Genomic DNA, 72,089 nt, shown 5'->3' on the forward strand with positions numbered 1-72,089 from the left:
TCTGTTTTCTCCCTTGCATCCTTGTTTTTCTTAAATTATATATTTTCTAGTAAAAATAAAACTATTTGTCCCCCTGAATATAGTGGTATTTATAACAGCATATTTAATTAAAAAGAAAAAAATGTAGTAACTTTTGGTTGTGAAAACTGAGGACTCAAAAATCAGAAAATATGTAGGGGAAAGTCCCACATGGCTCCAGCATCTGGCTTGCAAATTGTATGAATCCCAGGCAGCCTTAGTCACTCTAGTCACAGAGGGAATGGAGTCCCCATGGAGTTCTGCAATGTGGTGGCCCTGACCATCCTTAAAGACGGGTCAGCAAATTATTGTAGGCCATGACCAGGGCTGTGAGTTGCTTGAGCAGCACAGGGGCAGTGAGGATGGAGAATCCCCCACTACTTGCTATCTCTCCCTGTATGTTGGTTTCTGCTTCAGGGCTAGTACCCTGAGCCACCCAGAAGGAGTAAAGGAACCCCTCTACCTTGTAGGTTATGCTTCTGGGTCTCCTGAACCTCTTAGGCGGAAACTCTCGGAGAGAAGAAAATCCCACTCAGGAGAAGAGACATAGTGAGTGGGTCTAGGTTAGCTTCCCCAAGCCACATTTGATTTTCCAGGCATAGTACATGCCCAGACCCTGTCTCTCTTGGGGGATGGATACATGAACATTTAGCATGGGGGTTCTGCCCACCTGCCAACTTCTGATTTAGAGAAAGAAGTCACCTCTTATAGAAGTTTCAAATTATTTGAATCAAAGTCATTAACTTCCAGCTTAGTCAGACTTAAGAGTCCTATTTGCATGTTTCACTCTTACTGTCGCTAAGATTTTTTGGTTTCAAGAGACCTCTGAGAACATGGAAGGCACTGACTGACTGAACACCTCTAGTTAAGTTAGTTAAGCTCTTCCAGAATTAGTCACCTAGACAAGACATGAAAACAGGTTCTTTCCGTGTCTTAAATTTGATGGCTTAGGAAAAACAAATACTTTTTAGACCTTTATCTCACAGCACTCAATATCTCAAAGTCAGTGAGGAGACAATTACCCATACTTCCTATAATGGCACAGAAACAAGTTTATTCATAACCTTCTTAGCCTTTCATGTGAACAACAAACCAACATAAATACAGCCCACTAATTGTAATTTTTTTAAATGGAAAAATTTAATGTGGTAGAATAATGAGATAGCTTGCAGTTTTAAATTTTCTCATGTTTGTAATCTTTTAGCATTACTTTTAAGACTATAAAAGGATCGATATGAAAGAAACAAGGAGTAACCTAGATCTCTTGGATATTAACAGCTTTGAAAAGGCAATTCTTTTATTAGGTAACTATAAATGATTATATCACAGTGTTCCTTTTCATGATACGTGCTTTTTAGATGTGACTTGGAAAGTGGGAGACCAAGAGGTTAGTTGCTTCTTAGGAGCCTCTGGAGATATCACAGCGAATATTTTGCTAAGTGTATTTTTTCAGGACATTGAGCCTTTTTATTGTCAATATAACCCAGAGAATCAAAGGGTAGCCACCTGTCTTTTTCAATAAGATTAAAAGAAATTCAGTGAAGTACATTCCCTGTGTCACTGAGGATAACATTTTTAAATTTCAAAATTTGATGTTGAAAATCTTACTATGACGTGTTACTTTACCTCCTGTTTGCAAGATGGAGAGTCTTGTAAACATCATTGATTTTTTTCTTTTCTTTCTCTCCTTCCTTCCTTCCTCCTCCTTCTTTCTTCCTTCCTTTCTTATTTTGCCAGTATAAGACTTTGTAAGACCTCTGTGTGCGAAGGTATACTTTGTACAACTTTGTACAACTCTGAGTCAGATTTTATAAGAAGATGAGAAAAAAGATGTAAAAGGTGGCTCAGTTGGGCCTTATCCCAAGACGGAGCCTAGAGGTGATTTTTCTTCCTATATCTGAGTTCAGTAATCACCACACCTCACTTTGCCTCCTGATCCTCCATCTTTATTTTTTCTCTTCTTTATTCATCAAAACTCAAATCCAAAATAAAAATAAATCTATCAGTTGGTGGTTTTGAGTGTTTCCAATGGTGAAGATTTTATTACAAAATACACATTTGTGAGCCAGAGTTTTTCCTTTTTGTAAACATGATTTTAAGCAGAGAATAAATCAACATATAGAGCAAGTTCTGCAGGCTTGGCCTGTCTGCTTTGGATTTGGGGGGTGGAGGGCGCACCTGGGGGGGAGGGAAAGAGAAGGCGTCTCTGCCTCAGATCAGCACAGTCCTGCCGGAAGCACAGCTGGAGCAACTCGACATTGTGGGGGTGATATGAGGCACCCTCGGAAGACAGCCTCACTTTCAAAGCCCTTCTTTCAAGTTTCCACGATTAGAAACATATTCCTTGACCTTAGAATTTGAGCCCTTTTAATTACAAATGTGCCCAGAAAGAAACACAGTTTAAGCCATAAGTAATCCACATTCCAATATAAAATACTGTCCTAAGATTTTTTTTCCTGATAGCAGATTTTTAAAGGTTGGGAAGGAAATATGAAGACACATGTTTTCAAAGTTTCAACAAGATTGAGTGAGAGAGAAGATTATTGGTAAGGGGAAAGCTGTTTATTTCACATATGCATTTATAAAAATTCATAGCCTGGGCAGCCCTGAGCATAATTAGAAAAAGGAGTGAAACTTGTGTTCGACACCCTTCTACTTCTTTTAGCAACTTTCTCCAACCATGAAATTCCAGACAAACAAGGCCCCAGGGCAATCACATGGCCCCCTGACGTTCTACTCTCTCCGCCTAACCAGCCTGGTCTGCTCACCATCACAGGTCCTGCATTCAGCCCCCTACTCCCATCTTCAACAGCGAGCTGATGGGCTAAATGGATCTAATAAAAAAATTCTCACCAAATAGAAAACAAAACAAAACTTCTTTCCCAAGGATATTTCCACTTGTCTCAACACGTGACATCATCTCTCCAGTGATCAGATGGAGCTGAGCTATTTTTAGGCTGGTGGAGCTTCCTTGTTATCTAACAAAGCACACCCCGCACTTAGATGGCAATTTCTTCCAACTCTACTCAAAGTCCATTGGTGCCTAAACACCCTTAACAATAAAATAGGGTGATGTATGACCTCACTGGAGATGGTGGCTGGAGTGTAAGCAAAGGGTGTTTGCTTTCTCGTATTCATCAGTGATTTACTCAGCTCAGGCTGGGCCCAGCTACATACTGCAAACTTTGCTTGTTAAAGTTTGATCCAGTTTTTATTAAAACAGTCTTCCAGTTTTTAAAAGTTTGTAAATGTTCAATTAAAAAAGCCCACTGTGAATTTAGGATCTTCTTGCATCTGTTTTTTTCATTTTCATTAACAGTGGCCTTGAGCATATCAACCAACTCCTCAGTCAGCAAATTCTGTAGGGGGCTTTAGAAATCTATTTTCCCCATTGCACTTTCTTTTAAAGTTAAAAATGCCTCTGCTTATTACCATTCCAGGCCCTTCTCATATTCTGTCATCTAGGGACAAATGCAGTATGTATTTTCATGGAAGTTTTTGTTTTCTATGGCAATCAGATCGGGACCCTGCTCCGCTGCAAGGAGTCAGTATCTTAGAAATGATTCCTCACATTTGCATGTGCTTCTACTGCTGTCAAGCTTCTACTGCCCTCTTTCTTTTGTTTTTATTTTTATTTTTATTTTTTGGTAAGGAAGATTGGCCTTGAGCTAACATTTGTTGCCAATCTTCCTCTTGGAAGATTGTCCCTAAGCTAACAGCTGTGCCAATCTTCGTCTATTTTGTATGTGGGATGCCGCCACAGCATGGCTTGATGAGCAGTGTATAGGTCTGTGCATGGGATCTGAACTCGCAAACCCTGGGCCACTGAAGAAGTGCACGTGAACTTAACCACTATGGCACCAGGCCGGCACCCCCACCCCCACCCCCACCACCCTCTTTCTTGAACCCAACAATCTAACTAAAATGGTGATTTGGTGGATGGCTTAGTTCTCATCCAGTATGCAAAGACCACTTCAATGGTCACTGGCCTCTTTATGGTGGCCAATATATAAGTGTCTTTGGTTGGAGTCCTATCCCTGACTGAAGCCAGGGTACTTGAGTCATTTAATGACAGGCATAGCAATCTGCTAGGAGGCAACATCTCTAGACTCTTTCCTTAAAATGGGCTTGCGAGAATGACAGCATAAGGTACTCACCAGCATGTTCTTTTTCTTATCTTACTATAGTGTTTATTTAAACTGTTGAACTCCTTGCCTTATTTCCCCTACTAGTCAGTGATCCCCTTGGGTAATATTCCAATATTCCAGGGCCTAGTCCAGTACCTTTCAGATAAAACAGGCTTGATAAACACTGAGGGAGCTAAATTTAATAAATTGAGAGAACCACTCATTTGGGTTTCTAATGCAAAATGGCCTTGGCTATTCTGTTTTAAAATATTTAGCAGTTCAGTTAAAAACGCCCCTGTGAATCTTTTATGACATCATTTATCTTTCTATTTCTTTTCAGCTTTAAATTGTCCTGCCAGATTTATTTGCTGTGGTATTAGGTTTCCGTGTCTACTCAGTTCTAGTCCAGCTCTTCTAATGCAATTCAGTCTTTTTACTGCAAGACTCAGACTCGAATATTAAATCAACATTTGCCATTAAGACTCCACATTTGTCTATGAGATGATGATTGGATTCATCTTTTGGAAAGGAATCTATATAAATACATCTTCTCTAATAATTTCCAAAGATAATCCACCCCACCTCATGTTTCTTAAAAATGTGGACTCCAGGACTCTGCAATTTGCTTTCTTCTGGGCTGCCATAACATCTACTGTCATTTCATTACCTCTGCCTTGAGATTTTCTGATGTTTGCTGCCAAATAAATTGTTTCAGAGAAATGCTGCATGGTTTGCCATTTTTATTAAAAGTAGAATCTGATCAACAACGTTCCAATTATAAAGGTAAGGAGAGGAAAGACTTCGAATTAAATCACATCTGGACAGACCCATAGTTGAGGGCACTAATAATATATTGCATATGTATTTGTGCAGAGCATGCCAGAAGTGAATTCCACATCATTAACAAAGTTCTCTATCGATCGCTCACAATCTGGCAGCTGTAACCAGCAAGGTGTAGAATCAAGTCTTTCTCACTACTGAATATGTATCATCATGGCCCATGCAAGTCACTTCTCTGCCTACGGGGTCTGCCAGCCTCACAGCTGCTTAGAGAGCAGAACAGGGGTTTGCATTAAGGCTCTACAAGTCATTTCTTTCCCAGACAGGGATCTTGCATTTTAAACACCATTGCACAAAGAGCTTGGAACTCTTTCCCTGAATCAGTTCTCCTGGCTCATTACAGAGAACAGAGAAATATGTCGCCACTGAAAACAGCCACAACCAGTTCTCAGGAGGCAATGGGCCGAATGAGGCATGTGTGGTTGGCACGGGCTCTCTTTGCTAATGGCAAGGGGGAAACCTGGAATTCTCAGCTAGTGACCACATGGGGCTGACGGAGTAGGAGCTTAGTATAGCCACACTTGGTGAGCTCTTTCTTTTCTTAAAATACTCTCAAAATTTCTCATACCATTTTTCAAAATAAAATGCATTACAGCAATTCTTCATGTAATACTGGCTTTGGTCCTTACAACAATAAACAAGAGGCAGTACTGTATATGGGTTCAGAACCTGGGCACGAGAACCACACACTCTCACTGAATTCTAGTGATGCTCTTTACCAGCTCTGTGATCTGGGGCAAGTTATTTAACCCCTCATTCTTCAGTTTTCTTATCTGTAAAATGAGAAAACAATAGTACCCACCACCTAGGGTTGTTGTGAGAAATAAATACATGTATACATGTAAAGCCCTCAGGGACATGCCTGGCACAGAGTAAGCCTCGAGGGTAGAAGTTATTAAAATTCAGGAGAGCTGGGGTTCCTTTCGTCTGATCTAAGTGATGATTGAAGACTGACTCTCATTTTTCCATGATCTCACAGCGAAGTGGCAGGGAGCGAATAGGTATTGACATCTGCGGACCAAAAGTTATCCCATATTCCTCTGAAGTGTTGGATGGTGAGCACTCACTGCGGCTCATGCAAAATCTTTAGCAGATCTTTTTGAGGAGTTGAGAGGAGTTGAGGCTTATTAGCAAACACTCATTTTAATATTTGTTAGACTATCTAATCTGAAACCTCTTTTGATAATCAAAATTATTATCAAAGGCTTATTGAGTACTGCTATGTGCAAAGCTTTGATAAAGACTCTGAAATAAGAAACTGAAGTGTTACAGCATGGTTCCTGTCCAGCTATCAACAGCTCTGTGTCTGAACAGATGGCCTGACAACACATGCTCGAGAGTGTGAAGGTCCATCGGGGGTGGGGAGGGCTTGCATGAAACCCTATCTTTCCCTGAATGAAGTGGAAGCAAAAACCCTGCACTTAAACTAACAGAGGACTAGACACTGTAAGGCCAGAGCCGTGCTGAAGACTACTGACTTTGATCCGTTATGGAAATGAGAATGGGTGGTCACAGAGCATCCATCGGGCTTCCTTTGGGCCAGAAACTGTCCTAGAAAAAAAAAAAATTCAAATTACTTATGATATATATTCATCATATGGTCAAAAATTGCAAATGTTGTTGGAGCATCATGGAATATACAAGCACTATACTATACAAACTTTTTGTCTAATTACAGAACTATATAACTTATGGATTTAAAGACTCCAAGTATAACACAGAAAAATGCACCTAAAAACAACATCAATTAAAAAAACCCAGTATATCTTAGCTAAGAAATAAGAGAAACACATACATCCCAAATCAACAGAAATTCTCCTCCATCTCAGACGTGCTTTTGCAGAGAGGAGGGGAACATGAGGATAAAGGAAATCTTTTTTAGGATGCAAGAGCTCCCTTAAGTGAAAACAGAAAAAAAACAGACAAGCTTAAGAATTCTCTCTGCTTCTCAACAGCCTCTCTTCTGCCCCATTTTCTGTGGCGACAGGTCACTGCTTGTCACTTTAAGCCCCAACCCTCCACCATTAATTACCCCTCTGGGCTTTTATTTACTTTTCATCTTAGAGAGAAAAGAGTTGGGAAATAAAGGATTTCTTGTTCAGAGTTCCTTTCTCATAGCACATTCTACAGACTTCCAACTTTGCACCACCTACCTGAGGAGACGGAAGAAAGGGGAGGAGGGTGGGAAGGAAAATAAAGGGGAGGAGAAAAGTGGTTGAAAACTTAATTTAATATACCACACTAAAGATGCTGAAAAATGCACTTCGTTCGGAACCTCCACCACTGAGTACTGTGAAGTAGCATTTAGCTCTAATAGGGTTTCTGCTTCATCAGCTACAATAATTATTTTTCTTAATTTGCCTTGGACATTCTGTATAATGATCTCCATGTTTGGGGGGCTCCTTTTGTAAGTGAAAACAAAAAGCAAGTGCGTGAGCTGTTCCACCTCCTACAGTTGGCTTGCCTGCCTTTTCCCAGGCCTAAAGTGTGTCTTCACCCTCTCTGTGTCATCTGCATGAATTTCTTGATGTTAAGACCATCCATCTCCACCCTCCCATCCCCATCCCCACCTGCACTCTAACTGGCAATTTGCCGCCTCTCTCCTTTTCTTTAAAACTAGATCAGCTTCTCTGCAACTTGCAAGAATATTCTGTCCTCTGTGAGAAACCCCAGAGAGGCCGATCTTGAAAATGTGCAAATGTATTATTTAAAAAATGATATTGAGATCAAACTGTGATGTGTGTTTATATCTTTTTGATCTCTATTTTTGTCCTTTATTAACTATCCCCTCACCCTGTTTCTCCAAGTGTTAGCTACAGATTTTCAATCACACCCACCAGCAAAGCCAACCCGCGGGGAAGCTCTCAGCAGTGCCCTTCCAGAACCAGCCCGGCAGACGAAAGGCAGATGGAAAATTCCAGGGGTTCTGATCTGAACATTTAAATGATCATTTAGCGTAACACAAATCTGCGAGATATGTATTTTTAGTTTCCTTTGCAGAGCAATAGAATTGAGACAATGCAAAGGACTCTGGTGAGGATGTTGCATAGAAAATGCTTTGGAGGAACCACAGTCAGCAGAGGGTGAATTTGGGGAGACCCTGAGAAGGACTCAGGACAGCAGAAGTGCTATTTATAACAATCCCTTTCACTATCTGACACTCTGTCTTTGCATATTGCACTTACAGACACTATTTTCTTTGATTTTTAATTCTCACCTGAGTACAGGAGCGGTAGTAAGGCCACGTGGTCTTGCATCCATTTTACAGATCCCATACCATTCAGGGCCATAGAACAAATTGGTGGCAATGCTGAAGCCAGATCTGTCACCTCCCGGGAGGGCTCTTTTTGCACTGCTTTGTATTCCAAAATATGCTAACATATTGCCTAGCAAATAAGACTACAGTTAGTAATAGGTTCATTACTGCAATTCTTAGATGCTATTCAGAGATAAAATTTCAAAAATATTTTGAGACAGCTGTGAGTAATCTCTATGCTAGACACCAAATGATTGCATATGTTATAATGTACGATTTATGTGATTTAAAATTCTTCAAGGTGTACTTTCCATAACCAAAGATAAAGACAAAAGAGGGACTGGTATACACTGACAGTCATTTAGATGTCTGTTGATTAACCGCTAAGTCCAGTCCTGATTGACTAATCTCTGCCACACTAACCAACCAATGAGAAATTGAAACAGCTTTTCGTTGAGCCAGCACTTCCTGCTGAGGGTAAGCACGGCTTTACACGTATAGAATTCCAGAAGGACATTTAAAACAGAGAAGATGTTACATGTTAAATCCTATCTCCATTTTCACAATAAGAACTCTACGACTTCCAAGATAAAGCCAGATCCTACTATTGAGGAATGGTGGGAATTTGAATCTGGTGTCACTTATAGAATATTTGAAGAAGTGCTCATAAATAACTGTGTTCTCTCAGAGAGTGGAGTGTGTACATTTTCCTTGCTGCATACATTTCTGTACTTTTCATTATTTCACTGGCTGAGTTTTGGCCCCTATGTTCTGAGAGAGACTCTTCAAAAATAAGCCATGAAATACAGAGGTATTAATCAGCAAAAAATATTTGTTTAAAGGAAGGGACAAGTCCCACCTGCTTGTCGCTTCTCCTGTATCAAAGCTTTCTATCCTTCAGTCCAACTACGCCTTTAGACCTTAGAACTACCTTTACTAACATAAAGTTCTCTGAATTACAATCTACGATTATGTTTGTCTCTGCATCTCAGAAACAGCAAATTAACATATATTGAGCATATCTCTGTGGCAGGCATGGGGCATAATTCTTTGCATCTGTGACCTCATTGAATATGCACAGTAACCACATGAGGTGGGAGCTGTTATCTCTGTCTTATGGTGGTGATAATACTCACTTTCCCGCTTGATTTTCCCTCATTGATATCCAAGAAAGAACACATAGTAGCACCCTCTAAAATTATTTTTGCCCATCTTCTCTATTGCAATAAATGACATCATCACCAAAAAGCTAAGTTCTTCCTTGATACCTCGCTTTTCCTCATCCCCCATATCCCATCTATCAGCAGTCATATCGACTCTATCTCGAAAATGCATCCTAAATACTTTCACTTCCCTCCAGCTGCTTGTGCACCATCTTGCTTCAATCCATCATCACTGTTGATCTGGGCTTGTGGAGTAGTCTTCTTACTGATATGCCAGCTCTGTTTCTGTCTCATTATAATTGAAAAGAGTGATCTTTTAAAATATAAATCAAATTTAATGTCCTCACTATAAACCCTATAATGGCTTCTTATCACATTTAGAATAAAATGCAAACCCCGTATCCTGGCCTTAATGATCTGGCCCAGGCTAATCTTCAGACTTAATCATTCTCTACCTTGCTCTTTCTTTCCAAAGTACAGTGTTCTTAAACCCTCCAAGTTCGCTCCTGCCTTAGCATCTTAGCCCTTGTTGTTTCCTTTACCTGGAATGTTCTTCAGCATTTTCTGTAGTAAGTTTTATCATTGAAATCTAGCTTTACCTGTAACTTTACGAGGCTTTCAATGACCACAAAATGTAAAGTTGTCCCCTAGACATTCACAGCCCTGATCACTGATATTTTCCTTGTCTACCTCCTGATTTGCTGTGTATGATCTGTCTCACCATAAGAGCAGGGACCATGTTTATTTTGTTCATCATCAGGACTGGCTACATAATTTCTGGGGCCTGTGGAAAAATTAAAATATGAACTCCTGTTAAAAAATCATTAAGAATTTCAAGATGATGACAGCAGGACATTAAGCCAAGTGCAGAGTCTTTCTCTGCTCAGGGCCCTGTGTGAATGCATGGGTCCCAGCCCTGTTAAGTCTGTTCACATTGCACTCCTGGCACATAATAGTTGCTTGAATTCATTTTTCGAAATTTTTTGAATAATGTCTTGAAATTAAAGAGTAGAATTAAGAAAACTGAGTTGGACATAACAAACTCATTAAACACACAGAATAAAATGCAGCATCGGAAATGGAAACTCAAGTAGTCTGATCTAGCATTTCCTCTCAGCCACTGTGCCACACTGCATCCCAAGGCGAATTAAATACAGTCTCTGGGACAAAAAAATCCATCCCCTTCCTTCAGTGACATTTAATATCATACAGAAATGAAGAATGGCACCAAACAGCTACAATTCAAAACAAGCGCGTGCTAAGTATTTTAAGAGAGGTATGAAAAAAGTGATAGAATTAGAAACGTGAGGTGAGTGGTTGGAAGTTGTAGTTGAGGTGGGCTTTGAAGGCTGACAGGAGTTTGATATGTGAGGGATGAGGAAATTTCATTCTAGAAGACCCAATAGAGGAAGTACACAGAGCATCTGGACAGTGGTGAGAAGTCCAGTGTGAACAAGGAAAGACTGTGAAGGGGAGTAAGAGGGATTAAAATGGACGCCTCCGACAATGACCATTCATACTTAATGTTTAGGGCCTTCATTTTTTCAGCAGGAAAAGGGAGAGAGTGTTATGCCATTCTGAAAGCAGAATTTGAGGATGATGAATCTGGGTCAGTGGACAGAGTGGGCAAAGGGGAGAAACCACAGGCCATTTGCCTGAACCTAACTAGGATGCTGGCAGCAAGTCTTCCAAGGAAGAAAAAGATAATGAGAATCACAAAGAAAATAAATACCTAAATGATTAATTGGGGAAGCTTAAGGATTCCAAGTGATGATTCTTAAATCTCCAGCATACCTGTATGCTTTCCAGGCATTATTTCTAATCGTTCTAACAAATCTGGGAGGAATATTCTCTTGTTTATCCACAAAACACAGCAAAGGAAATCAAGGCTCAGAGAAGTGAATTAGCTTGCTGGAACCCACACAGTAAGCACAGGAAGTGGGATGTGAACTCACATCAGTGTGACTCTACTGTATCTTGTCTGGGTACATGGGGAAACTAAGGATGGAAGCAAAGAGTTCAGTACCTGGAGCTGGTTGCGAAAGGCTGGCATTTTATTTATTGCCTCCTAGAGGTCATATTTGTTTGATAGATGTATAGAATATCCCTTTTGTTTTATTTTGTTTTTTGATCTAGAAACTATTTTTCTTCACGCTTTTACGGTAAATAGCACAGGACTAGTCACTTAATGAACAGTCTATAAATTCTTTATAAGTATTTTGCATAAGTTGCAACACATAGTTGGGAGTGAAAAATACCTGGATTTCAACAGAATGAGATCTAATTAATTTGGTAAAATGAAAACCAATGTTGACTAAAAAATGGGAAAAAATGTCATTTTAGTAGATTTATGATTAAAAATAAAGAATCCTTCTCCCCAACCTATTATTTAGTCCCCAGGGAGTACAGACGAATGATGAAGAACTATTCAAACAAACACCAGCAATGTTTACTGCAGTCACACTCTTCTCAGTTGAAATTACACTCAGCTACCTGCCATGAACACACCGTGATCTTTGGAATGGGTTTTTAACAATATTGCTCATTATACCAGTATATCAATTCACTTCCTCACCCATGTCTCATCAGGGACAGTTCCAATTTATTCAAAAGTTACTTGCTTTTGAGTAAGCCATCATCCTATCAGAGTCTGAAGTATGTCTTCCCTTGGGGACCTTATGACCATTTTATTTAATTTAATTTAGGAAAAAAAACTGAATCAAATCTTGTTCTACTCCCCGGGGGAAAACATGCTTCACAAATGAAGAATTTCCAGCCAAAGAAGCTCTAAGTCATACATCCTGTCAAGAAGTTCATTTACATGCCTCCTCTTTCGTTCTATTGACACATGACACTGAGTTTATATTTATCCTTCACCAAACACTCCTCATTAAATATCAGCAGTGCAGAGGTGGCAGAGAGAGCCATTTTCTGTTCTGATTCCTAATGAAGTCACGTTGGAAACTGAGAAGGAAAGAAGTCCTCCAGAGTGCGTTCAAGTGCTGGTGATAGCCATCAATGCTGGGGCTGGGACCAATGTCAACGAAACTGTTTTGAGTATCTTCCATACGAATGGCTATTTGCTGGGTGCTTGGGAAGGGGAGAGGGTAACACAGAGAAATATTCTGGCATTCAAGTTGACTACTGTCTATTTGGGTAGGTGACAAAGGCATTAGAAAAGGTAATTATTCAAAACAAGAGAAATGAAAATTTCATGTGCAAAGAAAACATTTTGGTTATTTGTATACTCAGACTACAGAGCTGATTCCACAGTGTGTCATTTTGGTTGTGAGGAAACAGTACAGAAGGAAAGTAAAACTGTACAACACCTGTGGAAGGCAATTGAGCAAAACCTGTCATAAATACAAGCGCATTTACTCTTTGGCTCAGAAAGCCTTCTCAAGATAGTCATCGTACAGACATACATGCAAACATGCTAGAGGTAGGTGTAAACAAGAAGATTCCATGAACTGTTTTTCATATTTGAAAAGATCAGAAACAACCTATATGCTCATCAATTGGGGACTGTTCACACATATTATGGCACATTACCTGAGGGGTTCTTGCAGCTATTAAAAATAACGGGGCAGCTTTTTATGTATGGATGTGAAAAGATCTTCACTGCATATTAGCTAATAAATAACAAAGTAAAGTCCAGAACAGAGAGTTCAGTGTGATATATAGTGTTTCCACACAAAATATATCACAGATATGATATATAAATATGGGAATAGTGAATTAACTATGTATATAATAACATATATAATAACTGTGTATAATATATATACACATTTCTCTCTCTCTTGCCCTCTCTCTCACACAGACACACACACTTCATGTAAATGCTTAAAACACTTATTGTAAGACATTTGGCAACTGTGTTTGCCTCTGGGGAACAAGGACCAATGGTCAGGAGTGGAAGAGAAACTTAATTTTAACTTTTGCATATTTATACTTTTGTCTTGAGTGCATATATATTGCCTATTTAAAAATTAATTCAATACGGTGAATTAATAATATAAAAGCATATGATGCGGCTTGTTGGTTGAGTATAATAGACTCTTTACTGTTGGAACTCAGCAAGGTAATGTGTACCCCAAGGTGAGGTACTGAGAACTCAGCAAGAGAAAGGGCCTGCTCTCAGGGTTGAAGGTAGAGTGGTGGTTGAGTGGTGTGAGAGTGGCTTTGTTTACCCCCATCTCCAGAAAAAGAGTGAGCTTCCAGTTCTGGACTGGTGGTCTCTGTCCCAAGGTTACACAGGAGGACCTGCAGGAGGATAGAAGAAAGAGCATCCATATTAGACCGTACAATCCTCCACATAGAGAACGTTCTCTCATCCCATATCACTTATTCAAAACCCTCCTGTAGAGATCAGGGTGAGTTAGGACCTAAACTAGACACTTCACCTGGCCCTGGGACACTTCTGTCTCTTGAGTAGGACTCAGAAGCTTAAATCAGAAAAAATAAAGATTTAATGGTCCTAAATTATTCTTACTTCTTCCTCCTTCCCCTGTTAAACCATGATCCTCATCATTTTCTGGATGACAATACCACTGGGGAATAAATCTTTGTAGATTCAACTTGTACTTTTAGAAGAAATGTATGTTATGGTGTGAAAAACAAAATGTACCAGACAATTAAGGAGATGATTTTATTTGGGTTATTGAATAGGGAGAACATTCATTAATGAGAAGCATTTCAATGAAAAAAAAGGAGGCCTGGGTTTTATAGAGGCAGATAGATAGGAGAGTGATCAGTGAGTCTTAAAGGAGTCATGTTGAGGAATGGAGATAAGTCATATTTCAAAATATGCAAGGGCAGAGTTGTCCTTTGTGGTTAGCTGAAAACAACAGGGTAGAGAGATTTCTTAAGTGTCGCTGTTTTCTGGTAGCACAGAGCTCAGGTAAAGCTCAACATCATCCTTTGCTTCCATCTTCAAGCAGAGTCCTTCTGCACAATTCTCCCAGCTCCTCCGGTTCCATCTGTGATCCTTTTCACCCTAGTGGCCTCAGTTGCCAACCCCAGTTCACCTTTGATTTTCCTCAGTATGGCCTGCCTACGCAGGTAAGGTGTTCCTGATCTAATTCTTCTCATTCTTCTTGCCCATTTAATCTGATTGATTCTTAGTTCTGATTGGTTGATATCTTCTCTTAATATCCCTAATGACCCTCCTCATCTCTAAGGAGCCATTTTTAGTACTTAGTAACTTGATAATCTTTCACCTAAATGTTCCTTAATAACATGAGTCACTGAGCCTTGCCTGTCCTTTCTCACAGTAAAAGAGAATTTCCCAAACTCTGGATAAATACTGGATGGACCTCTTTGCCACCAGATCTGTCTTGAGTTAGGAAGAACCATGACAAAAACTGACAAATTATAAAGGAGAATAGAGAGCTTAGCTGTCCTCCAGTTTCACCAAAGACACATCAGGAGGAAATGAACCAGAAGGGAAAAAGGAAGGATTCAGGTGATTGAGACTGAGCAATAACTGTTGACAGGAGAGAGGTTATTATTAAGTATTAGGACAGGTTATCAAGGATGGTTATGAAAAGTGAAGAAATTTCCAGGCTGGAGGAATCCATCACCTTAAGCAAGCATAATATGTACTGATATTTCTTTAATACATATATACAGAGAGGAACATATTTGTTATACAGAACCTCAACCACAATATAGTAGTTTTTCACTCCTTATATCCCAGTGACATGATCTTACTTTCCAATTGCACTAATATGTCTCTAGTTTTTGACCCTGGACTGCTTAGAAGCAGAGGACATTGAATTATGAGTAGAAGTTTAGTCATAGGTTTAAGATTTCAGTTTACTTTTACTTCTTTTTTTCTTTTAAAAAGATTTAGGGTATATTTAAATATTGTTACCTTGCTACAAAAGGGGTCCTTTTATCAGATAAGTGTTTGCTATTATTACTGCTGTTGTTATTGGGTGGGGCAGCTTATCTCTTACATTTTATGAATTCAGTGCTAACACATGGTATCTACAAAATACTATGCTAACCTTTGAATATGTCTCTATGCCCAAAAGGTCTTTTAATATGTCCTAAACCTGTGTATTCCTGAACTTTTATATTGCTATGCAAATAAAATGCAGCTACAAGGATGCACACATCTACATCCACAGCTAATTACACTCCTAAGGACTCTTCATTGTCTTCCATTTACGCATAATTAAATCTCCTTGCTCTTTATCTGCTCCTGTAAGCTTTAACATAGAAATACAGAGTAGAGAAAAACAATAAATGCCACCCTACCCCCACCACACACAACCCCCAAACCTGCTGAGTTTGAAGGAAAATCCCTCATTTGCTCCAGTTGTCTATGCCAAGCAGTTTGCAGTGAAACACCCCTACAGTGTGTTCCAATGGGTTCTCATTTGGGGAAAGAGAATGTTACAGTGGGGCAATGGCACTTCCCATGCTCATTCCTGAGCCATTTTAAAGGGAGTAAAACATGCAGGAAAATGTTCAATGGATTTTATAGCGAAGCATCATGGTGCCGTTATCAGCTTCCTTGCGGGAAATGGTAATGTGTATTCATATAAACACAATAGGGATGAACATCACCTCATATTCATTCTGATGCCTCCCAGTACCCAGACAACTCACACACAAATGTCTATTTGCTCTCCTCATAGCACTCAGCACCAAGGCTCCCTAGCCCTTACAGGCCCTGCTGCTGCCCCTCAGTTCAAGGAGCAGCTGAATCTTTCTTTCCTAAGCACATCCTCACTCCTACCATTGACCAGAAATTTGCTCAGTTTTCAATCTTATCTAGAAAGTCAGCCTAATTTGATGGTAAAGATGGATAGCCTTTTTCATTTTTTTCTTTTTTTATGAGGACGATTGTCCCTGAGCTAATGTCCCTTGCCAGTCTTCCTCTGTTGTCAATCTTCCTCTTTTTGCTTGAGGAAGATTGTTCCTGAGCTAAGATCTGTGCCAAATTCCTCTATTTTGTATGTGAGATGTCGCCATACCATGACTTAATGAGCAGTGTGTAGGTCCGCACCCAGGATCCTAACTCACAAACCCTGGGCTACTGAAGCAGAGCATGCTAACTTAACCACTATGCCTCTCGACTGGGCCCTCTTCATTGTTTTTTAACCTCATAAACACATAAGAGTAACAGCCATTTTCTTCTTTTTTTTTTTTTTAGCAAAATTCTAGAAAAGTAAAGCAAATAGAAAATAAAAACAAAAACCAAAGCAAACCAAGGAATAACAACAAAGAAACAAGCACTATGACAAAAGTGCAATGGTCAAAGAGAGGAGAACATTGATTCAGATGCCCAACTAGACTGCTATTTGGCAATGTAGTAGTTTTATGGAGATTAAAAACAAACAAACAACCAAATAAACACCCTTTAACTTCTAAATATCTTAGCATGTTCAGATAACTGGGCTGAACACTCAGCTGTGGGTGTATGAAGGCAGCTGACTATGATGGGCTGATTTTCAGACTATGATTCCAATTTGGGATGCTAGTCCTGGTTTTCCCACTACAAAGTCAATCAAAACAACAAATAGTAATTGAGTGTAGAGACTAATCTTGACACATTGACTTTTCCTGAACAAAATGTCATGGTCTGTAAGATGAGTATACCTATATCTGACCTAATATCCACCAGGAATTTTGGAGAAAATCATATGAACTCAAATCAGCTACAGAAAATATCCCTCTATACTTATGTTAAGCCAAACTTTAGGATCTTGCAAGTGGAAGGGATTTGAGATATTGATATGCAACTCTCACAGCATCCAGGCTGATGTTGTGATTAATCAAGGAAGAAAACATGGTAAGATGGGCCTGAACTGAGATTAATACCCATATTCCTGTAATAGCTGTTTTCACTATCACACCTCATGGATCTCTGACAGCCTTGGTTGGTCAGTGTTTTATGTGTGTTTATTCTGGGTCATCACATATACCTAAACTCATGAAAGTAGATACTGACACTGTCTTCTGTGTTAGTTAATTAATTAATCAATAATTTATTGGGTAATTATAATTTTATCTAGCATTGAATATATAAAGACGTAAAAGTTGCTGCTCTCACCTTTAAGGAGCACAGATGTCATTAAGGTAGAGAAAAATATACATAAGTTGTTTGATTATGGCTGATAGCTGTTTTAATAGATTTGCATAAAAGGTACAGTGATCGCCTAAAGGAAGAGGTGAACACTTCTCAGGGAGGAGGATAGAGAGAGGACTCAGGAAGGATTCATAAGCAGATGAACATTTACATAGGTACTGGAGCAGAAAGTTTGACGTGTTGCAGAAGAGAAGGAGAATGCATATGCAGAGAAAAAGAGGCAAGAAATATCTTAGCATGTTCAGATAACTATATTTTTTTAAGGCAAACACAGAGGGGAAAAAGAGAGAAGAAAGGTGGGAAATAAAGCTTTATAGGTTGAGGATATTGAATAGCATAGAAAAGAAAAGTTTAGATTGTATCTTTGATGAGAATAAACCACTGAATGAAAGTATTTTACTCCTCTTTTCCAACAAGAGCATTTCCTAGGATGTATCATTACCCAGGTCATTCCTAGGAAGAAATGGAATTATCAGAGGCGAAGTGATGGCTTCACCATCCCTGATCTTCTCACTTTCTTTATAAATTTGAAATCAAGTTAATACTTCCATCAAAGAAAGTCATGCAGGTGAAAACTGCAACCAAGACAATCTGAAAATTATATGAGAAGAAAGGAAAAACAATTTCCCTTGGTACTGGGGTAATGAGGCTGGTGATAAGGGGCAGGTTGTATGAGTACAAATTTCAGATCTTTGGGAGTACCCAAGTTTACCAATTGATGGTCTCTATTATTGGCACCCAAGGGCTTCTTTCTAACTATGCAACTGAGGGAGCAACTTTACACATAGTTCAGTTCTACTTCTACACCTAGAAATAGTCAGATTATCAGGTATCAAGTTGATTGTCAGATGTAATCCTATTTCCTTAACAGCTAACTCAATGATCCTCTTGAATTTAAAAAAAGGACTCTAAAATATCATATAAAATTTTAAAACTCTTTTTTTCACCAACGTAATATGAAGACTGGAAACCAGGGAGGTAATTGGGTGCAAAAGTCTGTTTTAATTCTGAATATTTTGGTCTAAGTCACAGAAGCAAGAAATGAAGCATAGGCTAATTCAAAGTGGAGAGTCTAACAGAGAACCACTGTCTAAATTTAGGAAGCCCAAGTGTTCTACCCACCACACAAAAGGAGAAGTTAAGAAAACTTACCCGTCTTGACGTTGACACTGCATCAAGAAATAAAATAAAATATTCCTTGAGAATGTATAATCACAAGCTAGCCCTCATATAGATTCGTGATCTTACCTTACTCTTCTTGTGTGGTCTGAAAAACCTCAAATAGAGAAGTTAATTTTACATGTTTCTGAGTTGTATAAAAAATGTATTTTAGCTATAAAAAGCTGGATATTCTAGGATTCTGAGTACATGAGTATGCCATTTAAGATTTCTGAAGGTGAAGATGTTGGTCTGAGTCCCAGAAGGCATTTGAACGTTTATGTTGGTTAGAATTCTATGGCCTTCCTTGAGTTAAGGATTTCTGTATATCAACGAATCTGGTATACTTTATCCATTCTTTCCTGCAAGTTAGCCTCCTTCTTATTCTATTATGTCTTCTGGAAACTGATTGCATTGATGTTAGATTTTTTAAACTCTATCTTCTACGATTCTTGACTCTCTTATATAACTATCTTGTATACTGTCACCTGTCTCTCTAAGAGCTGTATTACAAATTTAAAAAGAAAAAAAAGATTTGTCTATTTTCCATGTTTCTAATTTTCCCTTTAGTAGTGTCTAATTTTCTGTTGATGTATTTGAGTTTTTACTTTCAAATTTTTATTTATTTTTTCTCTAAATTCCATTTAGTCCAAATATAGTTAATAACATACGTCTTAGTTCTTGTGCTTATTTTTAAATATTTCTTTTTTTGTTTAAATATATTAAATACAATTATTTTATATTTTGTGTCTGATAATTATAAAAATACATCTTTTGCATTTATTTGTTCTTCCAGTGGTAATAGAACAATCCTTGAAATTATTAATAAGAGAGCTTAAGTCGTCAGAGTCCAGAAGGCCAGAAGCTAGATAACAAAGATCAGAAGTCCATAAGATCCTTAAAATGTTTTGTAAAAGGAAAATGGAAACATTTGAACATATTTCCTCTTACCTATGAAAAGAATACATTTTCTGTTGTCAATGGCCTACTTGTTCTTTCCTTCCTATTGCTTTGGAAATGACAAGATATTGTCCTAAACACTTTTATGGAATTGGTCAAGCATGACTAATATAGACCTTGATCCCTAATCATTCATCATTACATACAATTGAGGCAAGGAAAGAAGAAAGCTTGGTATACACATTACCTGAGTTTCAAGTGAGCAAGGACTTGATCATGGAAGGCAGGGAGTCCTTTCATTTTTTGCAGAGGCTAAATCACTCTTCAAAAGAAAAACTTGATATGGGTGATCAATTTGTTCCTTCCGAAAATCTTAGCTTTCTTAAGGTGATTATATATTTGCTATAGAGAAAAAGTTAACTACCAAATAATTTTTCTTCATTGTGGAGGTGGAGAGCAAGGCAAGAATAGAACAATTGATTGGAAATTTTGATGGATTATTTTCACAACGCTATTTCAAAAAATATATATTTTTTGACATGTCCAAGTTTAAAATAAAGTAAAATTCATATCCTAATTATTCAAATTCACTCAACACCCTTTGCTATAAAACATGCCTGATTTTTCGCCAAGGATAAGTTAAGCCTTGACGTGTTCATATATATCTATCTATCTTCCTTTATACTCCATATGAAACCTCCCATCACTAAGCCCGTCACACTTTCCTTAACTTTTCCAGCCCACATTATTTAGTGTCCTGAACTTCTGCAGTACACATTTTCTATGCTATTCATTTTGTTGCCTATATTATACCTTATTTTCATTCCCTGTTTATTTTGAGTACATTTCACAAGTGAAATGTTTCAAGTTCTTTGACGCCAGAAACGATGAATACTGCTTGAGATAGCCTATAGCACCTAGGAAGGAGCTGTACTTCAGGAAGTACTCCATGTATCACTATCTCAGACTGTAGTGACGTGGTCTACTGAATAAATGTTATTTTATTTGTAGAGTGAATGCATGATAGAAATAACAGGTCTAGTTTTATAAATATGTCATTTCTTTTAAGCTGAAAGTTACTACTGCTAAATCGTCACAAACCCACATGTTTTACTTAGAAGAACTGTGACTTTCTATGTAAAAAGTCATTATAAACCTAGTCTCTGCTATCAAGAAATAGACAATTTAAGTAAACAATATCATCAGTAACATATATGTGGAACATAAGGGCAGTCTATTTTAGAATCAATAGACAACTCAAAAGGAGTATTTTCAAATTAAAGTAGGTTCAAAAAGTCTTTTTTTTAGTTTCACATTTGACAAATATGAACTAGTGTTACCCAATGTTGCCCATAATTAAAGTAAATGAGAGAGCAAAAGCAATTATTTGGTTCATCAAATGATTGATTACACAGTTTTAAGTCACCAAGTATAGGATTAAATTTTGTCTGAAATTATCAGAGTCATATACTGAGGGAGTAGGGAAGTTAGGTATGGGTAAACCAAAGCCTCTTTCAAGTTTAATAAACGTGTATTAAAACCAAAGCTTCATTAGTTACTGGTTACTTGATTTGGGATAAATTGCTTAATTTATTTGAGTTTCAGTTTCCTCATCTCTAAAATGGGAACAACAGTTGTTTTGGAGACGAAATAACCTAATGACAGTAAAGATCTCATCACTATCTGTAACATAGTAAACGCTTAATAAACTCATTACCACACAAAGAAGCCATCTCTCTTGAAATGGATTACAGAGTAAACATGGTCCCTACCTTTTCTATTAGGTGTGTCAGTCATCAAGACTTCCACTACCAAGGCCTCTTCTGAGAAAGCTGACCTGCCCACAGATCTCTTTGAGGAACAAGCCCTAGCCAGCCATATTTTGTAACACTCTCTGGATATAACTTTTTGGATGGGAAGTGCTCCAGACTCAAAGGTTACCAGTCCTTAGACTATTTAACAATGTGTGAGTAGCCTGATATGAACTGTCTGTTCAATGGTCAATAAGCCAGGTCAATCGGATTCCTGCTTTCAGGAAATAGAATGGAGAAATATAGGAGGAAAAAGTCAGTTATGAGAGGGAGCTTACACTGAATGTGGTTCATTAGTTAGAGCAGGGAGTGAGGAGTTGTGAATGAGTTTTTATCAAGAGTAAGCCAAAGACAAAGGGAATAAAAACTAAGTAAACTAAGTAAACAGACATAGAAAAATAGAGAATGAAAACTAAAGGGTCAACGTAAAGGAGCAAAGAATAGAGGAAGAAGTAAGAAGACCAGGCATACAAAAAGAAGCAAAAATTGGGGGACTAGCCAATGGAACACTGGAAGGAAGATCCACCACAAATTCTTGCCACTGTGATTCCTAGAAATTCTATGACTGGAGTTCCTCCATCTGAGAGTCCCAGCCCCAATCGCTTCTTTCTCCTGGAGTTCCAGGACAGAAATTTATATATACTCCTCTCTCCCATCTTCTCCAGCCTACTATTCCTTGAGCTAGCCTAAATGAACCTCTTGTAACAAACTAACACTCTTGGTCTAACTAAAATGCCTTTGAAACATTTGAGGAGATAGGAGATCTATGCAGCAAACAAATGATTTAAACTAACATAGGAACATCAGGGGAACATTAATTTCCTCCCTCTCTCACGTGTTGCATGACCTTCCACCTCCCTGCAGTTGCTTATGTTGTCCCTCCGTATGAAAAATGTCTTGTTTGCTTCTCTCCAACTATTTAAATCTTATTTGTAAAATGCCCATTTGAAGCTTCTCATCTTCCTGAACACTCTGACTGTACAATAGCTCTTAACTAAATTCTCAGACCAATATTTTTATACTTAATACTATCGTATGTTACCTGTTATGCCTAAATCTTGCATGGACAGTTAATGCATTGTTATTTTACCTATTCTATGTGTATATCTAATCCATTCTCCAAAAAAATAAAGGTTCTGTGAGTGCAGGAACTGAGTAGATGCATTTTTTGAATTCTCTTCATCTTTATCACATGATATCCCTGAGGCGCAGTACAGAAGAAATAAGAATGAATAAACAAAAATCAAATGAATACAAGAATGAATACATTTAGTGTGGTCAAAAAGACTTAGAAGATTGTTCAGAAGAAACGCACAGGAAAGTTTCCTACTTTTTAATGAGGAAAGCAGTGGCATTTGCTCTTTAGTTACTTTGAGATTGGGTTCCTCAATTCATCCTTTGGAAACTTTACAATGATGTTTATCAACATCAAAAAGAAGCATTAGTGTAAAAGTAGATTTCAGGTGCTATATTATAATAACTTCGGCTTATCAGACCAAGACAAGAGTCTTTAAAAACTTCCAATACATCTGATTGTGTTAAAGATGATGATGTCACAAGGAATTGATTTACTATGGCAGGTCAGCTTATGTGATGGAGCAGAGGAGGTCTCGGCACAAACCAAGGTATTCAGTCGGAATTGTTTGTTTTCAGTTCTTTTTAATTCCAGGGGAAAAGAATCTTTCATCTCTTCTCCACACTTGAACAGCAGGTGGGCAGACACTGAAATTTTTCGGGAGAGTGAGTGTGTGGGTAAGTCACTTGGAAGAAGTTCAAACGTCATGTATATTACTGATGTTGACAACTCTAACTGCAGGACACAGGGGAAGCAATCCTAGCTGGGGCAGAGCTGGCATTTTCAGGATATTTTTTAAAATATAAATGCTCTGACACTGATCTAAAACCCTCGTTCCTGAGGGCTTTGGTGTGTAACCGTGATGTGTGAGGCCAGGCATATACAAAGGCTGCGATGGAAGATTTTGCTCGAATAAAATTGGAAGCAGCTTATATGTTCTGCCACTTCTCAAATCAACTGCAGCTTCTTGAGTTGGAAAACACCAGATTTGCTATTCATTGTTTTTTTCTTTCCTCTGCTGTTTTTGCCTTTCTAGGGTCTAGAAGAAGTGAAACGTGTTTCAGGAACATAACGAGTAGTTTTGAAAAGCGGTCAGTTGAGTTTAATGCTGTTCTCCTCCATTTTTTGTAGCATATGTTTACGGTGCCTGTGTGTGAGTGTGCATTTAAGTGTGAGTCCAACTCATTTCCAGATAGCTGCACTTATTTTGCAAATAAATATATCAGCCCAGTCCTAAAGTAATTGTTCAGATCATGCAATGTGAACAGAGGAATTAAACTTTCGGAAAAAGAGCAATGAAGATGCAAAGGTAGCTAGATTTGTTGTAAAGGCTTTGGGGTACACAGGAAAGACCACATGTGACCATTTTGAAGAAATGGGCCCTTTTTCTTTTAAGTTTTTCATCTATATTTGTTTTAATATCTTAGTTTCCTTACAAATGTCTTTAAATCATTAAAGAAAGCATTGTATACATTTTTCTAACGCTAATATAAAGAGATTAAACAAATTATGAAGATCTGGTCATATTCAAATTGTCTTTCCAAACAAAAGGACATGTTTTCTACTCAGGAAGGTTTTAATGGCCTTGATTAAATCTCCCAACATTTCTAACTGAAGATGGAGCCTGACGGCCTCCACAGATTTGAAACAAAGATACTGACTAGGATAGAATGGCGGGATTTCCAGTCATCAGACCTTTTCTTCCTTCTGTCATTCTTTCTTCTCCCCCGAAAATTACGACAACCTGTTTTATCTTTTCCACTTCAGAGCTCATCTTTCACATTTGCGGTTCTGTGTTTATTTACACCTGTTTAACTTTGTTTGTTCTTATAAAAAATAAGAGCCCCAGCATATCTGAATTATCTTTCGAAATTCTGACTCTAAGTCTGTGGATAATGCTGTTTAGTTCTTCTCTGCTGTAGAGGTGCGAGTTGTCTGGAAATGAAGAGTGCCATGTGAAGAACTGGGCGAGGTAATGGTGCAAGAGAAAACAAGAAATGAAGAAAACGAAAATATGTACATTTTAGTACTGCTTGCAGCGTTAAAGTCACTGTTTGGGAAAATAAAAATGTATATGTGTTCAATGGTTGACTCTTTGGATGATCTTATTTGTCATGTATGGGGTGATAAACTGGAGTGCGATATGATGATGTAGAGAAAAAAATAATTATGGGGAAGGAAAGGTACTTTTGTGCCTTCTCTCTTCCCCGTAAAATCATGTATCTCTTTGGGGACCAGACTTGCTACCATCATTTTCCCAGATATTCTCCTCCGTCTTTCCTTTCCTCTCTCCTAGTTTCCTCTCAACCTGCACCCTTCATTCCAGCAGGTTGACTTTCCTGCTATACTTTATTCTTTGCGTGTAAACAGCTCAGTGAAGTGAATTCACTGTCCTGCCAACTTCAAGTTCAGTTGTGGCCCCTCTTTAGCCAGCGTCACTCACAGGAACGCTGGGGACAATGCTCAGAAGCCCTCATGTTACAGTTGTTCTGAAACAAGAAGGCTGAAAGGGACCTGACAGTCCATTCAATCTGAATTGTTTGAAGGCACATTACCTTTCAGAATGTGCACCCCCTTCAGTCTCCCAAAGAGACACAAATGTGAATAATTTACTTCCTGAATTGGAAGCTGTGAGGTGAACGGAAGAGTTTAAAGAATTTAACTCCTCCTCTCCTGAAGAGAATGGCCTCAAGCAAATGTGGATATTTCATTTATTCATTCAACAAACCATATGAATATCAGGCATTGTTCTTATTTCCAGGCATGTTAAAGGTGAGCAACAATGACAGGGCCCATGTACTCATGTAGCTTATGTTTAGTAGAGGAGTACAGCTCATACAAATATGCAGTGATAGAAAAGAGAAGATCTGGAAATGTAAGTTCTAAAAGAAAATCAAAGAAGAGTGATGTGCTAGGTTAGTGCATCTCAGACTTAAATGTGCACACTCATCAACAAGGGATCTTATCACAATGCACACTCTGATTCTGTAGTCCTGGAGTGGAACTCTAGACTCAGCATTTCCAACAAGCTTCCAGGTGATGCCAGGGCTGCTGGTCCTTGGACTGTGCTTTGAATAGCAAGTTATTAGCCATTTATTAGCAGCAGTGCTAGATTGTGCAGTCCTGGCAGCCCTTTCTGATGAAGCTTTGGTTAAGCGCAGAAACCATTCAATGAAGATCTATTGGGAGAACCGTCCAGGCAGAGGAAGGGGTTACTTCAAAGGCCTCAGAAGAGAGGAGAGACAGGCAGGACAAAGGACCAAAAAGAAGGTCTTTGTGACTTAAGCACAGTGAGCTGAGGGGAGTGAGAGAAAGAGTCAGAGTCACGTCATGAAATCCAGGGGAAAGAGTTGGGTTTTATTCTCAGCAGTAAGTGAAGTCATTGCAGAGTTTAAGTAATGATCTACTTTACACTCTCTGAGATTATTCTGGATTTGGGGTGGAGAATGCAATGTAAAGGAGAAGTGAAAAGGCCAGTTAGAGTCTATTGTTGTTGTCCAGAAGAGAAATCATGGTGGATAAGATGAGGATGACAGCAGTGGAGATAGAAAAAACAGATAGACTAAGGAAACACTTTGCTTTTGTTTCTACTTGTTGGTAGATTGGTTGTAAGAGGTAAGAAAAAGAAAGGAAGGAAAACTTTCTCTCTGAATGTTAGCTGAAGTTGCTGGGTACATGGTAGTCCCATCTACCAATTCCCCAAGGAGACGTTGGAAGCTGATTTTTGTGGGTAAATCAAGATTTCCACTTAAGCCATGATAAAAAGAGATGTCCAGGAGGCATCTTAAGCCCTGAGTAAAGCTGAGAAATAGAGAAATAAATTTGGAAATTATCAGCGTATAAATGGAACTGGATAAAAATACTTAGTAAGTATAGACAACAAAAAAAATACCTCAGGCCTTAATCTTCATACCTTTTACCATTTACTGTTTGAGACTAGAGTGGGAGAACCCAGCCAAGTACATTGAGATTGTGTGGCCATTGAATTAAGATAAAAGCCATGAGTGTGTCATGGATAAACTAAGACAAAAGTAGCTTTCGAAAAGGAGAGTAGTCAGTGAAGCTGAATAGTTCTGTGTGACCATGATACTTATAAATGTGAAGATGGATTGCTGCTGATCATGCACATATATGTATATATACTATGTAGGGTTTACATGAAGATTAGGGATAATGAAGATAAAAAGGAGAAATACAAAAGCACGGAACTGTTGAGTGTCCTGTACAAAGTCACAACAAAACAGCAATTGAGACAGGACTTCTAACTAAGTCTTTCTGACTCTAGAAAGTCTGTTCTTTCCTCTCTGCCACTCTGCTTCTTGATCACACAAGCAGCTTATCATATTGCATGGAAAAGTGAATTTCAGTCAACATACCCAGTGTTCATATAGAATTGTTCCTTAGCTACCTCAAAACATAACCTTAAAAAGCAAAAGAAAGAGGCCAACCTGGTGGCGTAGTGGTGAAGTACATGCACTCCGCTTCAGCAGCCTGGGGTTCGCAGGTTGAGATCCCAGGTATGGACCTAGACACTGCTCATCAAGCCATGCTATGGTGGCATCCCACATACAAAATAGAGGAAGATTGGCACAGATGTTAGTTCAGGGACAATCTTCCTTATGGGAAAAAATAAAAGACAAAAGAAAAAGAAGGAAGGAAGGAAAGAAGGGAGAGAAAGAAGGGATAATGGATAGAAACCCGGGTCTAGTTTGCACAAAATGTCTTAATTCTACAAGTTCAGTGAACTATTCCTTTCTAAGTTCTCTCAAATCCATGCCTCTTCAGGTAAAATCCAGGTGCTCATCTCCCCTGTCAATTTAGCAGCAGTCTCATTTACCTCTGATGGATCCAACTTATCTGAAGAATAATTCAAAATCACCCCTTTTCCTTTCATTATATATTTCATTTTTAGTTGTTAGTGCCATTGAATTGATTCTGACTCCCAGTGACCCTATATACAGCAGAGCCAAACCTTGCTGGGTCTTTTTGTTCCCTCCACTCATCTTATGGGGTTACATCAGACAGTGTTCCACTACTCTTCATAAGATTTATGTGGCCGTGATTTTTGGAAGTGGGTGGCCAGGTCCTTCTTCCTGGTCTGTCTTAGTCTGGAAGCTCCACTGAAACCTGTCCACCATGAGTGACCCTGCTGGTATTTGAAATACCAGTGGCATAGCTTTCAGCATCACAGCAGCATGCAGCCACCACAGTATGACAACCAAAAGTTGGATGGTGTGGTTCTTCGACGGGGAAACGAACCAGGGTCGTGACAGTGAGAGCATTAAATCTCGATCACTGGACCAGCAGGGCTGGCTATATATTTCATTATAAGTGCTCAAAACCTCAAAAAATTACTCTCTGCATTTTGAAGAAAATAAAAAAATACTTGCCTGGTGCTCAGTTATCTTTAGATACTATCCCTATTTGAATATAGCTCTCCTATCACCAATATGCACCCAACTCTAGACAAGACCCTCTTTTCATAATTCCCCTCACTTTCTTGCATATTTTCATTTCCAGAATTAGTTTTTCCTTTATATTTTGCTGTCCAGAAATCCTTCTCTATTTCTATCCAGATGTTCAAATTCTACCTTCATTAAACTGCTCACTTGAACGCCTCTTTTGCAGGAAGCCTTACCTGACCAAACCAGGCCAAAGTATTGTTTTATTTACTGGAATTCACATAACACACAATACGTCTGTCATTTTGCAAGCTAACCACCTTATTTTTCTGTTAATTCCACCAAAAGATATACTCAACAAGCAGTTGTTTGGCACCTATTTAATACCCTCTGCTGCTTAAGGCCAGAGGGGTCATAAGGACTCATTTGCATCCTTTGAAATGCTACGTAATTTCTGCCACTGATACATTTTAGACAGTGATAGAGAAAAAGTAGCACTCATTCTAAATGTATAAAGACTGATGCGCTAAACTAAATGCCATCAACTGTGCCAATGTACAAGATAGAGAGAAAATGCACGGGTCAGCCAGGGAGGGTGACATCAGAGACCTTTTTTCCCCTGGCTTCCCTGGGCTTCCCTGGGTGTCTGGCATTGTTTGCCTGCTGATTAGTGAGGTGTCTCTGGGTACATTAATGTGGAAGGTTGGATGTGTTTGACAATAAGTCAATGATTCTTTTTGACACGACTTTAATAGTAGTGAAGAAGTGATTGTAAGATGATGCCTTTTAATGGGATATAGATATAAGCGACCTGCTTTTTATGACAAAGGTCAATGGTATTGATGGGTAGTGTAGAGAAGATAATTTCCTTGGCATGGTAAGAGACAACTTGCATGATTCATGAAGGTATCTCTCTCTTTCCTTTTTTTTTTTTTTTTGAATCTCTCCCACAAGGAAGAAAGAAGAGCACCACTGTCAATTCCCTCCAGCTGCCACTTTATTTGAAATAAGGAAAAGGTGATATCCTACAATGAAATGAGTCACCGCTAAACAATCGATGGTAACCTCTAGCTTGCCGAGGCCTTCAGAATTTGACAATCATATATAGAATGAGTTTACTTTTAATATGAAGGAAGTGGATATGTACCATTCCAATGGGACATACAAGCAGTCAAGGAGCAAAGGCTGAGAGGCAGAGGCTGGAGGAGGGCAGATGGCACAGGTGAATGTGAGAGCGCATCCATATGTGTCTACATGTTACTGCAGGTTGAGCAATAAAGGACCAGAATCAGCTCTGCTGAATTACACTTTGTTGAAAGGTCACTGGCAAGCAGAATGAAGGGTATCCCATGGGCAAAGGGCTGCTTCTGGAAGCAGAGACAGCTGGCCTTGGGCTGGATTGGAACTACTACTTAATCATGGGCCAGGCAGAGAACACTGGATCCTTCTAGACAGTGTCCACAGCAAGGCAAAGAAAGTCTCAGCAGAGATTCCTCAGCCACAGCTTTATATCCTTGCACCTCATTGAATCTTATTTTTTTATGGTGGGGGAAGATATAGGAAAGAGAAAAAAAAGAGTGTGGAGAAGACAAAACTAAGAGAGAGAATGGATGGTGGGGTGACAGGGAAAGAGAGAAAGAGGAGAGGAGGAAGGAATGAGATTAAACAGTATTTACAGTGTTCTGGGTACTAAATAGTCCTACAGTCTGTTTTTCCTATCAGAGTAGGATTCTTCCTAAGCCAAATTAGGGTAGTTTCAGCAATTTCTCTTTCCAGAGATGATGTGTGTCCCACTCTGCCTCCTGCCCTTGGCCCTCTCTCCATCCACTAAGACATTGCAGGGCCCGTTTATTTTGGAAAGAGTTGGCTTGTTATCTTACTTATCCTGCTTCCCAGTCCCAGATTTAAGTTCCTCCAGTCTTCTGTGCTCTCCTGGCTTTTTATTTCAAGCTGGACTGTATTTTCTCAGACGATTTGTGCCCTTTTTCACCATTCCACAGCATGCATGCCTCTCCAAACTTTTCTGCATGGATGTGGATGTCCTACCCACCAGTAAACAGTGTGGGGACATTACTAAACATTGGTAGCTGACAGAAGAGTGGTGTTGTGTAGGATGGCAAGATGCTATGAGTGTGAACACACAGGCAGTTTTTGCCAGTCACCTAAGTTCATTGTTAGAACTTGGGGAAAGATGGAGCTTTGCCCAAATGACATGAGTGTCACTCATCCAACTCAGTCATTCTTTGATTCTTTAACATTTTAATCTCAATAAATAACTGCATTCATTTCAACTACCCACCCCCAAGGTGAAAATTTAGGCTTTGGCAATAAAACCAAAAGCAAATGAAGCCAGACTGAAATAGAACAAACTGACCTATTCCATTTGTGAAATATGAAATTCTATTACACCCCAATCTGTTGCCTTTCAGATTTCTTACTTAGTTATTATCACAAATATGTCTAAACTCCAATCTTATTGATATTCCAGTGTGTTCATTCATTTATTTTTTTTACTATCTATCATCCCTCTCCTGTTCCCTTGTCCCTTATCTTTCAATCTGGTCTCAGTTGTCCAATATATCAACACTTGTCCATCTAAGAACCCTCATTCTCCTCTAGCTGGCTTTTACCACCGTTGAAAAAAATCACTTGATATCAAATTAATATAAATACAGCATACCCAGCCACAACTATGCCCACTGTGCTGCTAGATAATGGTGCCACCTCTATCATCGTTTCAAAATATCTCTTCTCAAACATCCTACCCCCTCCATCCCAGCCCTGGCTCCATATGCTACATCACAGAGAAAATAGAAGATATTAGATAGGAACACCATCAACTTCCAATACCCAATACCTACCTACAAGACAACCTTCTAACACTTAATCCTTTTTATTTGAAGTAGTCCCCTTTCCTCATCTAAAGCTAATCCCTCACTGTATGCACTGGACACTATAATCTCAATCCTTTCTTGGTCAAATATGCCTTCCCTTAAACTGCTTTCTACTTGACATCTGATCCTAGATACTTCTCATTCGTATTTAAACATGCTCAGGCACTCATATCATTAAAAAACAAACAAAAAAACAAAAAACCCTCCCACCAACCCTTCCCTCTCTCCATCTTACTACATCTTTTCCTTATGTGACTACACTTTTAAAGAGATTGGTCACCTTTGTTCACCTCAAAGTCACTATTAAACCCATTGCCTTTTGGACTCTACTCCTATCATTTCATGAATTGATTCTAGTTCATACCTGGATACTAATGGTATTGTTGATAAATCTATCATCTGTTTTCTGATCATTTTCTTCCCTAACCTCTCTGCAGTCTTCAACTTTAACAAACTTTCTATTTTAGAAATTTCTTATGCCCTGGGCTTCCAAAAAGTCTTGCTTCCTGCATCTTCCATCTCCCCTTTGGATGCTTCTTCTCAGGCTCATTTGTGCTTATCTTCCTCCACATAACCTATAAATACTGATACTTCTCAGAATCCCAAACTTCTCTCTAACTCCACCTTCTTCCATAGACACCAATTTGGAAGTCATTCCTTAGGGGACATTCTAAGGCCTCCACAAATTGGATTGAATCCCCTCTAAGATACCCTTCAAAGTACCTCAAGCTTATTTCCTATTTGCATTTATTATAAAGCTTGTTATTGCTACGTTACAGAGTGGGATCCTCATAGTACTATGAACTCCTTGGGAACAAAGATTGGCTTCCATTTGCTCTTGAAACTTCAGTGGTTAATTCTATAGTTGGCAAACCTTAGTCACATTACAAGTATTTGTTGAATAAATGAGACTGTGTGTTTTGACTGTAACTGAAGAGACTGATTTCCTGGCTATCTGGTATAAAATGGAATACTTGAAAACCAGTATATTAGTAGGTTCAGTAGGGCTGGTAAGTCTAAATGGCAGTGTAATTGTATGGTTCTAGACTATTAAATTTTATTCTCATTTTGTCATTGTGCTTGCTGTGTGATTCTGAATAAATAACTCAGATCCCCTGTCTTCTTTTTTTCATTTATATATCCAAATAATTAAACTACTTTGACTCAATTCTTCTTAAAGGGTTTACGAAAAGGACCTTGAGATGAAATTACATATGTAGTCATTTTAGATTTTTACAGTAATTATAGATTTCTGGCAACACAAAATAAAGTATGTATCTGAACGTATGTGTCTATATCTAATTAGGTGTAAATTGATTGACACATCAGTTGATGAAAAGGTAGAAATTACTAATAATGATGAGGCTGAAAACTGTACACATGAAATTCTACTGTGGAACAGAGAAATGAGCAAATTGAGAAATTATTTTTTCCTTTTCATATAAATACTCTCAAAGTAATCTTATTGGCCTAGTTTTACATTGATAAAAAATAATAATGACTAATATTTACTTGAATTTTTGCCATTATATTTCTACTAAAATATGTTGCCTTTCATCTCAGGGTAATAGTTTCAATTAACATTTTAATTTGCTAAGAAATTTTAAGCACAAGTTGAGAGATCTCACATTTTCTTTAAGAATGGAACTGTAAACAACAATAAATATTTGTAATTATCTATTTTTTCTCCTTATACCAACAATAGGTGCCATTTTAATAATTAAAAGGGGTGATTGTGTGTGAAACATGTCTAATACCATATCAGATTTCCAAATATAAATTTGAGATAATGGAATTGTTTTCTCCTACAGAAGAGAATATTGATTCATGTGTTCATGAATACTTTTATGTTTTCTTGCAAGGTACCAAAAATTCATAGAATCACAGAATCTTAGAGCTGGAAAAGGCCTTGGTGATTGTAGAGTCCGAATACCTCATTTTACACATGAGAAAACTGAAAACTGATTTCCCTGTCTCCACAAAGGAAACTAAGAAAGTGCTTTATGGTCTCTTCTGCCACAGATAACTTTATTCTATACACCAAAGCCAGCCTCTTTCACCTTCTCTAATATCCCATTTTCTGCCTCACCCCCATGCAAATGCTGAGCTCCAGGCAGGCCCAACCAAGTGCAATTCCCTGGCATGGCCTCTCTTTCTTCTCTGTGACTTGAAACACACTCTTTCTTCTGTTTGAACTCTCCCTCTTCTCTTACATAGTTCCTTCTTTAAGACTCAGCTCAGGGCTTGCCTTCTCCAGGAAGATCTCTCTGATCTGAAAGGATGAGACAAGTGTCATGTCATCACGTTTGCATAATGCACCATTCTTATTTCTACCACAGCCTGGAGATTATTGCATTGTAATCGTGGTTTCCTTCTCTGCCTGTCTGATCTCCAGGGCCTAGCACAGTGCTGGCTCATAGCTGGAGCACAAGGAACATTCTCTGCATAAATGAACAAATTCATGAATAGAAGCCATGTGCCCTTACATACTGAAACTAAAGTACAAACACAAAGGGCATTATATACGGCAAGAAATGAAAAAATGTATTTACCTGTTCATTTCTCCAGATAGTACTGAAAATTATTGTTAAACTTTATTTCACATAACTACACAAATAAATGCATGCATGCACACACACACATATATACATGAGAGGGCTCAAAAGGGAAGAAACACATGCAACTAAAATGCTACCTAGTGACTAATCCTCAAGCCCTGGGGAAGAAGTCTTATTGGGCTCCTCAGGGCAAACACAATAAAAGACGGTCTCAACTGACCACGTACCCTTCCGAGGATGCTGCAGCTGAGCCAACAAAACACCAAAACGACTGTCGGAGCACGCATGTTCAGCAAGGATTGGCTGCCTCTCTGGACTGCCTTTTGTGACAGAGGTTCGGCTTGGGAGATTCTTAAGCCCTGGCCTTGCCTGGATCTTTGAAAAGCACTTACTGCTCCTTGCCAGCAATCAAACCAAAACCTCCGTCAATTTCTTTGAGAAAAAAGCTACATGATCCAGCTGACAAAATGATGTATATTATGAATAATAAATTTCTCCAGGGCTTCAGTCCACGTTATTTACTAGACAACCGTAATTTGTAATGTTTACTTAAACACTGGCTCTCAACAAAACACTTAGAAGCACTTAGCGTCTTGTCCCTGAGCAGTCTGCATCTGAATTTGGACTGCTTAATTTTACTGCGTGGAAAACATTTTAGTATGCTGCTACCATCCACTACCAAGACCCCCAGCATCAGCCAAATCTGCAGTGATGATTGGACTGTGACGTCTAGAAAAACACACCAGTGGAAGCAGCAACATCACTGCTATTGGAGCAAAGCAATATCTGCCCGGAACCACTGCCTGGTGAAAGACACGTCCTCACCATGACTCCAAGAGAAAATTCGACACATTTTATATATAAGCAAGGAAGTCCCTGCTGGAATACTTTCTTTAACCTCTAGAGTCTTATTTTTTTCATCATCTGATACACTTTACTGGTTGCTTTAGCATTTAAAATGGATTAAGTGCTATTAAACCCCATTTTAAGGTAGTTTCATCAGTACAGCCTAAGGGGATATAAAGCAAGGAGCTTTCTCTGGCAGAAATCCAGATACTAATGGTGTTAAAATGCCTTCTTATTGCGTTTAAGTCAGTAGTTAGGTCAAGTAGACAAACATATTTTAGACTATGTTTAAATAAGCACTCCATTTAGTGTTTCTTTTCAACTCACATATTTTCTCTTTCTTATTCTCTTTCCTGGCTAATACAGAAGGTGACATAGTCACAGGCACAGTGGCTTTTGTACCTGGACAAATTGAATTTTTCAGTTGAACTCAAGATCTGAGTCTAATGGCAATCATGATGACCACGATGAGGATGTCAGGGGAGCTGATAGAATGTTGCAAAGGACAAAACGGATGAGAAGGACAGCCGATCCTCACTGCATAGACGAGCATCAAGGAGACATGTGTCCCTGGATACTTGACTGCATCGTGTTTGCAGAAGAAGGAAAACTGGCCACCAATTGTGCACATAAATTTAGGTTTTGTTTGGTCTGACGAAAATGAGTCTCAAATCTCATTTACAGCTACCATGGTTTGGCAGAGAATAATATCACTAAAGCAACTTAACAAGGACAGTGGCATTTTAATTGTAAGCATCTAACTATAAATGAAATTGGGATATATATTTTTGCAGAGAGTAGAGAGACTCAAAAAAAGGCAGGAAGTGAAGGCCATACGGAGAGTTTTTGTTGCTAAAATGATGTGTGCAAAGTGGTGCTTCTAGACAAAAATGAGAGATTAGGCAATCCTAAACTATAGTGTAAAAGAAGCAAGGTGGCAAGTGGATGGAATAAAAACAAAGGAACTCTTACAGCAAGAGAATTACACTTAGAAAAGTTGATCATAATCATGTGGTGGAAAGTAGAATGAAAAATAATGAAAATGAGAATTTGATGTGACTTTTGTAAAATGATGAGTTCTATGAGGGGAAGAGCAATTTTGTATACTTCTTTTGTATGTTCCTATGTACCTAGCACTGTGTTGGACAAAGAGTGGGTGCTCAATGAATGACGTTCAGTATAGATGATGTGTGTATGTATGGGTGCATGGATGGTTGGGAAGACTATGCAATAGTCAGCAGAAAATCAGAGATGAACCCTAAGATTTGGGAAGCAATAGAGTTTAGTACCCTAAGGTAGAAAGTTCTTAGTGCTACACTGTGTCTCACACAAATGCTTGAATAAAGTTAACATATTCTGCACCATCAAGGGGAAATCAGTATATGGATGTTGCCCCTTAACAGGTTTTTGTCAGTATCTGCTAAGACGCCTTTTGAATATCCATTAGTGATTCAGCCACTTACCATGGAAACGGTTTGAGGGTCAACTATAGGATGCAGTTCAGAAGCTGTTATTTCATTTAGAAACAAAAAATGTTTGGATGAACTTCATGCTGAGTTATGCAATTATTTAAGATGCCCATTCACAAGGGGTATCTATAATCTCCCTTCTTTCTCTTTTGTGAAATCATGCAAAGTAACCATATGACTCTGAGCATACTGACAGAATTTGATCTTAGATTAAATATTATTCTCTGTCTTTGAAATGTATTGTGCCCCCTCCTTTATATTTATCAGATCTTTCCTTAAAATTTCCAGTTCTATTATTCTTCTGGACTTATCTCAAGTCCTACCCTCCCTTCACTCCCTTCCTCCTCACCCCTGCGTCTCTCTACCTCATGAATATGAAATTTTCCTTTTTATTCACTTTCTGTGGCCTGCACTCTCTGGTACCATAGTGGCTAGTGACCATGTTTTAAGTTCTCTCCTATTCTATGTGCTACCTCAGGATAGATAACGTACTTTTCAGTGCTTGCAGCTTCTTGCCAGTGGCTTGGAGAAGAGTAAATAATATGTACATGCTTACTTGACCAGAAGATAAGCATTCAATATTTTTTCTTCCACATCTTTTCTTCATATGCCTTTTGGAGCTAAGATATTTCCATAAAAATATGAAACTTTTAGCATCCCTTACATGGAAGGAAAGTTAACAAATATTTACAGTAGATTCTCAATGGCTTAGTAAGTCAGCATATATGTGGACCTCAGTTATATGTCAATCAGTGATTGTAAAATTCCATAGGATCCTCGGAACCATAAAGCTAAGTGGAGAAAATAATTTTTTCTATTCTAATATTGTCCATTTGTGAAATTAAACTAGTTCTTCAAACTATACAGATAAGACAAGCTTTTAGGAACAGGGGGAAATGAGTGGTTCCAGTCTGGAGATCTATTCCAGAAAGCTAGGTCAACAGATTTGACCTTCACATTCACACAGCAGGCTAAGGTGAATTTGAGATAGTTTCAGTGGGGTACATGGACATTCAGCAGTTTAATTTTCCTGGAGAAGCAGAAACTTCAATGTGCACAGAATTCATTTTCCCCCCATTACTGTAATATTCAATTGGACTAAATTATCCTGTAACAGCATTTGATCGTGCAGCTACTGGATCTGGCTTCATTTACTTTAAGGTTAGTAAAGTCACAGCTTAAATTGCTTAAGAGTTGGCAGCATCAAAGTTCCCTCTCTTTCCTTTATTAACTTCTTTACTCGTAAAGAGTTGAAAACTGGCACAGGAAGTGGGAGGTCAGTATGGAAGAAATACTACATGTCATCACCTCTACTTTGGAAAGGTCAATGAGACAAGGATGTAAAAAGAAAAAGAATAGGTGCTCAAGACTTTTCTTGTTTTAAGCTAGTTAATCCTTAAAGGAAAACCTAAATCATATTAAAAAGTATGAAAATGGTAAGAATAGTAAAATGAAAAACTTCCATTTCCATAATTATTTTACTAAATGTAATAGAGAATCAGCCATGGCATTGGTGTTTGTACTTCAGAAAAATATTACCATAAACCTTGTCATTTTCATTCAAAGTGAATTGAGGTGAATGTTCTAAAGGACATGAAGAGAATTATTCTCCTCTCTGTAGAACTTTGACTTTCTAGAGCCAGGGCATAAAACTATGTTTACCTTCAGGAGATAGGGGAACCATGAAACTAAGTTAAATGAGAAAATCCAGGGATAATAAGGAACCTAAAGATGAAGGGATTGGATGTCACAGAGGAAGGGCCTCGGGGGATTCTGAGAGCAGAGGAGCTAGGCTATGGTAAGAATGTCCTCAGACAATAAAAGTCAGACCAGAAAGCAGGTTGAGAATACAGCCAGGAAAGATAAGGAGGTCAGGCAAGTATTAGAAGCCAGAATAGGAAACAGATCTGGAAGGCAGTTCTGAGGGGCAGGAAAGTTTATTTCCTTCACCCAGAACCAGATTTAAAATCTAGGAAGGTGATTTTAGTAGGTAATTCCTATTGGAGTTAGAGCAATTCACTGGGTATGAACAGTCTGAAAGGCAAAAGCAAGACAAGTGTGTGTGTTGTTTGTGAAAATACAAAAGGGAGGTGCGGCGTCAGGGGTGGAAAGTTGAGGAGCGAAATTCAGAGCTCAAATCTAACTAGAAATCAACGCAGCTCAGTTTTCTACCTTCTCTCCTGTGCAATCTTGGGGATGTTATATTTTATGCAGCACTTTTAGATATTTAAAAATTAGCAACCAACCACATTCCCACCAGCTATGAACTACATCCACAATTCAACCACTCAGTGCAGCGTGGCACGTAAAACTGATATGCACCTTCAGAGAAGTAGTCCCTTCTCTTGGAAAAAGTGATAAGCAATGGTGAGTCATCACGTATACAGACAGGGAGAAACTGAAAAGATTTTTTCAAGAGCCTCAGGCCAAAAGCCTGCTCCTGAAAAGTTCTCCAAGACTTTCATTTCCCACACTGAACACTGAGGATGATAATTTTGAAGGCGCCATCAGAAAGACCCCTTATTGAGCCACGCTGCGTTGGTCTATTTTAGGACAATAAAGGGCTGCACTCCCTTTCCTGGGATTTAAAAGTCGGGTTTCATGGAGTGCAGCTATTTCAAACCTGCAGCTGGAGGGCCTCGGAATTGATACAGTATAATAACACTGTGCTTCGGAACTGGGAGTTACTCAGGATGGAAATGGCACCATCGTACTCTTCAATGAGCAGCTTAAAGAAGATTTTAGTAATACTGAGCTGCAATTGCTCAGTGACAAAGGCACTCCCTAGTTGTACTTTTGACAGGGTTTAAACTCATGAGGGTACAGTTCATAGAACATAATGCTTCCTTCTGAGTTTGCAAAGATATAATAACATGCACAATCACAATCTATTATTAGGAAAGGCTGAATGACAGCTGATGTCCAAAGATAGGTAGAAATGCTATCAAGTACAAAGCAACAATCAAGAAGGCCCTCTTACACAAATTGTGTAATTGTGTGTATTTTTGTATTTCTTTTATTAAACTTACTTAGAACTTCATATATGGCCTTTGGGGCATGGGGATTAGAGAAGATTTCAAGGAAAAAATAATGATTGCTTTGCTTTGACTTAACTACCCTTAAATAGAAAACTTCTGAAATTAAATCTACTAGTTAAATAGAAAGACATTTATTTAAGGAAAAATACTGCTCTCAAAATTTTAAAGAGCCCTAGGGCTCATTCCTGGGATCCTCTATCTCCTCTCCATAGGTAATCTCATCTACTCCCATGGCCTCAAATTCATCTATATGATAATGACTCCCAACCTGTATCTCTAGCCTTGACCTCTTCCTCCATCTCAGGGAGAATATCTCCAAAGGAGTTCAAATATTCACCTCAAATTTTCCATATTCAAAACAGTACTCTTCAATACCTTCCCCATCCCTCACCCTCAGTCTCTTCTTTCCTGTTTGTCTCATCTCCTCTAGCTAACTACTCCACTAACCAACCAACCCTATGATCAATTCAAAAAAAAAAAAAGCCATCCTTGATTTAATTCTTCTCTTTCCTTCCCTTTTGACATAAAATTCACAAATAGGACTTGACTCTGCTATCAAATCATATCTGAGATCTTCATCCTCGTTTCTGCCAACCTTATCTATTGATCCACTGTCATCGGTTCCCTGGGTGCCACCGAGCCTCCTGACTCATCTTGCTGCTCCTGCTTGGTCCATTCTCTCACACAACAGCTCAAGTAGTCTGTATGCTGCAAAGAGGATTATGTCTTCCCTGCCTAAAATCTTAAAACTTTCTTAATGCATTTGGAACTTAATGTAAATTTCTGACTCTGGCCTGTGGAGACCCACATAATCTGGCTCCAGTCTACCGCTACCCTTATCTAATTGCCTTCTCCCCTAGACCAACACACTCAAGCCACAGAGCATTCTTTCTGCTCCTGGGACATGCCAATTTTGTTCCCACCTTAAGGCTCATTACAGTTGAGGTTTTATCTACTAAGAATATTTTTTTCTCTAATTTTTACATGACTGGTTCTTTCTTATAATTTAGGAATTCTCCATTTTAATTCTCTGCACTTGTCAGTAAATCATAATTTCTAGCTGAACAGGTCATCGTCTTTATTATTCACTCTTGCATGCCCAGTGCCTAGAAAAGTGTTTGTGACATGGTTGGTTTTCAATAAGTATTTGGTGAATAAATGTCTTTCAGCATTCTTATGCTGATTCTTTAAGTGTTGGTGTCACTGTGTTTGAGGCAATCAGCTTCTTTGACAGTTTCCTAATTTGTAAATTAAGAAATTGAGACTATAATATGATTATTTAGATACATTTTAAATTTAATGCTATAAGACTTTGTAGCCTATAGTAATGCCATGACCTGCCTCTGATACAAATAACCAGGTGGGGAGAGGTGAAAATAAACCAAAAATATGAATTTGCTCTATTCTTTTTTTCTATCTTGTACTTTGATTGACGATTAGATAATTCTGCTAGTAGGCTATAGGCTATCCTCTGGTATTGGTTTTATAGTCCAAAACTCTAATTTTTAAAAAGTTTTTGTTCAATTTAGAAATAAAAATTAGTTGACTTTTTCTGTAGCAGTTGAAATTTATGTTAAAACAATGATGCATAGTTGTTAAAAAGTATTAAAATGATATTATATTTGAATAACATGTGGAAAGAGCAGGCCTGGGGTAGGCTTTTGCTTAAATTCTCCCACTGCTCCTCAGTAGTGGCCTGAGTTTGGGGGAGACTTCAACCTCTCTGAACTTCAGTTTCCTCTTATTATAAATGGCAGGGTAATACCTAAGTCATAGGATTGTTATGAAGATAAGAGTTCCTAAGCAGTTCCTCACAGGAAACAGAAACTCAATTATAATCATTCGCTTCCTCCTTTTCTTTCTTCTTGTTGATTGCATACTCTTCGATTCAAATATTGGGTGTTTTTTTTTTGTTTTTTTGTTTTTTTCCTAACTGTGATCAGTGACTTCTTCTTCTAACAGGGGTTCTGTAGCCAGGCTGGAAGGCAATTCTCTCAATGAGAAGAGCTGTGAGTTAAATTTTCCGGCACTTTGCTAAAGTTTCTCACCAATCTTCTGGTGCAAAAGACTTCCCTCAATGACCCTCCACCACCACTGTGTATGTCCAAACAAGAAAATTTAAAACTAGCTTAAAAGTTAAGGGAGGAACGACTCCTATGTTTACTATTTATTTTCTATTAGGACAAGGAGAATAGACTAAAATTACACATAACCATAGAATGCCTTATCAGTAAGAAATCCACTGTACCAATGAGGAAAAGAGTTTTTTTTTTTTTTTTAAAGATTTTTTTATTTTTTCCATTTTTTCCCCAAAGCCCCCCGGTACATAGTTGTGTATTCTTCGTTGTGGGTTCTTCTAGTTGTGGCATGTGGGACGTTGCCTCAGCGTGGTCTGATGAGCAGTGCCATGTCCGCGCCCAGGATTCGAACTAACGAAACACTGGGCCGCCTGCAGCGGAGCGCGCGAACTTAACCACTCAGCCACGGGGCCAGCCCCAGGAAGAGAGTTTTTTCAAAATTGATTGCTTCCCTTGTCTTATAGTTTCTTGTTCTAAAGGCACTTGGCTCTCTCCAGTCTAATCTATGTACTGTATTTGCATAAATTTTTTCCCATCCCAATCCTCCAATCCTTGGATTCATTTGCTGGTTCTTTAGATTCCCCTTTAAAATGACTTTAAAGTTTAAAATTTTAAGTTGTATCAGAAAATCACCTTTTAACGAGAAAATAGAATATTGAACCTATAATAGATTATGGAAATAAAATAGACAAAAATAAATAACTCTCATTTTCCATCTATACAAACAACCTGTGAAGTTAGGTGGCATAACTAGTTAATGACAAATTAGTGACTAGAATCAAGTTCTCCTAATTCCTATTCAATGTTTTTAATCACTACACCATAGGCTGATTTCTATTTGTGAAATATAATATACAATTCCTGCATGTGCAAGTGTGTGTAACCATGGTGAGTTTGTAGTCCTTTCTCAGTGTTGTCTTAGACTAAGCGTGCTGCTCTCGGTGATGGAGGACTGCCGTGGATGGTCCTTCAAAACATTGAATTACTTCAACAATGCCATGTCTGCTATGTCTTGCACTTTATTATCCGTGTTGCTTTTCTCTCTGTGCATTCCCATTTAACAATGTCCATTTTTGAAAGTGGCAGTCAAAACTTTATAAAATACTTGAGTTGTGGGCTAGACAACGTGGAGCACAGTGGGACTATTAGTCCTCTCCATCTTCAGCCTGTAAAAATCCTATGCAACTTTCAAATTTCAGCCCAAATGCCACCACTTTGATACAAACATCATCTTCACTCAGCTAGGGAGTAGACATCATCACTTTTGTATTCATTCATATAGCAAATATGTCATTGACCATACACAGGGATCTGGTCCAATTATTGGACACATTGTGAAGAACAGAACAAGCAGATTTTCTGTCTTCTTTGATCATACAGAAGCCAGATTTTAAACAAATATAGACAAATTTTTGCATAACATGCATAATTACATTCTACAAAGGCGAAGAGCAGGGTATTAGAATAGTAAATAGTAGAGGTACTTGGATGGTTTATTTTATGTAAGCTCTAGAAAATATATAGACTATATATAAAGCATGTATGTGAGTGTGTCTGTGTGCGTCCGTGTGTGTGTGTGTCTTGGTGGAGCTGGAGTATGTGGCAGGCAGTGAAGGGGTTGGATGTGTAGAATGAGTATTTTGTGGAAAGGAAACAGCAAATCCAAAAGCTCTGAGTCAGGAAAGTGCTTGACAATTTTGATGAAAGTAGTGGAATTCAGCATCCTTGTTGTGGTGAGGAAGAGATAGAATGACAGGTGAGGAAGCAAGTGGAAGGAAACCTTCTCATGACATGAGATATTTTACCTTGCATATATATATCATATATCCCCATTAAAATATATTCTCACTCAGGTTAGTGATCATGCTTCATCTTCAGAGCCCTCACAATATCTGACAAAATATCTCATATACCTAGGAGCCAATGTAGATGTGTTTACTTGAAATGAATAGATATTTCTAACTATCCATCATAACTATATACTATCTAAAGTTTTGATAAGCAATTCTTGGTTAGTTAACATACTGAAAAGAGTATTGAACAGAAGTGACCAAGTGTAAAACTCTATAATGAACCAAATGACAGATTCTCAGTGGTCTATTGGTGAATACTTTTCTTTCTTCTTCTTTTTTTTTTTTGGTGAGGAAAATTGCCCCTGAGCTATCATCTGTTGTCAATCTTCCTCTGTTTGCTTGAGGAAGATTGTCCCTGAGCTAACACCTGTGCCAATCTTCCTTTATTTTGTATACAGGACACCACCATAGCATGGCTTGATGAGTGATGTGTAGGTCCACACCCGGGATCCAAACGTGTGAACTCCAGGCCACAGAAGTGGAGCTGGCAAACTTAACCACTATGCCACTGGGATGGCCCCCAATTGATGAATACTTTTTGGATATAGTTCTTCAACTATCTTTACTCAAGCCCCAATATCTCTATCTCACGTATTAAAGAAATTCCAAAGAATTTTTCATTTGCTTTGTTGAAAAAGCCACTAAGGACTTCCTCAACTTGATAAAGGCTATCTTTTACAAAAACCTACAGCTAATATCATATTTAAGGGCAAAACACAAAGTTTTCCCACTAAGATCAGACATAAAGCAAGGATGCCTCCTCTTACCACTCCTTTTCAATATCATACTGGAAGCTCTAGCTAATCAAATAAGACAAGATAAGGAAATAAAAAATATACAGATTGGAAAGGAAAAAATAAAACTCTCTGTTCACAGATGACACAACTGTCTATGTAAAAAATCAAAAAGAATTGACAAAAAAATCTCATGGAACTAATAAACAATTATAGCAAGGATGTACAATACAAGGTTAATATGCAAAAGTCAATACCTTACCTAAATACTATTAATGAACGAGTAGAATGAGAAATTTAAAACATAATATAACTTACAGTAGCACCCCTCCAAAAATACTTGGGTATAAATCTAATAAAAAACATATAAGATCTATATAAGGAAAACTACAAAACCCTGATGAACAAAATCAATGAACTAAATCAATGGAAAGATATTCCATGTTCATGAATAGGAAGAGTTAATACCGTCAGAGTGTCAGTTCTTTCCAACTTGACCTACAGATTCAAAATTATAGCAAGTAATTTTTTGGATGTTGACATACTGATTTTAAAGTTTATATGGAGAGGCAAAAGATCCAGAATAGCCAACACAGTATTGAAGAAGAAGAATAAAGTTGGTGGATGGACACTACCCGATTTCAAGACTTACTGTAAAGCTACAGTAATCAAGACAATGTGATATTGGGCAAAGACAGATCAATGGAACAAATAGAGGGCCCAGAAATATACTCACATAATATAGTCAACTGATCTTTGACAAAGAAGCAAAAGCAATAAAATGGAGCAAAGATAGTGTTTTCAACAAATGGTGCTGGAACAACTGGACATCCACACGCAAAAAAAAAAAAAAAAAAAGGAATCAAAACATAGACTTCACACACTTCAAAAAAGTTAACTTAAAATGGATCACAGACCTAAATGCAAAACAAAACTATAAAACTTCTAGAAGATGACATAGGATAAAACTTGGATAACCTTGAGTATGGCAATAGTTTCTTAGATGCAATATCAAAGCACAATTTATGAAAGAAATAGTGCATAAGCTGGACTTCATTAAAATTTAAAATTTCTTATCTGCAGAAAAATAATGTCAAGAAAATGAGAAGACCAAGTCACAGACTGGGAGAAAATATTTGCAAAAGACATATCTGATAAAAGACTATTATCCAAAATATACGCAGAACTCTTTAAACTCAAGAATAAGAAAACAAACAAACAGTTTAGAAATGGGCCATAACAGAGACCCCACCAAAGAACATATTCGGATGGCAAATAGGCATATGAAAAGATGCTCCACATCATATGTCCTCAGAGAAATGCAAATTAAAACAACAGTGAGATATCACTACACACCTATTACCATGGCCAAAATCTGGAACACTAACAACACCAAAGGCCGGTGAGGATGTGGAGCAACAAGAACTTTCATTCATTGCTGGTGGGAATGCAAAAGCTGTAGCCACTCTGGAAGACAGTTTAGCAGTCTCTTACAAGACTAAACATACTCTTACCATACAATCCAGCAGTCTCACTTCTTGGTATTTATCCAAAGGAATTAAAAACTTATGTGCACACAAAAGCCTACACACGAATGTTTATAGCAGCTTTATTCATAATTGCCAAAACCTGGAAGGTATCGAGATATCCTTCAATAGGTAAATGGGTAAATAAACTGTGATACATCTAGACGGTGAAATATTATTAATTGGTAAAGAGAAATGAGCTTAATAGCTTAATAACATGAAAAGACATAGAGGAACCTTAACTGCATATTACTAAGTAAAAAAAATCCAATCTGAAAAGACTATATATTGCATGATTCCAACTGCATCACATTCTGGAAGAGACAAAACGATGGAGACAGTAAAAAGATCAATGGTTGCCAGGGATTTACAGGGGTGGAGAGAAAAGATGAATAGGCAGAGAACAGAGGATTTTTATGAAAAATCGTTAATTTAGTGAAACATTCTGTGTGATACCATAATGATGGATACGTGTCATTACAAATTTGTCCAAATCCCTAGAAAGGACAACACCCAGAGTGAACCATAACACAAACTATGGACTTTGGGTGATTACGATATGCCAACATAGCTTTATCAATTATAACAAGTATACCAGGGTGGGGAATGTTAATAATGGGGAGGCTATGCATGTGTGGGGACAGAGAGCATATGGGAAATCTCTGCACTTTCCCCTTAATTTTGCTGTGAGTGTAAAACTGTTCTAAAAAAGCAGTCTTAATAATAATAATAAAAAAACCCACAAAGGCAGCTTTTTTTTTTTCCCTGTTTTGGTCAGTGGTTATTAAAAATTTCATTTCCATGAAAAGAAAGCTTATCATTTTGGATTTATAAGTCAAATGGAGGAAATAATTAACTTTCTAATATATAACTTGTCAAAATCTTTAAAAGAACACACCTTTTTACCTTTTTCCTCATCGAACACCCCTAATTCCTTGTGGATTTCTAGTGACCCTTTGAACCAGACTTGACAAACATTGCACTAGGTACACTTCCTAAAAAAGTTTACATTTTCTCGAGGCTGTCAGATTCCCTATGCATGCTTTCAAACAATTGGGTAAAGTGATATATAAAAAGGTAGTAAGATGAATATTGCAGTTAGCAAATGTTAAAGGAGTCAGAGGAGGAAAACGCTCCCAGAGTGATGAAATATTAAATTTGGGGTAAGTTCCACTGAAGAGGAATGTTTTATGATCATTATATTATAGAACATGATGCTTACCTCTGGGTTCAACAGAGGTTTCCGGGTCAGATATGATCAAGATCAGTCCTAGGTCAGGAAATGTGGTTGCTGAAACTGAAGACTTTTTCTCCGCCTTTATAAGATTTAACTTTTCCAACTAGAAATACAAGTCTTTTTCAAAATGACCATGAGAATAAGCACTGAGAAATACTTAGATCTGCTGATGACAAGTGTCATGGTTTGAAGGCAGTGATATAGGTGGCGGCGCTTTAGAACTTACCAGATGGTTTGGTCTTCTCTGTGGTGTGATTTGAGAATCCCTGTCCACAATTTCTTTTCCTAACACTAGAGATTCGTCCATCTGATTACAGAGGATAGTGGAGTCGTCAGGAGAGCCTCATAATTTCAGTGCATGATCAATATGACCCATTCTACAAATTCAGAACAAGTATACACTTCAGTTTCTGATTATCTTCACTTAATCAAACTACCCTCCCTAACTCCCTTAAGAGCAAGTATTTTTTAGCAATCACTTCCTCTCTGGAATTTCTTAGACATGAGAATTTATCCAACCAACTATTTCAGCTCTCTTCCAAATGGCCAAGGAGAAACGGATTAGTTCTTGGGGATTTTTGGGGTTTTTTTGTGTTTTTTTTGTTTTGGTTGCAAGGTATCACTCTGCAAAACTGGGCCTTCTAATTTAGTAAAATCATTCTCAGTATTCACAGGATGCTCTTGTAGCCCAGGTCTTGCCCAGTATGCAGAAGTACCTTGTATTGACACCTTCGTTCCTTCCTTCTTTTCTTCCTTCCTTTCTTTTTACCATATTATTTCATATTTATCCATAGGGTCCCCATAGAAAAACTGGACAGCCCCAAAAGTCTTTAGTCTCTGGTACTCGTGCTAGGGAACCAACCTAGGCTCCCCTTCTTTCCAGTAATTTTATTTTGGGGACCAGCTTGACTTTCTGTGTCATGGAGTGGAGGAAACGATTGGCCTGCTCTTTGTCCAAAAACTACTGGTTCATTATCCCAATTAATCCACTCCTCCCCTTTCATCACAGAAAGATTGATTTGCTAAGCTTCTCAAAAAATAGGAGCTCTGAACAATCAGTGGCTACTGCCTTATATTTATGATGCTGAGTAGGGACATTCCTGAGATTCTTTTCTGACCATTTTAGGCCAGCTTTGGGGTCCCCTGTAATCCTCACTCCTACATGTAGGAAGGAGTGACATGATTTTACTCTCTTCTCAAAGAGTCTTCTGTTAATTTCAGGTTTAAGAGGTACCTGACACAAAAATATTCCTAAAGGAATAACAACGTTATTGCCTAAGAAAAAATTTGGATAGACAACTGTGGGGAGTTTAGAAGAATGGATGAGAAGCTACAACTAAAAGGAGTCACAGGAGTGTTCTAAAGGCAAATTTCTCTCTTTGAAATGATGCTGAAGACCCACACCAGACTGGGAGCTACAGACGTATTCTCTGATGTAATTTTTTAAATTATTATTATTCTCCTAAGGAAGATTTCAAACATTATTTACATGGGAACAAAAACAATCCTATATAATGATAATCACTCTCACTTAGTAACATTCTACTCATTCATCAATATTCAGCTTAAAAGACAAAAGCATAATACAATTTAGAGTATGAGAGCTGACATGGAGTTGATATAAGTCAGGACAGGGTCTTATTAACTACTAGCACAAAACACTACTCGACTGATCCCTCAGATTCCTCATCTATAGAATGAGGAATTATTAACTATTTTTTGCTGTGAGAATTAAATGATTAAATGAGATAATACATGTCTATATCTATTTCTGTATCTATATCTATCTATCTATCTCTATATATCCAGTGGGCTTCCACTCCCTGACTGTGATTTAATCAATTTGTTTCACCTCTGTGCCTTGACTACCTCAAAGGATTATTAGAAAAGACTATTAGGAAGACGACATGTACCTTATACTTGTAAAGCCCTTTGAGTAGTGCCTGGTAAGTGTACATGATGATGATGATGATGATGATGAGTTGATGATGACGGTATAGTGCCTGCCTGGCTTATAGTAAACAACAAACAATGGTGATCATTAATTTACATCTTAAATGAATGACTCCTTAACTTAAGAACCTACCTTTGGTCATTTGTAGTTCACTGCCTGATAAATCATTTGACATCTATCTTTTCGATGCCATTAGAGTATAGACAAGGAGGAGCAAAGCATATAAGTTGGACTAGAAAGAGCATTAGTTTTAATATAAAGAGACCTGGGTTCTAGTCCACACTTGATGCTTTTTATGAGATCTTGGGATAGATTATTACTTTAATCCTGATCAAGCATCTGTTCATTACTTCTGCTTTCAAAACTCAGCTCATTGAGGGACCAGGATAGCTCTTCTTATCTCCTACGCTCAAGCTGTCTCCTGACCTTAAAATTTCTGCTTCTGCTGCCACTTCTTCCTCTTTCTCTCTATTGCATCCACTTCAAATTTGAAATGACTTTTTGACCACATCATGAGTGTTTTAGAAGAGGTTTCTCTGCCAGGCCCTCTCACAGACCACTGACCAGTTAGATTGGCTGGCCTTGGAACCAACACTCTGTAGAGTGCAAAGAACTGAAATGAGCAGAGGAATCAATTGATACAGAATGGAAATTAAAAGATTCTCTGTTCTGCAGGGGTGATGTGAGCAAACATTTTCCTTAGAAGGCAAGAGGTATGGAAGGCAGTAGGACTGATATGTCTAACACAAAGTTTAATCTCATGTGCCCGAGTCTACATTTGGCACTGAAAAATAAAGATATTTAAGACACAATTTTTTCTGTCCTTGAGGAGCTCATATTCTACAGTGTTAAACAGAAATTTCACACACAATGAGAAAAAATCAGTGTGTAACAGCTGTGATAAAGGTATGTGCTCTCTGTTAGGGCAAAATGAAGGAAGAGGACTTTGCTTGTTTGGATGTTAAGCAACGTCTCCTTCATAAGATGGGATCCTTGAGCCTGAATTTTGAAGAATGAGCAAGAATCAGAAAGAGAAAAAATAGTGTAGGAAAGGTCTTCTACAGCAAAGAGACATGCATGAGCTAAGGCAAAGAGGCACGGCAGAGCACCGGGGAATGTATGTGTGTCATCCTCCAGGCAGTTCAGCACTACTGGGCATCTAGAGAGTAGGCAAGATGACTGATGCATGTATGAGAAGGGAGTGGGAAGAGAAAGAAAAGGAAATTGTGGGAGTTGATGGAGGTGTTAAAGGCTCAGAAGCCAGAAAGAGTAACTAGTAACTGATGGATCTGGATCCTAGAGGAAATAAGCAAAAATGGGATTAAGAGAATTCCTGGGCAGGGTGGCTTACAGCAGATAAAGGGCCTCTCGCCCTTGAGCCCAGAGGTAAAGAGAGGATCACAGGTAGGCAAACATTTAGATTGGGAGCAGGAATTTGAGGTCCATTCTGCCTAATGGCTTTATCCTTCTGTGAAGCACTTAAGGGGCTCATGTGCCGTCAGGGGGGCTATTGGTGGTGAAAACTTTGAGGAGAAGGCCAAAGTCTTGGCATACTCACTAAAGATACTAAGAAAGGAAAAAGTAACTAGGGGCAAATCAACAAAATAATCAGTGATTAACAAATAACCAAGAGTAAATAAATATCAGGGAACATAAAGGGTCCACCTAAGATGTATGCTAAGACCTTAGTGACAACAACAAGAAAGGCTGGGTGATTTTCACCAACAACAATGTCTTGTTCGCTGGCTCTGGGAGAAGAGAATGCAGACTACAGTATTGATCTTTCCCCACGTCTCTCCACAAGAAGTTCTCAGTTAGTGTATGCTTTTTCCAAAAAAGAAAGTGGAGGATCTTAGTAAGAATGATTCAGAGATCAATCCTGGGGTTCAGGCTGGCAAGGTTTATGGGAAAAGCTGGGTGCAGTGGGAAGCCGATTTCCAGGATAGTGCAGGGGATCTTTGAAATGAAGGACTTTATGAGACTGGAGAACTGGCCCTACAAGCGTGACTATTAGAAAGCTTTCTGGCTGAGGTTAAGTGACAAGTCCATATAGTAGTATGAAATTGCTGGAATTACTGATATGATAACATTCTTGTGGTTGATGCTACAGGAGTATAATAATGAATTACATAAATCAAAGATTCAAACAGAGCAGGAGAGAACACAAATGACAGAAATCCTTTGACTCTGTCTCCTGCTCTGTGACCTGGTATGATCTTTTTAAGGAAGGATACTTGTCAATGGCTAGATTTTTGTTTAATATATTTTTGTGGTTCCCCACCTCCTGCCACCCCAATATCACTTTGGAACAGCTTTGCTTTAAGTCCTGTAAAATCTCCATTAAAGAGAATAGTAGACTATGAAGCTATACTCTATTTGATGTAAATAATCAAGGTTAGTTAAGACTTTACACATATTACATAATTCCAGGCGGTGGGGGACGGAGAGGCTGTTTCTTGCCCTGGTTTCTTGCTGAAATTGTGGATCAGGAGAGAGCAAAAGAAACACAACCCCAGACAAGATAAAGAGATAAGCATCAGCAACCTCTAACTCCTGCCCCTTTTGTGACAAAGGTTGCCATGGTGCCGGAAAGGGATAGAACTGGCATCAAACAGGAGAATCTACTGTATTATGAGTGATTTAAAAAAAAAGTCTTTGAATATTTTTTTCTCTCTGAGTCAGGCTTGGTGAGAAAATTTCCTGACTCACAGTGTGTTGTATGCTGTGTTAACAGTAATGTTTTCCAAAATACCATACACCAGACTAGTCTCTGTTTTTCCTATTTAATCCTCGGACCCTTCCTGGAGGCAGCTATTGGCCTCCTGCGTTTCGTTTCTGGTGATAAAAATTTCTGATGTACTATAGGATTTCCAGGTGATGACAAGGTCAACAATGGGGTCTGAGTGTAGATCATAGAAGTGGCTTAAAGATAAAGGTCCTCGGCTTGTAAGTTGTGAAACAATCTCTGCCCTTTGTTTTCCAATAAGTAATTTCTGGCTGATAGGAGTAAATACTGTAGCAACATTTGGCTGTATCCTCAGAAGGCAAATTCCTGTTCTGGGCCAAATGCTGCAGCAGCGAGACTGTTTCTGCCAAAGTGAATTTTTCCCTCCTTTGTTCCTCCTGATAATCCTGACAATCTTTTGTATGTACACAGAGCTGAAAGCTATAGTAACCCCAATTTTCTAGATGAGGTAACTGAGGCTCAGGGACAGAAAGCGTCTTTCCCAAAGTGTACAGGATTGCAGCGGAGCTGGGACTAAAGTCTCAATCTTCAGATCGCACCGCCTTCCTGCACAGCCGGCCTGGTCTCTGCGAGGGAAGACAAGTGTTTTCCCATGAGCTTGTGCGCGTGTGTTGTGTGTGAGTGTCCTGTGTGCACTATGGCCTCGAGGATTTGTGTCACCGTCCAGAATCGCTGTTCTTTAACAAAACAGTCTCCAAGAGGCTAAACTCCTCGATTCTTTTTTTTTTCTTTTTCTTTTCTTTTTTTTTTTTTCTTTCTTTTTTTTTTTTTTTTTAAGAAACTAGCGCATCTGTGTACCAAGAGAGGATGTGGTGTCCGGAGCTGCAGCATCTGACCCTAGAGGCCCCGCCAGCTGCGTCCGTCCGGCTTGCTCTTCTGCTTGACCTGCACTCTGGGGAGGCGCTGGGCTGTTTAGCCGCCGTATCCCCTGGCAATCTGTTCAGGAAAACAGACCGGAAGGGCTGCCGAGAGCTGCGCCAGCTTCAGAATCCTGCTGCCATCTAGGGATGAGATGGAGCGTCTTCCCGCGTGCAGGCGTGCTGACAGACCGTCGGCTGCAGGCGGGGAGCATCGCGGTGCCTGCCCCCGGCCCGGGTGGCTCTGCCCCGCGAAGCCGGGGTACCCCCAGCACAGGCCCTCGCTCCCCGCGCCTGCCCCAGGGGACCCCGCCAACCCCGCAGGGTCCGAGCCTTTGTGATGGCAGCCGGAGAACAAGTGGAAACGCAGACAAAAACAGTGAGCAGGAAGAAAGAGAGCGAGAGAAAACAGCTAGGCAGCGCGGGGCAGACACCCCGCAAGGGCAGGAACAGAAGCGGGAAAGGACTTGGATGGACAAGGTCCATCAGAGAAAGCAGACTGTGCCTTAAGGCGCAATGTGTGTCTTTATGGACCTGGGCACTGTCATCACCCGGGTCTCACCATGCAGCTTAACGAGGTCCAAAGCGTCAAGCTACTTTATTTTCCATATATAATTTTCAAGGTTTCTTCTTGCAAAGCGGATAGGGGCGGATACCGCCTTTAGTAAAGATTGTATAGAAAATCCGGACAGAGGAAATTTACGGAGTTAACTTTAAGATACGGCTTGCATTGTTGTGTAAGCATCGCTTTTTCCTACAAACAGAACAATGGGGCTTTCAAAGAAGGGGAGAGGGTTGACTAGACGGGAAAGGAGGAGGGGGAAGAGGATTGGGGACAGGACCCTGCTGTTGACTGGGAGGCCCTGCTGGGAAACTTCAAACCAAATTCTTTCTGAAAGGAAGTGTTATTAAAAGTAACTTTAATCCTTCCAGACAGACGGCTCATAAAAAGCATATAATTAAGTCAAACAAATGACAGAGCATTTTCTCCCCTACCTGTTTCCTCGTTTTGAGAGTAATTACTACAGGCTAGTCTCGTCTCATTTTGTGCACACAGAAGCAGCGTGTTTCTGTTTCGTAAGTGCCAGGTTCTCTCTTCCTCTTCCGCTTCTTCCTTCCCCACTGCCCCACCCCAAACCCGTTCCGCTCTTGGTACCAACCAGCCTGTCTGCAGATCCAGCCAAGAACAAAGGGGCGAATTTCAATATTTCCTCTTTGTGCAAGGTTAATTGAAAATCAAAAAGTCACTTTTCAAATGTCATATTAAACCCGCCACTGCATCAATTTCCTTTTGGTTCCGATCTCCGTAGGCGAGAGAAAAGTGTTTTTGGGGGATGGTGGGGAGGAGGGGAAAGTAGGGACACAATGAAGAAAAAGAGGAAGAAAGAAGTGAAGGGATTAAAAAAAATCACGGATATACACAGACTTTGATTGCAGATACGCTAACGTGCAGTGGAAAATTGTTTCTCAGAGTGTCCTCAGTCAAAGGCAGACTTTGCCTTCGATACTGTTACTTGATATTCCAGAGACAGAATTGCATCCTAAAGCTGGGGAGATTAGGCCTCCATGTTTTTATGTTTTCGTAGATGGATCACAATATGATTGTCATAAATGCCGTGTTTTAAAATCTTAAAGGGTGATGTAATAATCTGATCGTCTTCATTCCCACTTCCCACTTTTTATTCCCCTCTGAAACAGGCACATGTGGGCATGTGCACGCACACACACACACACACACACATGCTGTGTGCACAAATACATCCTCATAGCAGAGACACAGCCAGTTCGACTTTGGACTGCTCGGTTTTCTCAGAGTATTTTGCAAGCTTTGGGCTGGAGTTTGGTGACCCAGCATTGCCAGCTTTATTGCTGTTCTGTTAACTGTTCTCTCTCGTTAGCTTTCCTGAAACTCAATTTCCTCATCTGTGAAATGGAGCATCATATCTGCCTCCTGAATCACTGTGCAGACTACATGAGGTGCCATATAACCAGAGCAAGCACGTTTTAATACTCTAACCAATTCTCAGGTCCCCTAAGTCTTGTCCCTGATTGGGTGACTGTACTAGTTCATTGTTCTGGAGCTGGAAGCTGGTCTTGTACTTACTAGTGTTCCTGAGGTCTGCAGAATGGCCGGGTACGGGACTCTGCTGACAGGCTTCACAGTGCCCACTGTCTGTGCGTCCCCTGCACTCCCTGCTGCTCTGCTCCCCTCACTTGCCATTCCTCCCTGAAGCCAGTCGCTCCACAGCCCAGTTCCTCTAGTCTCTCTGTCTAATGCCTGCTACCTTATTTTCCAGATACTAAATCAGAATCCTCCTATGATGCACCAATGTATCTTCTCCCTAAGGATCATTCTAATCATAATAGGCTTGTCTAGTGGGAATCATTTGATTTGCCACAGACTGAACTTTTTAATATACCTACAAATAACTTTTTAGCTAGCCAGGCAGGGTAAAGAGGCAGAATTATGGAATAAATTCACTGTAAGATAACCCATTTGCATAAGGCAAGCCCATAAATCTTCCCTTTTCAATAATATTGTATTGCTGTGATGATACTAGATGTATCCACCAGCCCCAATGAAGGGTAGGTGAGAAGAAGATGGTAACTGTCTGACCTCTTCAGAATGTATCTACACAGAGAAGCACTCCAGAATATCTGCCATCTAGCTTGTGTCAAAATTGTAGTACATTTTCTTCATTGGTAAGATTAAAGAGATAAACACTATGTTTTATCCCTTAGATTTCTACCAACTCAAACCTGTATGAATACATGCTATGTCCTGTTGGACCCCTTCTTAGTTAAAGGTCTTGGTTAAAATAGTCCATCTACTATGCAGATGTTCTTAGCATGCCCAGATACTACTGCCTAACTCTTCTTTGGGCAGCATTTATTCCCTTGAAAACTTGTATTAGAATATCGGTAACAATTTGTTGCATATATTTATTAAAATATATGTGTTCCCTCTCCACTCTCTAAATATCTTGACAAGGACCATGTCTTCTGTCTTTCTCATCCAGGAATTTAGGGATAGATGCTTAATAAATAATAGTTGGAAGTTGAAGAATTATGAAAAAGAAAATGGATCTTGGGTTGTACCAGCATAATGTCTAGACAATTTCCAAAGGAATTTAGTGAAAAAACCAACCTGATGACTGGGGCCAGCAAAAAAGTACTCAGATGACCGGATAAATTAATATCTTCAAAAAATTGTGTTGGAATTTATAGATAGAATCTAAGTTGACAAAGTATGCATATGCATCCCAAAATATTCTTTTATCTGGTGAGACTGTTTACTTAACACAGGACTACGTTGAAAATGCTGGCAGGACCGACTATTTTCTTAATCCACTTGGGTTTCTTAATCTTATCCAGAGCTCCTCTCCCCTAAAACTACTCCCAAAGAGAAAGAGAGAGAGAGACAGAGAGAGAGATGGAGGGAAGGAAGGAAGAGTTGGAGGGAGGGAAGGAAGAGATGGAGGGAAGGTGGGAAGGAAAGAAAGAAATCAGCTATGTGTAAGTGATAAATCTACTTTGGAATTAGAGTGGAATTCTGGCAAATTACTTGGACAGCCCTAAGGAACATCTTTTAAATCCCTACCTTTAGAATATTGGCAAGCTTAGAAGAGTCTACTATTTTTCCTTATTACTATTGTGCTATATTTTCAGAAAAAGATTCTCTAGAATCTTTATAAGGCTCTTATGAATGTGAAGTGAAAAATAACCCCATGAGTAGAATTTATTTACAATGATAGAACTAGGTTTTGAAATCTATGGTTATACACAGTGAGGGAAAAGTCTGAGAACTTGGTTTTAGTAAAAATAGAATCTTGCCCTGACACTTCCTATAATCTTCTATATAACCTTGAACAAGAAACTAAATCCCTTATTCATTTTTTTTTCTGGGAAATGGTGTGATAATCCTGATGTAACACATGGATTATGGTAAGAATAAAATCAGTCCCTATCTGTGAAATTGTTGTGAAAAAGTTATATGCACAACAGAACTAGAAGATGACGTTTGTTATGCACTATATTTTAGTAACCTGGGAGAATATAGTGAATGCTTACTGTATGATTACATTTTTTGCTATTTTGGGGCAAGGAGGTGGCCTGCACTTGGCTTGAACGTCTTATGCAATAAAAGAAGCTAGATTAGAGTTTGCCATATTACAGGTAATTTTTTTATTGTGGTCCAATGGTGCACACACAAGCTAAAATCTCCAACAACAATTCCCACTGAAAAGATGGATATAAATGCTGCACAGTCGGAGAGAGAAGGGAGCTGTGTTGAAGGTGGGACAGCTAGGATTTGCCAGACCGATGTCTCTTCTCATGTGCGTTGCAAGCTTTTATTTCCTTCTCTCACTTTCTATTTGCAAAAATCTCTGTATCCCCCTTACTGCCAGTATTTTGTGAGATATTCAAAATGTGTATTTAATCCATCCAAGTTTGTAGTCTCCAGTGTCAAAGCTTCTGCTTAATGCTGAGTTAATGCTCGGTCGTGCCAAAGCTTGAAGCTTTCAACGCAGCCCTGAAACCAGCTGCGACACATCACTAACACGGAGGCTTTGGCTCCAGAGACTGCTGCCTGCATGGAGTAAATACATCATTTTTTAAAGCTTTGTCGGTGCAATCTAAGAGCTGTGTAGAGTGTAATTGGGGATCTTTGGAAAAAATTTCTATCTGAAACCATTTTACAAGAATTATCTGGGGACGCCTGCTTGAAACTTTGTCTTCTAAACATCCCACTGGCCCAGAAACAGGTCTATCACTTTGGTCAGTTTCTGCTTTTGATCAGGTTGTGTTTCTTTCCTTCCCTCAGCCATCTTTCCTCTTCAGTGAGCAGAGGTAAATACACTTGATGAGGTAGACAATTTTCTCTGTCTGTAGTCTTAGAATTACTGATCTTGGCAGGAAGAACAACCTGCGATATCCTAACCTCAGTCATTGCTGCTCCAAGTGTGGCCCATGGACCAACAGCTTTGGCATCTCATGGAAGCTTATTAGAAATGCAAATTATATGCTGAATCAGAGTATCTGGGGGCATGCCCAGGAATCTGTGTATTAACAAGACCCCTGGGTGATTTTGCTCAATACTAAAGTTGGAGTATTATAGTTCTAGGCTATCTGGACTCAGAAATTCTTGATATTGCACCCTTGGGAGATGGTCATACAGTCTCACTCAGAGCATTTTAAGGATGGGAGACTTACTACATTAAAAACAACCGATTCTATTAAGGAAAAGGTCATAAAGTCCTTTCTAAAATTTATTGAGCAGGTATCTGATTCTATAGCATTTATTTGTTTTATTCTTCAATGCCTGGCATATAGTAGATGTCAATATACTTGTATTAAAAGGAAGAAAATATTGATCTTAGTTTTGCCTTCTAGATATACCTATCTAGTCTAATAACTCCTTCTCATCCTTGTTCCATGAGGCAGCCCATCAATTATATAAAAACTGGGAAAATGTTCAAGTCCTCTTCTCTTCAGGTTAATGATAGCTAGAACCCTCACGTGCTCCTATGAAGTCACCGCTCCCAGGCTTGGGCATACCTTGTCCACTTTCCTCAGGAGATGGGCTCTTTCTATATCAAAAAGAGTGAGAATCTCAGGACCTTTACATATCATTGGAAAATAAACCAGATTTCCCTGTCTTATACAAATACAAATGATTTTTAAGTAAATTTTAAATTTTAACTGTTAAAATTGATCTTATTAGTTCTAGACTGTTGAGCTTTTTCTCTTTTATTATTTCTTTGTTGATTTTAGGGACTTAAAAAAAAGTAGTGAACAATACCAATAATAAATGCTTGTTAAAGGAAAATTTTAAACTTAGAAGGCATAAAAGAGAAAACTAAGTACCTACGATTATACAATTTAGAAGAAAATGTAATCAGTAATTTTCTTTCTCTCTCTCTCTCCCCTTCCCTCCCTCCCTCATATATATATAATAGACATGTGTATATATAATGAGTTAAGTTATTTAGAACAAATGATGATTCACGCATACATATTTAACATATCTGATAAGCCTCATGATATCTCTGGAACCTCTTGGAAAGATGAAAGATCTAAGTGCCCTTGTGTGTATTAGTTACAAATCCTTCTGAAATGCCTCTCTCTTGGGTTGTCTTGTTTATGAGCTGTGGAGATCAGAGGAGATGTAATTAGAAACATAAAGTACTATTTCACCTATAGTTATTCATTCTATTAGAATCCAAGCAACACAATTGTCAGCACAATGGGAATAGGACACCATTCCTCACTTCACCAGAGAATAGTACTCATCCTTGGCCTTCCTTGCTGCCACAGGGTTCCAGCAAGGTACCCAGAAAGCACTGGGCCTGCCTGGGGGGCTGACAGTGGATACAGAGAGAGGAAGCAGAGCAGGGTTCACTGCTGTGCCTAGAGGAGGATGTCAGCATCACCATCTTTCCAGGAGGAGTGATGGCTTCTGAAGGGAAGTTGCTCTGCCTGATGGACTAGCAGGAGGGACCACATGGGCGGTGAGGCAGGCCAGAACACTGTGGGACCAGGTGTGGAGGATACTTTGGATGTTGACTTTTAACTGAACATCCACAAAATACTCCCAAGCAACTCAGAAACTTTTGTCAGTGAGAGCTGATAAAGGTGTTAGATTTATGTGAGTGAAAGGGGCAAGAATTAGGTTAATTTAAAATATATAATATAGATCTTTTTTTATAGAGGTATAATTTTTATAAAATTAGGGTTATATTTTAAATAATTTTATAACTCAATTTTAAAATGAACTCTTTACCATGAACATTCTCTTATACCCGTAAATACTCACAAAATATCATAATTCTTAGCAGCTGCGGAGTGTAAAGTATATATATACCATAAAGATTTTAGTGGATTTCCTATTATATGACTGTTATGGGCTGAATTGTTTCCCCTCTAAATCCATGTGTTGAAGTCCTAACTCCCAGTATCTCAGAATGTGACTGTATTTGAGATAGAATCTTTAAAGAGGTAATTAAGTAATTATGAGGTTATTAGGGTGGGCCCTAACCCAATATGACTGGTATCGTTTGAAGAAGAAGAGATTAGGGCACAGCGGCATGCAGAGGAAAGCCATATGATGACACAGGGAGAAGACGGCCATCTACAAGCCAAGGAGAGACGACTCAGAAGAAACCAACTCTGCTGACACCTTGATCTTAGACTTCCAGCCTCCAAAAATGTGAGAAAACAAATGTCTGTTGCATAAGCCACCCTGTCAGTAAGACTTTGCTATGGTTGGCCTAGCAAACTACTAACACAGTGACTATTAGTTTTCTCACAATATTTGCTTTAATAAATAATGCTTGTGCATCCTGATACCCACATAATCACTTACTTCGCTGATTATTTCCTCAGAGTGCATGCCTAGAAGTGGACTTCCTGGGTCCCAAAATGATTAGTAGTTTGAAATGTCAATCCAACATACAGGATACTGCTTATTCTTTACAACTTCCTCATTCCAGAAATGTAATATGTTTTCTTCTTTATCTTCATGTTGAATCACACAAGACCAAATATAATACTCTAAATCCCAAAGTTGTAGACCTCCCTTCTACATGTTAGTAGTCATACAAACACCCACACATTGCACTGTGGTTATCACCAGGCAATAGGTTCACTCTCATTCAGACTATGTTTTATCCATCTTAATAATGTATAGATGCTTCCCAGAATCAGAAGATTCCTCTTGAGGAAATAAAGACTAGAAAACTGTCTCTAGAGAGCACTCTTAACATCTACATGTCAGCTGGAAAGGGAAATATTATACTTACAAGGATCCTTCAGCTTGTTAGTACCTTAGCATGTTTGTGTTATTGTTTGTTGGTTTGATTTTTTAGTGCAGTTAATCAAGTCATTGCTCACCAGGAAGGAACAAGCTGTTTCTCTTCTTTACCCCAGGATAGCAGCTCTGCTATCTTTAAGATGGCTCCACCAGTGAACCCTTCCAGAAACAGCAGATCTAGAGTCAGAGGTAGTGGCTGCCCTCCACAGAAGTCCCCTAGAGGTGGCAGTCCTATAGGAGAGTGTTACCTGTTGTCTACCAAGACCTTTGGAATTCTACATAACTGGCATAGATAATCAACAGAAAGTACATGGAAAACTTTGAGGATTTCCTCAGGAAACTGATGTAACTCATTTGGGACCCCATGTAAGAAATATTCCAAAGACTCTAAGAAAAAAAAAAAAGAGAGAGAGATTTTTTTCATGAGACTGAGGCCCTGTAAGAACAGATGGGGGTGAGCAAAAATCATAAGGACTAGCACCAGTTTAAACATGGGGTAAGAGAGAATGGAGAGAGCAGAGTGCTTGCAAAACACTTTCTAAAACCAAAGAGAGAAAGTATGGGGTCTACTATGCAATTCCTGACACTTCCTATATTGGAACAGGGTCTGGGAGTGACATGGGATTGGAAGGGGTTTTCCAAAGGCACCCGGACTCAGGGTTTAATGTGGTGGCCTAGTTTCTATGGAGGCAGCTGTCACAGAATGTGAAGAATAAAATCTCCTGGCTTTACACGTTTACAAAGTAAAATACTTGAACTCCTACCAGTAAAACCCATCATCTATTTCTACTTTGACTTCTTTCCCAGAACACAGTTCCCTCTTTTAAGGGATAGCATTAGACTGGCTGCAGGCAATTTGGGGATCCAACTAAGGGGAAGTTGAGTTGGAGTCCATTTGGTTTGTGTTTGGTGGGATATAATTTGTGGTTTGCAGCCCTTCCTTGTATGATTACATTCTTACTGGCCATCCCGGAGTAATCATGGCTTCCAGGACTACTTCTACTGCCCACTGTGTTGACTTACAGGAAGTGGTGACATGAAAGGGCAGGGTCAGAGGCTGCATCTCAGTATGAATGTGCCATGTGGTACCTGACATCCAAAGGATGACCGGACTAGAGAAAACTCAAACTTTGAAATGTATGAAGCCAGGGCTAGGCTGCAGAAAATTCTTCCAAACCTTACTGTTCAAGTATAAGGAAATTCGATAGAGTTTGATAGCAATCTGAAAATTTTGCCCAAATTTACCAAAACAAATTGACAAAACTGAAAGACATTTAAAAAAATATATCAGCAGTAAAAATCCAATTGCAATCATGTTAGGGCAAAGAATGAATTTTCTATTACCTTAGAATACTATAAAATCTTGGTCTTATAAACAGAGTGCTGTCACAAAATGTAGAAAAATATTATGAAAAGATAAACTCTGGGTACATTCACTCAATGGAACACTATTCAACAATAGAGAGGACTGAGCTGTAGATACATGAAATGACTTGGTTGAATCGCAAAGGCATTTTGTTAAATAGAAAAAGTTAGTCCAAAAAATTTACAATAAAATATACTTCCATTTTATGACATTCTGGAAAAGTAAAACTCTGTGGAAGGAGAATAAATCAGTGTTTGACAGGGGTTAGGGTTTTAGGGGGGTGGGTTTAACTATAAAGGTGAAATAAGTGGGAATTTTAGGGTGTGATTAGCTGTTCTGTATTTTCATTGTGTTAGTAGTTGCATGAATCTATACCTGTTAAAATTCATAAACCGTACACTTAAAGCTAATTTTATAATATGTCCATTAATATTTTAAAATATTTTGAAAATTAGAAGTATTCAGAAAAATCAATATTTTTTACATCAGTGTATAGTAATATCTGTGAGATTTTTAAGCTTTTAAAAATTATAATTTGTCCTGATTTCTTTTATTATACTATATAAGTATTACTTTTTATACCTGATTTTTTTGCTCATTATACTGCATTGTTTTACTTATTTCTTTAGGCTTGTTTGTTGTGTTTTGCTTTTTTTAAAAAGACTGTTCAATTAGATAGGCCTCAAGCCCCGGATCTGCTCCTGAAGTGCTGGAACAAACATCAAATTGGAGAGACACTGTGAACAAGAGATCAATTATTAGCCCTTATTTCTCTGTTGCCAGGGACCTCACTCTACAATCCCAGCATCAGTCAATGGTTATACACAAGTTCACTATTGGCTGTTGTGGGCACAGAAGATGGATGTAGGGGATATTCTACATAATCCTATGGGCAGAGTCAGACAGGGAACTGTACAATGAAAGCCATAGGCAAGAAGGCCAAGTTTAGTGATGACGGAATGACAGAGATGCCTTGGGGCCACCATACAGTGTCCATTTCTAGGAGGAGCTTTCCCTGGCTATGCCACAGAAAGTGTCTCTCAAGGGCTTCAACCACGCAGCATGGTCTGCAGGACATTCAAAGCCATGGTCACCTACGTGGTAGAGGAATTTCTGTGGGAACTAGGATGGAATGGATTTCCACTTGCTAAGTAAGTTTTCATATTTGCTACAGAAAGTGGTTTTTATTTTGAGTGAAAATGAAATATTTGAGCAAAGATCTAGTAGGAGAGAAAGATAACCCAGACATCTGTGAAACATAGCTGCACTGCAGCATTTTGTTTAATTCTTGACTTGGCCACTGGATTAAGGGTGATGGGTAAGGACAGGGACCTCAAAGAAGGAATCCTGAGAGTCAGAGAGATTCTGAGGTCCTTAGGCTTTGATTAAATTTGACCAGGAGGCTTTGGAATTTGATGATTTCTCTCAAGCATAAGCTAGCTGAACTGGATAGGGAACATGGGTCATCTTTATGAACATGTAAAGGAGAGAAATAGCATGTGGACTCTGAGAGTAACAACTACTGTCACCGTGCCTTAGAGTGGCTCAAAGCTGGGAACAGGACAATGACACCTTGCAAAGTAGAGGAACAGATGAGCCCACATTATGGAATTATACCTGGGAATCTCCAGGATACTTTAGAAGTAGGAAAATTTAGACGGAATCTGTGGCCCCACTCACAGAAAGGATATCATCATATTGTGTAATTGGAGCATCTGGATGTCACTTCACTAAACAGAGAAGAGACATGTTACCTGCAGTGAGATGTAGAGAGAGGAAAGTACAGCGGTTAACAGCTTGGTCTTTTCAGTAAGACTGCCTGGGTCTGAATCTTCACCCTACAACTGATTACCTATATAACTCTGAATTTAATCTCTTTAAGCCCTGATTTCCTCATTTGAGATAAGAATGTAGTAATACGAACTATCTCATTGATGTGTTATAGAGAGTAAATGCAATAATGCATTCCGAGTACTTTATACAACACCAGCCGTCTAGTAAGCACACAATTGCTATTATTGTTATTCTTATGCCTAGGAGTTGCCACCTCTAATGGAATGTATCTGATTCATACTTGTGTTACTATAATGCTCAACTTATGATAAGTGTCTAATGAATGTTCGTCAAATGGCATTTGTCTGAAATTTAGACAGTTGATAGTTTCTTGGATAGAAAGTCCAGTGGTTCCACTGGGAGATCCTGGGTGATGGCCCTGGAACATATATTTTGCAAGCACAGGCATCGACATTGGGGGATCTTGGGAGTCAGAGTCCATAAAGTTCACTGGGCTGAGTGGCTCTTCTCTTTGGCAGATAGTGGTGTGATCATCACCACAGAGGGAATTGAGGGAGAATATGTCAGGATGTCCGAGAAAGGAATCCCCGTGGTGACCCAGCAGAATTTCTAGGGCTCAGATGTCTCCAGCTGTTGGGTCAGATGTGATACCTAGACAACCGTTTCTGCAGGACAAAATGAAAAGAAAAAGGGAGAGGAGAGGGAGAAAGAGAGAGGGAGACAGGGAAAGGGAAGGAAGGAAGGAAAGTAGACAAGCAGGAAGGAAGGAAAGAAGTACTTCCTTCTAGATTTGATGCCCATTAGATAATCTTGAGGTTCTAGGCTTCATTGAATTTAGTGAACAATTGTGTTACCACATTTTGGATATATTCTAGTTAAACTCATTCTTACAAGCCTTTTCATCAATTTTTCTTTCTTGGGCATGATAGCTAAGGTGTCAACAGCCTGTGTCCAGCTGCTACAAGGTGAATTCCTCATTACAGCTTCCCAAGATATTGGCAAATAAGAGCTCAAACAACTCTCTTTTTCAATAATGGTCTTTGCATCCATTTTATTGATGCTAAATTTAAAAAGGAAGAAGAAACAACAACAAACCTCCAAGATTAAATAATGATTTTCTCATTTTTATATCCTATACTTCTTATTTTATAGTATCAATTTAGGTACTAAATGAAATAACTTCTGAGTAGCTTTCTCTAGGGGAATAAAATTTTCCTAACCATGCCAGGAACATAATTATCAGGAACACTACTACTAATCAACAATTATACATTATATTGATTATCTTGGTCAAAATATGTGACTAATTGTCTATACCTCAAACTTATCTTTTTCTCTTTCTTTGACATAAACCTGTGGTAAAGATTCTCACTCTAGTCCTGACAACACAGATGCCCATGTTTTAATCTTAACCAGCTGACTAACAGTGGGAAACAATTGAAAGCAAGAAGACATTGATCACAGAGGCAACACTGCCCCCAGGAAAATCTAAGACATCCAGATGAAGCTCTTTTCCTGTAAGCCCATTGCCTCCCTTAATTATTCCTTCAAACAGACCTAGGAGAGAAAGCAGGGCCCTTGTGTGAAGGCAAACAGAAACTTAGGCCCAATGAAATTTAAAATTTATCTGAGATCAAGGGAGCAGAGTTCGGAGAGAAGTTAGAAATGAGTAATTCTTTGTAGTAGCCCATGTAATGTCAGAATTATCAGGGAACAAGTGTGTCCATTAGGTTACTCTTTAGAACCATTGAGGCTCTGGCTATTTTGGGCATGTATTAACATTATGCAGAGACTTTAACTATTTTCGTCAGTAGTGTAGTCATCACACTTCTTTCACAGAATTTAGTGAGCTACAACCATTTGTCCATCTGTTTGATTTCCGCACTGGGCTGTGAACCCTTTTATAGCAAAGATGGCATTCCTCACAAGCACAAAGTGATTATTGGACAAATAACATTGTCATGTTTGGCCCAGAATACTTAAGGCAAATTTTAAAATTTAACTGGGATTTACAGATAATAGAAACAAAAATCAAAGTCAACATTTTGATCTAACAGTTGCTTTATTAAGCAACATTAGAATTTGGGATGAGTAAGTAACTAACTAATTCTGAGTAGAAATGAAGAAGGATACTTTTGGAAACTTGATGTGATACACAAGGCTGTGCAAGTTTGCGGATGTTGGTTCCACCCGGCCACAGGTCTGACAGTAAATTAAATGTATTGATGGTTAGAGTCATTGCATGAATTGTCTCAGCGATTACATCTGACTTTTAACTGACCTTGGAAAAATCAACACAAACTAAGAAGGTAACTGAATGGAGAAAATCTGTATGGAGCATAAGCCAGAGTCCTAGGATCCTTTGGAGGGGAAATGTACACAAAGTAATTTCTGATACTCAACAAGAGAGGGCATAGTTTCATTTGGAGCATTTGGGAAATAATTGGAGTTAGCCAAGTTAGGAGCTGGAGTCCTCTTGCAAGAGTGCTACTTACACAAGGCCACAAGGAATTCTACATAAGCACCTTGCATCTTTGTCCTTGGTGTAGATAATGCTTGTCCCAATTGGTGTCATCTGGAAATTTCAGAAGGGTTTAGCAGCTTCATCCTCTGCATTCTCTAAAGACTATCCTCCTTTTATTTTCTTCAGTTTTATTATAATGCATAACTTACATTGCAAAATTTAGCAATTGCTCCCTGTGCTAGTCAGTAGTGCAATGCTTTAAATGATCTATTTTTTCCTTCCTTCAGATACATGGTAAGATTGTACTTCTACTCACCGTCTGAGGTTGGACATGTCCATTTGACTTTTCTCTGGCCAATGAAACTTTAAAAACCAGTACATATTCACCATGCTCCTGTTTCCTACTTTGGGAATTGTGATAGCACAGAAATGGAGCCTTTGTCAGGCTGATATTCTAATTGGGTACATTAAGAGTGGAGCCATCCAACTGACTCATAATGAACAAATAGCGTGAGTAAGAAATAAACCTAAATGTGTATAATTTTTGAGATTTTGAGGTGATTTGTTACCTTGGATGACCAAGTCCAACCTGGCTGATAAGTTCTCTAAACCCTTGGTGTCCTAGGTTACATTGTCAATAAGATTGTAGCACTTAGGAGAAAGAATATCCCTCTATTTATTTTATATCATTTATATATTTGAAAGAGGCCTGGAGATATAGGCAATAATTCATTTGTTCAATATAAGTTGATGAACACACATCCTTCTTTTATCTCTTGTGACAGTGACTTTTTTTCTTTTAGGAAGAGAATTAGGTGATGGAAGTGCTTCCTGAGTGTAGTCAAGTTCATTTGGCATAGAAAAATTGGCCAAAATGACCTTCTAAGGAGAAAGTGAGGAATCCTAATAATGTAGAAAATAACTTCAAAGTGTAACTAACAAATGGCTAGTGGGAACTTCAGAGCATCAATCTGAGACAAAATCATCTAGATAACATTTCATCTATGTGTGTGTGTGTGTGTGTGTGTGCTTCTTCTGTACCATGCATTATTTGTCTTTGGACCACCTAAGAAAGTACTGAGGAAAGTTGATATAGGAAAAAAAAAGACACCATGACACCCCACGGGGAGAAAATAATGCATAGCTAAGATGAAATTAAGTAATGGTGCAAAATATATAAGGCAAATGACTTGAGAGGAACAAAATCATTCTAGAGGGAAAGATCATGTGAAACCTTGTAAAATTGTTAAGACTGAAGATAGACTTTAATAACTGTGTAGATAGAAAACATGGGAAAGTATATTTTGCCATGATAAGATCATGAGCAAAATATGTTAGAGGGAGCATAGGGAGATCATGAAGCACCTAGCATATTAGCTGGTCATTCATCCAACAAATATTGGTTAAAAACTTTCTACATATTGACCTTGATAAGGTATAGTGGCAAATAAGATATCTGTAACCCCTATCCTAACTGAATTTTATAGTCTCATTCAGCAAAAAGAGTAAACTCGTGATTTTTTAACTTAGAATTGTCCTGAGTGCTGTTCAGAAGTAGAGTGTGATTTAAAGGTATAGATCAAAATGGTCTAACCTGGTCTGGGATGGCACGGTGGGGAAGGTTTTTCAAGGAATATCTTGGCAGGTATTAACAGGAGTAGAACTAGAACACAGAGCACCAAGCTGAGAGGGCTTGAAATGGGGTTAGTCAGGAAGGCAAGGGCTCTAGAAGAAGCTTTGTTCTTCATACCACAGAAAGGAAGTTCTTGAAGAATGTAAAGACATGGCCGAATTTACATTACTCTGCTTCCCTTGTCAACATTCCTCAGCATAAATTACTCTACCTGACTGAGTTTCGTTCATTTAGGAGATGATCACGGGACTATTTAAGGCCATGTCCTGAGAAACAAGAGTTAAAACAGCAGTTTCTAAATTCTTCAATCTGCCCATTAACATGGTTTCAAAATCTCTAAACCATAGTGTCTAAATTAAGTCTTTTATATGTGTTGAATTTTCAATGTATATGAAAGTCAGCAGGGGTGACTTCCTTGGAGATTAATGGACAGGAATGTATTTTTCTTTCCAAGATATTTACATCTCACGGGCTGTGTGTGTATGTATGTGTTTACTTATGTAGGTATCATATAAATTATATGTGTGCGGGAAAATGTCAACAGTATCTCTTCTGAAACTTTCACACTAAACAAAAGGGAATTATTGGTATTCACTCATTTGGAAATAAATCTATAGAGACTGTATTTTGGTTGTTTTTCTTAATAATTATTTTCAAAATGTCATTGGAGCTACTTTTTTTTTCACTCAGGCCCCATAACAACATATACCAGCTTTCTTTTCTGGGGATCAGCCAATCCTACCTTCTCCTTAGAGGCTGTCACTCAAGGTAAGTGGAGCGATACGTAGCTAGGGGAGCATTGTGAAAGCCTGGCATCATTGCCTCACCTCGCTGGAATTTCTATAAAGGAGGGATTTCATGTTATTGAAATCTTTCTGAAATGAAAAGACAGTCTCCCTGGGAACCATTGGAGTATCCTGAAAAATGTTTCAAAGTCATCCTGAGGCAAGATTGGCATGATAGAAGCCATGTTACTGCACACCAGTGCTGTGGGACCAGACTTGTGATGCCTTCGAGTGACAGCAGAGGTAGGCTCTGGCAGCAGTGTTGCAGGAAGGAACAGGCAGTGGGTAGACTACACAGTGGGAAAGAAGGAGAAATACTCTAGGAAGATGCTAAAATAGAGGTTCAAATTGTATGATTCAGCCAGATGGTTGGAAAAATCCACTGGCAGATGGGCCAGTAGTACACACAAGAATCAAGAATCAAGTTGGGCCTTGGGAACACAGATTAAGGTTAACTTTTTCTTGGTGAAGCCTAAGAAAAAAGTAATGTTCTGGCTTTTTGATTACCTGTGGTAGAGGGAATAAATGGAAGAAGGGTAATGCCCTGGGCTAGATCTATGTTGCAATTTCTCTGTCAACACATAGGACAGTGCTGTGTGGTTTAGGAAGATCACTAGCTTTAAGATAAATTGTGGGGTGTGTTTTCCCCCCATTTATACCAGAAATGTTTATTGAGCACTTATTATGTATCAAATATCAGGCTAGGCACTGGGAAATCAGTGGTAAACAAGACAGCATACGGATTCTGACTTACAGAACTTATGATTTGCTGGCAAAAACAGATGCAACAATACAGAACCATAATGCAATGTCAGAAATGACACAAATGAGAAATCAGGTACATTGGAAGCATATATTTTGGGGAGTAGGAGAGGATCAAGGAAGTGTTTCAAGAGAATGTAGGCACCAAGCTGAACCTTGACATCCGAGAAGTCAGCTAAACAAAAAGTGAGTAATGGTAAATGAGGGACAGAGGGTAAGCTTTAGGAACTGGGTTCTAATGAGAAAGAAAAAACAGTCTTTGTAAAAGTCTGATGGCAAGAGAGTTTGTTGCAATTCAGAGAGACATGGAGCTTTATCATTATGCCTGTTGTATATTGCTTAGTTAATGATTTGGAGATATAAATTGTAATCTCATCCTTAAAATGGATTTTGCTTGTTGAACAGTAAGCCACTGGGAACTGGGAAATATGTACATTAATACAATATATGACTCTAAGAGAACCCTCTGAGTAGAACTCTCTCATGATTTCATTCTTTTGCCTCTGTGTTGCCTCAAATTTTGGCCTCTGTTAGCAAAGTTTTGGAAGAATGAAATCAACTCTTACCATCTGAGAACACACACACACACAATAATCCAATTTTGTTCTTCACAATTCATCTTATGCCACTCTCTGACAATTTTTCTATATGAAACAATAAATACAGTGATATTATATATATGTATATATAGTTTTTTATCACAATTAAAACAATGTTTAGACTATCGAAATATCCATTTTGTAGAATGCTTTGATCCAATTCACAATGTTTTAAAAGGTAATTTTAAGAAAAGGTAAAACATAAAATGGATTGAGAAACATAACTGTGGTTTTATAAAGCGTCCAAATATACTCATAAGATCCTACAACTAGTGTTATGTATGAATGCACAGTTACTTTGAATAATACAGCAAGGTCTAGATACCCACACATTTCAGGGAGGAATGAATGTTCATATATGAATATTTTCTAATGGAAATCCATTTCTCTAAAGTTTTGCTCATTTTGATGGTCCTTTCCTCCTTTTTGTTCATTCTGAAAGTGATTTTTCCCCTTTTCATTGTCAGGAGGGAGCAGGTAGGGCTCTGTCAAAGAAGATCTTAGATGGAAATCACCTAAGAATTCCAAATTGAGTGCCAGGGTAGACTGGTGTTCATTTGGGAGGGTTCCTAATTTCTGAATATTGAGATCTGAATATACGTGGAGGCCTCTCCCAGCGTGAGTCAACAGGACTTGGAGTAAAGCTGGCTGTGAGCGGGTCTACATGCAGGTCACACACAGATCTCTTTGCGGTGGTGGAGAAGTTGGGGTCAGCTCATAGGGGAGTCCTGTTGTGGGAGACCCAGCAGTGCAGTAGGTTTTACTTTTTAAGCAGTAACCCATTAAAAATGAAAACAGAAGAGGCCTTTGATCTGTGCTTGGAGCCCTAGAGAACCAAAACCAAAAATGGAATTAAAATTTCCATAGTTTGAAGGTTTGTGACCAAACTCATAATCCACCACAGCACTTTTCTTTTCCTTGTTCCATCCAGCACTTTTAAGATCTGAAATCAGTTTCCTTTATGTCATGACAAGTTTTACATTAAGCTGCTCAAGTCTCCAAAATCACCACATTAAATCAGATACATAAAAACAAAACTAATTCATTGACATTAACTCTTGTTATAACTTATGCAAAGGGGAAAGAATGAAAGCTTGAATAGCCCTCAAATTTACACCTACGTTAAAGAGTGTTAAACTGTCTTTTTCATTCAGTGTTTTTCTATTTTAATTTGGGAATTAAAATGGACTGTATAATATTTCCACATGCATAAACTCCAGAAACTGCCTATAAAAGAAAAAGAGTTTTTCGTCATTCGAGAAGGTATTTCCTTGATGGGTTTGTGTTCATCAATAAACTGTATCTTGCTTCAAAACATGCAGACACTTAGGGCTCCTTCTTAGCATCACAGCTGGCTCTTAGAGTGGATTCCATAGCAGCTGCTAAGAAATGGAGGAGTAGGCCAGGACATACATACTGGTGTATGCTATGAGCTGCACAACCTCGAGTAAGCTACGTAAACTGACCTCTCTTTCTCTCAGTTGACTCAATTGCAAAATGAGGGTGAAAACAACGACCACCTCATTAGGTTTTTCTTATGACTAAATGAAACAATGCATACCACCCAATTAAACCCCAGCCTGGCATTTAATAAATAATCAATAAATGTGCTGCTGCTGTTGTTTATATTATTGTTGTTATTATGCAGAAATTTCTTCCAGTAAGTTGATAACTTTCTACTTTTAGAGTAATTGGGAAAGTATAAACTCTCAACTAGACCTGAGACACAGGACGTTTGTAGCAGGCGAGAGTGGAGGAGAGGGATAAATGTCATGTTGCGGAGGGTAAGTTGAATGCGTGAATGAGAAAATGCCTACCAAGACCTGCAAATGGAGCAAGAGAATGTTTGCTTAGATTTATGAAGATCAGCACGAATAGAGCTAGTGTGGCCTGTGTGACCTTCCTACACACAGAAAGTTGTGTCCTTATATAGGGAGGAAGTTTTACCATCTAGCCTAGGATTCAGGCCAGTGGCCTCATCTTAAAAACTAAAACAAACAACAAACACAAACACACCTTAAAGCACATAGCCATAGGGATAAGATATTTATAATTCAGCCAAAAATGAGTTGTTAATGCATTTATTCCAAACGGACCACACTATGTCTGTTTTCATCCATCATCTTGGGGATGACTCAAGTCCTGAAGAGGCAGCACCAAAATCAGGCTAGTTATGTTCCTGAGAATATTCTGGGTTTCATTCTGTGATTAAAAATCACAACTGCTTTTTGGTGGTGGAAACTGTGTATCTCAAAGCCACCAGTGAACACGGTTTTTGTTTGTGTTCATTTTTAAAAATAATAATAAAAAAAAACCTTGAGCAAACCTTTCCCTGTGCACTAAGCCTTCTGACCTTTATTGAAATAACAAAACAGTTATTCAAAGGACACGAAGATGAATTAAAGGTAACTTTCTATTTGCTAACAGTCGAGCGGGGTATAGCTCGCCTGCCTTTCTCAGAGGGCTGTTCTGAGAGAATGTTTGCAAAGCACTCAGCCCTCTCAGGAGGGTGTTGAATTATGATTTTTTAAAATTTAAATGTCTGGATAGAAAAAAGTTTGATATGTTAACAATGAAAAATTGTGTTAGCAGACGTGAGACTGCCTTGAGGAAACAATACCACAAAGTATGTAGAGAAAACAGGTTAGAAACTTGAGTTTTAGGCTTGAGTGCCTCTAAGTAACAGAGAGGACTTAGACAAGCCATCTACAGCAGTCAGTGTATTTTGTTGTTGGTGTGGGTAGTGGTGGTTTGTCTTGTTTTCACTTTAGAATTGTATGCAAAATATACAAAGTCTTAGGAGAAAAAGTCTTGGCAAATCCTATGAAATCTTTGAAATAGCCCTCATATTTATCCCTCTATTTTCTGTTCCAATTGCTATTACCTAGGTCAGGTGTCACAACTGTAATAGTCTCTGAACTCATCTTCCTGTTCTAGCCAACCTTCTTTCCATCTATCTAATATATTTATTCCAGACGTATCTTCATCATTTCCTTATTTATAAACCGTGAACGATTCACCATTGCTACAAAATTAAGTACAAAAGTTTGTGAAGGATCATAAATTCAAGGGTCATAAAATATGGTGCCATCTTTGCTTTCTATGCAAACTTTTATTTTCCTTCTACGTATATTTTCCAGAAAAAGATGACTCATTTCCATCCTTTAAATACTTCTTGAGTTTTCTTGCCTTTGCATCTTTGCTAACACGGGTCCTTCTTCTTTGGAGC

The 72,089-nt window shown here is 38.6% G+C and overlaps 1 long non-coding RNA gene across 1 annotated transcript; it reads right to left on the minus strand.

Annotated features, from left to right (window-relative positions):
• Nucleotides 1-32,755: 32,755 nt before the first annotated feature.
• LOC111774732 (uncharacterized) lies at nucleotides 32,756-50,577 on the minus strand. Its single transcript, XR_002809923.2, has 4 exons — nucleotides 50,462-50,577; nucleotides 48,001-48,094; nucleotides 46,314-46,464; nucleotides 32,756-33,020 (listed from the first exon to the last, which is right to left on the minus strand). It is a non-coding gene; the product is annotated as an uncharacterized lncRNA (long non-coding RNA).
• Between the last annotated feature and the right edge of the window lie 21,512 nt (nucleotides 50,578-72,089).

This window comes from Equus caballus, chromosome 8, assembly GCF_041296265.1.
Source record: "Equus caballus isolate H_3958 breed thoroughbred chromosome 8, TB-T2T, whole genome shotgun sequence".
Taxonomy (NCBI): Eukaryota; Metazoa; Chordata; class Mammalia; order Perissodactyla; family Equidae; genus Equus; species Equus caballus.